This window comes from Neolamprologus multifasciatus, chromosome 13 (assembly GCF_963576455.1).
Source record: "Neolamprologus multifasciatus chromosome 13, fNeoMul1.2, whole genome shotgun sequence".
Taxonomy (NCBI): domain Eukaryota; kingdom Metazoa; phylum Chordata; class Actinopteri; order Cichliformes; family Cichlidae; genus Neolamprologus; species Neolamprologus multifasciatus.
In genome coordinates this window covers 27483091-27539780 of record NC_140451.1, presented here as the reverse complement: position 1 = coordinate 27539780, position 56690 = coordinate 27483091, and the positions used below count along the sequence as shown (strand labels likewise).

At 39.8% G+C, this 56690-nt stretch overlaps 2 protein-coding genes and 2 long non-coding RNA genes across 7 annotated transcripts; 2 read left to right on the top strand and 2 right to left on the bottom strand.

The window, feature by feature from the left end:
* Positions 1-8255: 8255 nt before the first annotated feature.
* Positions 8256-47031, bottom strand: abch1 (ATP-binding cassette, sub-family H, member 1). Of its 4 annotated transcripts, none has more exons than XM_085182474.1 (21): positions 46907-47031; positions 42562-42667; positions 39625-39773; positions 38204-38363; positions 37203-37357; positions 34606-34713; positions 33040-33133; positions 29576-29650; positions 29148-29328; positions 28768-28864; positions 28515-28683; positions 27959-28059; positions 22215-22285; positions 21459-21508; positions 21052-21108; positions 20859-20929; positions 20285-20373; positions 19306-19409; positions 15640-15799; positions 14405-14509; positions 8256-12565 (listed from the first exon to the last, which is right to left on the bottom strand). In XM_085182474.1, exons 1-21 carry the CDS (start codon positions 47011-47013, stop codon positions 12459-12461), a joined length of 2316 nt encoding a protein of 771 aa, XP_085038600.1. In that variant the 5' UTR covers positions 47014-47031; the 3' UTR covers positions 8256-12458. The 4 variants fall into 4 exon arrangements, with proteins under 4 accessions (XP_085038600.1, XP_085038601.1, XP_085038603.1 ...); XM_085182475.1 differs by having other exon boundaries at positions 42568-42667; XM_085182477.1 differs by lacking the exons at positions 42562-42667; positions 46907-47031 and adding an exon at positions 42102-42555.
* Positions 24436-27950, bottom strand: LOC146505711 (uncharacterized). The gene is made up of 2 exons (XR_014877548.1): positions 25644-27950; positions 24436-25480 (listed from the first exon to the last, which is right to left on the bottom strand). It is a non-coding gene; the product is annotated as an uncharacterized LOC146505711 (long non-coding RNA).
* LOC146505710 (uncharacterized) lies at positions 40943-42918 on the top strand. Its single transcript, XR_014877549.1, has 2 exons — positions 40943-41588; positions 41922-42918. It is a non-coding gene; the product is annotated as an uncharacterized LOC146505710 (long non-coding RNA).
* lgalslb (lectin, galactoside-binding-like b) lies at positions 44404-55340 on the top strand. Its single transcript, XM_085182478.1, has 5 exons — positions 44404-46423; positions 46964-47047; positions 47137-47225; positions 48021-48207; positions 50440-55340. Exons 1-5 carry the CDS (start codon positions 46391-46393, stop codon positions 50581-50583), a joined length of 537 nt encoding a protein of 178 aa, XP_085038604.1. The 5' UTR covers positions 44404-46390; the 3' UTR covers positions 50584-55340.
* The last annotated feature ends 1350 nt before the right edge of the window (positions 55341-56690 follow it).

The following is a 56690-nucleotide window of genomic DNA, read 5'->3' as shown; positions in this document are numbered from 1 at the left end:
CATTTTTGAGAATGTATTGACGCAGTAAACCACACAGCAAGCTGTATAACTTGAATTAATTGCATTAAAAATGTTCCAAAAGGCACTTACGTCCACAAAATGAAACAGCTTGCAGCGATGTGGCGGCCAAAGAGCGAAGAAAGCCAATCGCATTCACTGACTTCAAGTGAAATAATTGCAAAGTGAGCGGGTCCTTGACCCGAGTATGAAGGAGAACACAGAACAGCACTGACTGACATATGACACGGCAGTAAATGTATTAGAGCATAGGTGTCAAACTCTGGCCCACGGGCCAAATTTGGCCCGCAGCCTAATTACATTTGGCCCGCGAAGCCATACCAAATTACTATTAGAGCTGGCCTACTGGTATTATACAACTAATATATATATATATATATTGTTTAGTATTAAGCTTTGCTTGTTCCATATTCAGTTTTTCAACAAAACTTCTTTGAGTCCATAAGAAAAGATTCATTCTTATATCTGGAGGAAGATTTTTTTTTTTCAATAAATATTAACGTTAACCCGCGACTTTGTTCCAGTTTTGAATTTTGGCCCACTGTGTATTTGAGTTTGACACCCCTGTATTAGAGGTTACCTAGGCAACTGGAGCGTGGAATATCTAATAGCGACCAACCATCAGCCACAAAGTTATGCTTGACGAGGAAACAGCTTCCTGTGTGGACAGGGTTTAATACCACATTTGTTGCTGAGACGTCCAGTTTTGTCCAGAACAGATTAACAGAGGTGAAGCCAAGCAGACACCCATCAACCACAGCTCCTAATAATGCTAAGTCTAAAGGAACTACCCGACTTTGGAGCTGGCCTCAAGTGGCCAGTAGAGGAACTGCAGTTTTTGCAGCTTCTGAGCTAGCTTTATTTTTCAGCCCCTGAGGTTGCTGCTTGGTTAAGAATTAAGAAATTTTAAATCCGGATTTGACCCGGATAAAAAAAAATTTTAAAAAGGGATTTAAAAATTAGGAAAATGCATGATAAAAAGACCAAACAAAAAAAAAACTTATAGTAAAGAAAACTTATTTCTTCCAGCATCTTTGTACTCTGCACCATTGTACATATAAATATACTATACATGTTACTATTGTCTGTGTCATGTTGCTGTCTGAACCAGAGCCCATGTACACATACTTTACCAGTAAAGCTGCTTTTGATTCTGATTCAGTTTAAAGAGACAGTGTAAAGACAGTTTACATGAAGAAATGAGCAAAACCAAAAATTTGACTGATATAAATGCAGGCAGTTAGAAACTTCGATAAGCAATACAAAAAATGATGAGCAAGTGATTAAATAAAGATGATACCAAATAAAGACAGAGATGAACAAAACAATGAAACACTTTAAATAAGATCTGATTTTTAACTGCAAAGAGAGAAGAAAAATGTAGTCTCCTGACCTCTGCTTCTTCTGCTGGTTGAATCTGAGACAATGGCTGCTTTTTTACTACAGAGGGTTTTTTAAAAAAAAAGTACATTTATTGGCATTTATACTTAAGCGTCTCACCACAACTAATCAAGTGCAAGTTTCACTAAACGAGCAGAATGTTGCTGTTTCTGTGTTTTGCTACTGAATGTTTTGACAGAGTTTGACCCCGGCTTCAGGTTCATGACACAATCTGGGTTTTCATCCTCTATCTTGATGCTGTTTTGGAAACAAAAAGTGGATTAAAATAACTTTTTCACATGTTGGCCAAAAACTTATTTTGGCATCAATCTCCTCAGTTACAGCCACATAAACATATCTGTTTCCGTCCTTCCTTAATTCACTTGATACACAACCTCAGAATGATCTAAGCGCCCTAAATCTGAGCAAAAGCATCTGCTCTCATCCCATGTGATGCTGACCGTGGACAAAGTGTGTGGGATTGCACTAAGGCCAGTCTGTTCTCAGGGAGCATTTTATCCTTTGTTGTTGTTGTGCGATCAGACCAAAACATAGCAACAGCTGGGCTGTGTTCAGCTGCACAGGGCTGCATGGAGAAGTCTTCACTAGTGTGACAGGATTATGTGATAGAAACATGCTGTGCTCATGGGTAGCCAAATATTAAATAACACTACTGTCCCGTGTTTGAGGGGCCGGGCTAAGCACTGTTGTCATGCTGCCATGGTGACAGTAACCATGCACAGGGTAATGTTTACAGAATGTTTAGCATATCACAAAGCAACACATAGAGTGAATCAGTGTGTGTGTGAGTGTGCTGGTATTACGAGACTGAGGACTTTTGTAACTGGTAGGTTTCAGAATTGCTTTGAGTGTGTGTGTGTGTGCGTGTGTGTGTGTGCTTTACTTTGTGTATTTGATTAACAAAACTGAAGACGATTGCTCATATTGTCAAAGGATGAAGTGTGGAATTGGCTCTGCCTAACAACGCTGCTTTGTCCCACTGAAGAACCAAATATTATAATTATACAGCAACATTTCTGAGAGTGATTGAGAAACTTTAATGTGCGCTATTACATACAGTATAAAGCAGCATGCACAGTAATTTACTCCAGATGTAAATGAACCAAACTGAAACTCCTCACTGAGAAGGGCTGAGAAGAGATGCCATCTTTCTTGATGGGATTTCAAAATAAAAGCCCCCTGTCTGCATGCATTATAATATGGTAAAAATACAAGCCACAAAGAATATTTTATACAGCACTTCTAGAAAAGTGCATTATAAATGCAGTCCATTTAAAGTTTAGGTTATGTCTTGTAACCTTTAGTGTGTTGTACTTTTTAAACTCCTTGTGGTCTAGTTTAGAAATTAAAGTTACCAAAGCAAGAGGCGAACTAATGGGAAAACATCATTTTCTGTCTTAGCTGTCAGTGCGTCATTTGACTGAAATGCATTTGCATCTGAAACGGTGGATGTATGGTTGGGCTTATTAAAATTTTGCTGTTAGATAATCAGATAATGTTTAACTCCATAAAAACTTCAGTGGTTGTATATTTACTGCAGAACATATTCATGAGATGATATTAACTTCTATGCACGCTTTATAGATGGCATTGTAGATCTTTGTATATACAACTGGAAATATACACTCACCTGTCGCTTTTTTAGGTACAGCTGTTCAGCTGCTTGGCAATGCAGTCATCTAGTTAGCCAATCACATCGCAGCAACTGCATGTAGGCATGTAGACATAGTCAAGACAGCCTGCTGAAGTTCAAGCCGAGCGTCAGAATGTGACTTTGACCATGGCATGGTTGTTTGTACCAGATGGGCTGGTCTGGGTATTTCACTGTTGATCTATTAGGATTTTCCCAGACACCCTTCTCTAGTGTTTTCTGATAATGGTCCAAAAAAGAGAAAATATCCAGTTAGAAGCAGTTCTCTGAGTGAAAGGGTGGTGTTGATGCTAGAGATCAGAGGAGAATGGGCAGAAGGTTTGGAGTTAGGAAGGCAGCAGCAGCAACTCTAATAGCCACTTGTTACAACCAAGGTATGGAGAAGAGGATCTATGAAGGCACAACATATCGAGTGTTCCTGTCAGCTGAGAAAAGCAAACTTGCATGTGCTCACCAAAATTGGACAACAGAAGATTAAAAAAAAATGCTACCTGGCCTTATGATTCTTTATTTATGCTGCGATATTTACATGGTAGGGTCAGAATTTGGCACAAACAACATGAAAGCATGGATCCACAGCTCAAGCTACTGCTAGTGGTATTATGATGTGGAGAATATTTTCTTGACATATTTTGGGCCCCTTAACACCAAATGAGCATCATTTAAACACCACAGCCTATCTGTGTGTTATCGCTGACCATGCCCATCCCTTTAGGACCACAGTGTACCCATCTTCTGATGACTGTTTCCAGCATGATTATGTACCATGTCATAAAGTTAGACTCAAACAGACAATGGATTCACTGTTTTCAAATAGCCTCCACAGTCACCAGATCTCATGTGGTGAAGAGGAGACTGACTTCATAAATGTCCAGCTGATAAATCTGTGTGATACTGTTGTGTCAATATAGACCAAAATGTCCAGGGATGCTCCCGGCACCTTGTTGAATCTATGCAGCAAAAACTGAAACCGCCCTAAAGTCAAAAAGGGTCCAACCTGTACCTAATGAAGTGGCAGGCATGGGTGGATAGGGCTATTAAAGCCAAACTAGAAAGGTTCCAGGCCTTTTGTATCTCATGCTCTGGATAGAACACAATACTGCGTTGTCTATGAATCTGACCGTGTGGAAAACATTTTTGTGAACTAGTGAAACTGCCTCATATTCACACACTATAAATCACAATGTACCTTCCTCTAGTTCTTAGATCATTTGAAACAATGATACAAACGTGCATACAGTCTCACTCTCTGAATGACTTGTGCAGCACTGAAACCGAAGCTACTGAAGAGTCCCTGATATGATAACAACATTTCAGATCTGCCTTCCCACTGGTCTCGCAGAGATCAAACATGATGACTTAGACCTTTTCAAAGTGATTTAGTAGCGATGTGAGTGATTTATTGGCTTATTACAGACCACAGATTAACAAAGCACTGAACAAAGTGCTGAAACTCGGAAATGAATGTCTCGATCTCCTTCTGTACCTAAATAAGTGAACTTAAATTTTTTTATTCTTTTTTTCTTTTCTGTTTTTGTACAGATGTAATTTACCCGACATCTGTTTTAAATCAACAGGAAAATCGAATGGGTAGATCCACAGACGACGCCTTCAGTTCAGCTTTTTATAGCCACTGTAAACCAATACATTAACTACTGTACAGTATGCACATTGATAAGTAATATCTATTTGACAAGACATAAGACATTTCCTCCAACAGACGACGCCATTTTCTGCTGTAACTATCTCTTCTGTGCACTCTTCCAGAGTTTGATGAAACTGATAGCGGTTAATGTAGCTTTTATTTGGTTTAATCTGTTCTGGGTTTGCTGATTGTGTCCCATTTGAGGGGATGAAATCATCCCCCACATGATTGCATCCCCTTAAATCATAACTTTTATTGCCACGTGCACCACTAGCATGTGGTGCGCTGTATTTCTCCTGGTTTATCGCCCCTTTGTTAAATGGGACAGCAGTTAATTTGACGCAAGGCTTCGTTTCAAACTAACTTCAACTACACCGTGATGTTTTCAGGAAGAGTGAAAAATGGAACGTTTTTTGAGAATAAACACATGACGAGTCTGATGATTAGAAGTAATGTCATCCAGATGTGTACAGTTGTAACCTGAATTTTCCTTCATTTAAAGTTTAACAAACTTTGCAAGATCTGGATCAGTTACATCAGTTTCCCAGAGAGCCTTTTTACCATGCTCGCCTCCTACTGTTGCAAATTTGTTTGCGCATTTGTTCACATTGCACCATATATATGTATATTTGGGAGTCAGTTGCATCGGCATGACAACGCAAACGCTTAGAGTTCATTTAAGTGTCATTGAGTGTAATTGCAGAGTCACTGACAGTAATTAGGTGGCACACCAAGCTCACCAACGCCTGTAATAGAGTGTAGAGAGACAACCAGTCTCCTATTTCACACTGAACTGAAGGACTGTTTTAATAGCAGCCTGTCACTAAGGCTGTTATCTGTTTTCCAGAGGTTGCATTATGAGGTGTATAGCCTGGTTGAAATGTTAGATTCAGAGCAGCATGAGTGCACAGAAGCAGTTAAGACATGGCAAAGAGAATTGCGTGGGGATTTTCACAACTGAAACTGCATGCACATAAGCACACAAGCACATGTGGTAAATTTTAAACAGTCAACATGAAGCATTTCTTGAAGGAAACATCATTTATTTTATATGTGAACACAGATCATAAGTCATTAGAACTACTACTAATAATAATAATAACGGGAAGAAGAAGACAACTGATTTTTTTTAAGATGAACAATTTTTTTCAGTATTAATATATGAATTGTGGCTCCATTTATCTTTTGATTAGGGTTTTAGTTAATATTGGGTGTAATTAAATATGTTCGAAATTTTTCGATACCTGTTGCCATTTAATTTCACCTTCCATGTGAAGAAGTCATCTGAGACCCTCACTCACAGACTGTGCACACATACACTCACAGGTCTCTTTGTTAGATATCTAATCAGCCAACGACAATGGCGGAAACTCATCATTTGCCTGCAGACATGATGAAAACGATCTGCGGAAGTTCAAACAAAGCATCAGAAAGGAAGAAAGCTAATTTAAGTGACTTTGAATGCGGCATGGTTGTTGGTGCCAGAAGGGCCAGTCTGAGTATTTCAGGAATTGCTGATCTACTGGGATTTTCCCACACTACCATCTCTCATGTTTACAGTGAGCACAGCCAAAATAAGAGAAAATATCCAGCGAGCAGCAGCTTGTTGAGTGAAAATGCCTTGTCGATGCCAGAGATTAGAGGAGAATGGTCAGGCGACGTCAAGCTGACAGGTAGGCAACTGTGACTCAAAAAAACACACTCGATACAACCAAGATATGCAGAAGAGCGTCAGGTCAAACACAATACGCTGAACTTTGAAGCACAGGGTGCCTTTCTTGTCAGCTAAGAACAGGAAATTGAGCCTACAATTCACTTTGACTCACCAAAATTGGACAATAGAAGATTGGAAAAACCTTGGCTGGTCTGATGAGTTTCACTTCTACTGAGACATTCAGAGAGTCGGGCCAGAATTAGGCAAAAACTACACAAAAGCATCAAGAGTATGAACAGTTCAGACGGCTGCTGCTGGTGTAATGTTGTGGAGCTCAGGTAGAGCATTACAGTCTACCTGAGTGTTATGAACGCAGTGTCTTCTGATAGTGCCTTCCAGCAGGATAAATCGAGTGCCACAAAGCTCAGATCATTGCCTCCACGGCCATCAGATTTCAATCCAATAGAGCACCTTTGGGATGTGTTGGAGCATCATGGATTTGTAGCCAAAATTTCTGAGGAATGTTTCCAGGACTGTCTTGTATTTGTGACATGAAGAATTAAGGCAGAATCCAACCCTGTGCAGAAAGGTGTACCTAATAAAGAGTCCACTGACTGTATATTAAGCATCAAGAACAACTCCGCTCATAGGGTTCACTCTGTCTTGAATGGAATCCGCATTTTCCCAACAAACTGCACAACAATAGAAAAATGCAAAAGTTCGCAAAGGGCATCGGACCCTGTTGTTGTCCAAAAACATATCCGCACTGTTGCACAATGCAACGATTTTATTTTTATTCTTTGAACTCCTGAAAAACAACAGTGCTACTGATTTACGCTGAAAATATACTGTCTCACTGTTTTAGGAAGAGAGAACCTTTTTAAGATACACTTTATAGACTTCAAGTAAGTGAGTCTGGGTTGGGACTAAGTGTGACAGACAGGAGAGGCGAGATGAAAAGTGCTGAGAGATGAACTAATGCAATGTTGAGTTTGGCATCCCATGAGATTTGTTTTTCAGCCTGGCAGCGTGCGCTCACCTAAAGCAAATATATCAAACAACGACAGCTTTTTGTGTCAAAGCCCAGTTATGTAATATATGGTGCAGAGCCATTGCGAGCAGAAATAAGGAAATGTGCACACCGAAGAAAAACAGCGTTAATGCTGATGTTCGTGTTTGAAAAGAGGATGAATGCAGAAAAATGTCAAGGCTTAAAGTCACGTCTTCAGTCATGTCCTGGATTAATAGTTTGAGTTGTATTACAAAATATGTATTTTGTGTTTGTTTTCTGCAGTTGTGTAAATAAACTTGTTCCTTTGCGCACAAACATGGCTTCAAGATGACGCTGACAGATCATACACAATAATTATGTTTGAATATGTTTAATGAAAGAAACATTTCAGGTCGTAAACCCACACAAGCATGCACAGACTCATTATCTCCCATAAACATGAACAATGGGCCATGAGGCATGCTTACCGCACATAGTCATGTTCCATCACTTCAGAGGAAATGCATTCAATTCCCAGCCTAACCCCAACCCTTAGGCTTTGATCATATATTTTTCTTATGTTTCTAGTCCCCAAAACTTGAGTCCCCTCAATGCGACTGAATAAACAAACAAAAGCACTAACAACATTAATCTGACGCAAACAAAGGCACACAGAGTTCAAACAGTCTAGCAGTCAGGTAAGAATACAAGACGCAGTGGGGTCATCTCCAACACTAAGGTAACAAACACAATGATGCAACTATGAAGTCATCAAATAAATCCATCGTGCACGGCCTCCGGGGATTTATCGTAACCACAGGAATTGCGGGGATTTTATAGGCACTGAGTGAAATCTGGCATGGCTCCAATATTCAGAAGGAGGAGACAAAGAGAGGATTTTTCAGACGAGTTTATTGTATGAGAATACATGAATGCAGACACGCTTGTCCACTTTCACAGTGCATAAATGTCACAACACAGGAGTGTAAATGCTTTACATGCCCTTTAGGGAGAGACAGCGGAGGTAGAGTTCGGAGCAGAGAGGATGTGATTCAACCTGGCAGCACAAACCTTCATAACATTGTTTATATGAACTGCAATACTCCAACTACAAAAAGACTAAACTCTGAATAAGACTTGGCTGCTTCTAATCATGCTATCGGGGTGAACTGAAGAAAACTTTCAGACTTGTATTCACTGTAAAGTTTCTGAAAAAAATGGTTTAAAATTTCTCAACAACATAAAATATTTTTGATAAGATCATCAGCGCCTACATTTGCTTCGGTGTTTGACACTCATAGTTCAGCTAATCTGCTTTGTAAGGGCATTACGGGTGTTTGGTCAGATCTGGCTGATGGTGGCTTGGCAACACAGACAAACAACACAACAAATGTAGTGATTTGACTGCAAAAAACTAAATTGCGACACGTCCGATTTGCGCAACCACTTCTTGTCGTTCCCTCAAATGAAAGAAAAAAAGACAGATAAACTGGCTTATCGAGATTAACTGAGAAAACACATTTTCAGAATAGGGAAATCGGACGTTTCAAGGACACAAGCGGCCGTTACTCTCCGCAGGGTACACCACAAAGCTGCGCAGGCTGCAGTAAGGCGTAGCAGTAGTTCAGCTAAATGCTGAAATTAATAACAAAGCAATGAAAAATGCAGATCTCTTGGTGGCGCAGAACTAAAGGTCAGTGAATGTTGTGCTGCATCCATCTTGTCTAAAATATTTAACCCTTTCATGCATGAATTATGACAACCTCAACCTTTCCTTTAGTATTTTTAGTCATCTTTAGGCATGAAAGGATGAATAAAAATACTTGGGAAAGAAATTCTGATTGAGGTTGTCATAATTCATGCATGACGGGGTTTAATAACAATAATTACAATGAAACACATCATACATCTATAGTAACATTAAACAACCAGTGGGTGGCAGGGTATGGAGTGACACATCAGTGTCCAATGTAGAGGTTTATGTGCAAGTATACCATCAACATGACACAAATACAAGAAAACAGCCTTTGAATAGCCGTCCACTGTAGTGACCACTATGCATAAAGGGTTAATTTGATATGCTTGTTCTTGAGGTGTCGTTAGTATTATAGAACCAATACAGGAGAATCCCCATAGCTCATTTAAATCAGAATCTTTAGTTGGATCATTGCAGTTCATGTAAATCATAAGATGCAAAGACATGCAGACTTTTGCTCAGATGTTTGCTATTACATATTATTTAGCTGGTCTTGTGGGTACTGGAGTGTGGGAAAGTAAATGTAAGTAGTGATCGATACAAAGCACTTTTGAACAAAAATCAGAAATTTTACACAGATCAAACTGAGTTTTTGGCAACAATATATCAGCTTTCCAAGAATTTTCACAGAATCAGCAACAGTTTTACACGAGCTGTACCAATTTTACCACCACTTTAACATGATTTTATATAAACACACATTATCGTGTGATGAAAGTCAACTGAGGCACAGAGGTAAGAATATGAACAGAGCTACAGTATATCCTCACAGTGTGGCAAAATACAGTAAAGTCCATTTAGAAGTCCTCTGAACATAATAGAAAGCTGTTTAAATAAGATGAATAAGTCAACGCAATGTCCCATAAAATGTGCGACAGGAACACTGATGAATGTACAGCAGAGCAGCAAGAGCAGATTTACAGTGCATGAAAATCTCAGTACACAGCATGGTGTATGCACATCATCATTAAACCATAACGTAAGCCGACACAAAGCAAGCAGAGGAATTTACAGTGGTTTAGATTCATTATTTATCTTGTTAATGGACATATTAATGATATAACTGCCATTACCAGCACTGTTGCATCATGGGTAAAAAAAACAACGACATTGTGCATCAGTATGTGTTTTTAGATCAACAGGATGGAAACAAAAACTGGGTAAAAAGTAAAATATGATTTATTAAACATTAATGAATGTAAACATTTCTAAATCTTAGAGTGGCACGACATGTAATGCTGGTTTGGTGCTTTTGCAGCACTGTGGGTCTCTCAAAGGTTTTTACATTAAAAGAAACACTTTGATATTTTGGGAAAATAGATAAAAGGATTTATGCCAATGCCACTTCTTAAAAAAACTCTTGAACAGTAAAAAAATACTTGTGGTTGAATAGGTCCTTATTTTTGTTTTAGTTCAGTTATTTAGTTATATTTTTTTGATGAACCAAAACATGTATTAACCTTTTTTTTTTTTAATTGGGCAGGTTGTTTTACCCTTTCCTGTATTAGCGCTAAGCTAAGCCAACTGTTTAGTATATTATTAGGCCACCAGAAAGTCAAACTATTCCTCTGACATGATGCTATGGGTAAAGGCAGACAGCTCACTGGTTTACACTTAAGTTATTCTTCTGCAGTGAATCTATGCAGACACTACGATGTAGCGTACACAAGTGGCTGACATGGTTGCCAGCATTTACACCTGCGCTTGCATCAGTGTGACATATAATTACATTGCTGGGGAGGTGCACATCAGGTTATTGTGCATGGTTTCTGGTTATGATGCACCTATGATGTAGATTTAAGACAGAAAAATAAACAACCTGTGAGATATAGGCATGTCTTGTTTTAAAATTGTTTTTCTCATTGTTTATTCTAACCTCTAATTGGAAACATACCCCACAAAACAAAGAGTGGTATCTGTTGTAGGATGTCAAAGCACCCCCAAAGTCAAAATTAAAATGTCTTCATTGCAGTTTACTTCTACATAAAAAAGGAAGGAAAACCAAGCTTTCTGACTATAAACACCTTATTTCTGCATTTTCATTTGATTTTTCTTCCCTTTTTTTCCTCCCTAATTTCCATAGCATGTTTAATTCAAAGCAGCATTACTCCTGTGTGCTTTTAATCTGTATTATTCTTAAAGAAAGATTAATAAAAAGTCTGTGCAAATTAAATGTCTGTGTAAAAAATAGAGTCGTATGGATTAGGACAGCTATATACCAGCGAAAGGAAATCTGTCCAAGAACCTCCACTCTGTCCAGCAAAGTAGAGAGAAATAATAATTAAAAAACAGATACAGTACCAATACTTTCCCCATCACCAATCTCCTCCTAAAAGAGACGCAGGCACACAAAAAAAAGAGAAAACCTTCAGGCTGAACAGTCAACAGCGACAATGCACCTCTACGTGACGATTTTGCAGCACCTCTAACACGGTGAGATGAAACCACTTCCTGTCAAGTCATAACCAGACAGGACAAAAAGCTGAACACAAACATCAAAAGCGAGCAGATAGAGAAGATGGTGTTTCTGTGGGTGAGAACCTTCTGAGCAACATGATGCAATCAGCACTTTAAAACTAGTCCCACGACATTATGCAACAATCCTCCACTCAGGTTCTCTGCTTGGAAAACATTTTCACGTTTTCTTGTGGACAAAAAGCTTCTGTTGTGCTAAGATTCTTCTTTTTTATATAAACTTGAACTGATTTGTCTGCTTAATGCAAATATACACAGGATAGACAGTATATACTGCAAGGACAAAAAACAGTTACATTCACTTCCCCCCCACCCCCCAAAAAATGGGCTGCTCCACTTGATGTAAGATAAAGTGTATTACAGAAAAATCTTTAGTAGCATTAAAGACTGAGGCCAAACAAAAATAAGAAAACGTGACCCTGAGCTGGTGCATGGCCGTTCAGATGGTGTTGAGTTAAAGAAGCTACGGATAGAATTGAAACAAACTAATGGACCACACACGATACTTAAATAACATATTGTGCATGTACATTTTCTACCTTGTGTATTTCTGTGTGCAGCATCCTAAATTCACACTTGCGTTTAAACAGGCCAAAGGCAACTGCTGCAGGTTCAGGCAGCTGGATGAGGGACCCCAAGAGTCTATGTTTGTAAGTGTGTGTGAGAGAGACATAATTTGGAGGAGAGCGACTGATGCATTCAACCCATCAGACTATTAAACCACAGTGAACCCCTCCCCTCCCTTTTCCCTCTTGCCGTTGCCCCAGTCCATCCACATGTAGGAGGCCCTGGTGAGTCGTTGACTTCAGGACTTTCCCTGACAGCTCCACCCCCCCATTCTGAAGGAGGCTCTGTGGGGTGAGGCTGTCACGTCCGTAGCTTCAGGATGACTGTCGCCAGGATGAGGAAGAAAGTGTTCCAGCCCAGGGTAACAGCGAAGCCTCGCCACACCATCATCCGAGACAGACCCCAGCCTGATGGGAAGATTTATATCTACATTTACTACATAGATTAAAAAACAAACAAAAGAAAAAACAAGCAAAGAGTGGACACAGAAAAAGACAAGGTCGACGATTTCAGCACCAGATTTATGCAAACTGTGATCAAAAAGTTCTGAGACTGCACCTATAAGAAAGCAGAAACTCTACCCCCTCACTTCAAGGTTGTCTCTATATGCACTTATGTATATTTCCCTGAGCTCGCGCCAATTTAAGATTTCTTTCTAACCACCCTTTTATTTGTGATTTGTGCAGAGAGCAAGCATCAGCTTCTGTACCCATTTGACTCTTCATGTTGAGGACCATCAATGGGAGCTGGGCTTCCAGCTGCAACTCAGAGACGTGTCAGTCATGTCAGATCAATTGTGCAAAAAAGGAGCATGCTTTTACATTTTTTGTTAGACATATTTACAGTGTTGTGCACTGTGACACTGTCCAATGGGTCAGACTGCCAGTGGGAAGCTCTAATGTAACCTGTGTGTGACCTTTGATGAAATTCACCCAAACTGTGGTATGCCTCAACATGTACCTTTTTTGCTGTATCAGCATCATCACCCACCCGGCTTAACAGATTGATCCCTGCGACTTCTTCCGACAAAATAAATACAAGTTGAAGGTTGTTGTTTTGCAAACGCACACCTGCCAGAGGTCAGAGTTGACATGGAGAGATCAAAGACAGGGAAAGACTGCTGAAAGAGGCCCCAGTGTTTCAATAAAAATCAGGGACAATTTTTGCTTTTTTTTTTTATAGCCGACAGTCTGTGAAGAATTTTATAGTTTTCCAAGACTTTAGTAAACTAACCCTTTATATCAATAAGAATAAGAAAGGGTTTACAAAAAGTGGACACAACGTGATGTGATTTAGAAATTTGTAACTTGTGTCTCTTTTTTTTCTGTCTATTAAAAAATTATCAATCAAAAAAAAAGAGCTAAAGTGACTCACAGATGTCGCTTCAACTCATTTAAAGCTGACCTACTGTTAAATTTTCATGTCTGCTGGACTCTGTTAGAGTTGCTTTGCATATAAAATACACCTCAGAGCGCCCCTTAGTTTATCCTCGGCTTGAAATAAGCTGTTGTAGCTCATTTTGCTTCATGCCAGTTTTCTTATAATGGGCTCCCCTTTGAAGGTGGGGGAACCCAAGTGTTTCGAGCAGACTCAAATTTTATCTCACAGGGATCTCTCATATATAAGCTGACCTCAGTATCTCAAAAAGGTTTTAGTACAAGCTTCGACCCTGGAAAAAAAGAAAATAAAACAAAGCATAATAGTTTGATCTTAAATCTGGGTCTGAGTTTATAGACAGGGACATCTTGTATGAGATTAAACAGTCATCAAGTCCAGTTAGCAAATGTGGCAGGATGAAGCTGCATTTTCCATGGTAAAAGAAAAGAAAGGTGGCAGTTCATTTCCTAAATTGAACTCTGACATTGTGGACTTGTCCCTGTGAGATTTTTTCCACCACACTTATACGATAAGGCCTTCAAACAGGAAATGGCTCCTCCGACTTCCTCTGTATCAAGTAACACAAGGGGAGCTCGTGCTGTCATCAAGTCTTATTGTTCAGAGGTCAACAGGAGGAGAAAAGATTGGAAGACAGAGTGAAACCACTACACCTCCTGAGAGATGAGTTACACTGGACCCAGAGCTGATTAATGATTTAGTCAACTGGCTCCGTTGTGCACAACGTAATCATCTGAGCCGTGCACACGCTGCTAACTCTTACACACTACCAATATGCCATATGGTGCGCAGCAAGAGCACATGACGTTAAACTGTTGTTGTGTGTGATGCGTTCTGTGCATGAGCGTTACCTCTGTACATGATACAGCGAAGGGCTTCTGAGGCGTAGGTCTGAGGAAGGACCAGGCTAAGGTAGCGGAGAGGATACGGGATACATTCCACGGGCCAGATGATACCTGCATCACAGGACAGAGAGGACAATGTGTCAGATGTGGGTAAGATATCATTTACACCTCCAGCAGGAATGCTTTGTGTCTAGATTCTGATAACAAGCAGGCTGTGAAGCAATAATCTGCCGTTTCTCTTGTTTTTTTTTCCGTTTTTTTCACATTCCAAATCAGGTTCAAAGTTCAGTCTGAGCAGCTGAAAAACTAATCTCACTTCACGGTGCATTTAGCAGCTCTTCTGCAGCAATCACTTCATCAGCACACAAATTTTGCTTTGAATTGCAGATGTTCAGAATTCCATCTTTTTCTAAGGAAGTCTGGACTCAAAGTTCAAAGATGGAAATATTGTGATATGGCTGGAAGATCCAGAGCAGAACAGCAACAGGATGAACACAGTGGAGAGATTTTATTCGCTGCTGTTTCCGTCCTTTTAAGCCACAGCATCAAAATATGAAAAAGCCTTTAAAGAATTTCTTATTATTCTGTATTCATCACAGATGTATGCAGAGTAACTATTAAATCCTCCAAAAATATCTTAAAAAATATCAGTTTCTTTACTCATGAATCATTAACTGGGACTTCATCAAAGGAATAACAAGCATGTCAAAATTATATCACAAATCTGATATGCCTCACACTGATATAAGAGCATTTTACACTTTATTGTATATTTCAGGCATGTTTTTCTTGTCTGCATGTTTTGTTCACTGGATTTTGTTGTTGTTGTTTTACGTGGCCCTTGGGAAGACTAGCAACCAGTTTGTGCAACTGCAGGGCTGCTAACAAGAAGTCTGATATGATATGAAAACACTGGATGACTTAGTGTGCATAAGAAAACCAAAATGAAAGAAAATCTGCTATAAATGATTAAACATCAGTGAGTTAGGCAGTGGGCTTTAGTCTTCGTAAGCTTATTTGCACATCAGTGTCAGCAAAGGATAAACACATTTCCCATAACGTATATATACAAAATATTACACATCCTCCTACAGCTTCTAAAGTTTTGAGCTTTTAATCAGTTCACAACATCAAAGATGATTTAATCAGATTCTAATTCCCTGATTCAGTGATGCTCAGACTCACACCTACTGTGCTTTTTAAGGCTTTTTACACTCACAACAGTAAATCTCACTGCTTACCACTAAGGATGAGGTTGGGGTAGAAGATACCCAGAGCGGCCTGGTTGGCGCTCTGCTCGTCGTCGATTGCAGATGAGATGACGAGGCCGAATGAGATGCCTGTGACACCCTGCAGGACTATCAGAATTATGACGAGCACCAAGGACCCTTCGTTAGGGTTCTGCAAAGACAGAGAGAGAGAGAGAAAGAGATGAAGAGCAGGGGTAAGAAAAAGATAACAAGCTTGATTAAGTTGTGGGCATTTTAAATGCAAAGCTGCAGCAGACCTAAAAGTTAAGAAAAATAGAGGGGAAGCTAGAACAAAGCAGTACTTCCAGCATCATAAACATGGGTAAGGGCCTTCCCTCGGATTATTACTGCAGTGATTAAAATGTTTCAGCTGGCAGGTCACTTAACCCTAACTGATGCAGTGAGTAGCTTCTTATTTTTTATCCAACCATGTCAGAAAACATATCTGTGGTCAGAAAGGTCAAATTATTGGCCTGCAAAGAAAACAACTAAAGAGAGTGATGGAATTACTAAAAATCATATGGTTGGAAAAGAAAAATCTTCAACGACTAAGTGAGATAATTTTCTGCACAGTGTGAAGAAAACCTCTTTGCTAGGGTGCAAAAAGATTGAACTCTGGAGCAATGGGAAAAGGGAATAATCTCATATTTACGCTGTTCCAGACTGACTGGTGTATCAGCGTAAAAACAGAGGTGGGTAAAGTGATGCAGCTATTACGTCTACTCTCTGTGAGCTTCTGGGGGGCTATGCTATGATCTGGGGTTGCTTCATTTTGTCAGGTCTTATTCAGCTACATTATGTACCCCAAAAATGAGGTGAGCTGACTGCCTGCATCTCATCATCAGTTCTGCTCTGCTTGGAAATAAATGTTGTAACATTGCATAAGGTCATCAAAATGATGCCACAGCTAATGTGCTGTGATTAAAGCTAAAGATGGTCAAGTATTCAATATTGTTTTAGCAAGCACTGTATTTCTTCTCACAAGTAGAAAAAGCTGAATAAACACAGAGAGAAACTGCAGCATTACAACCAGATTTTTAAAACTTAGAAACAATGTAAGCTTTTCTTGTAAAATATGTTACAATTGTCTATCTGCTGGGAGTTTCTAAAACTATTTGAAGATGATAGTAATTTTTTTTTTTAAGTTTGTGATGGTTTATGTTTGTGTCACAGAATTATTGATGACGCTAAAGCCATGGAAAAACATGATATGATACATTTTAAAAAAGGAGCTGTGAAAGACGTTCGATGGACATGAAATTACACCAGCGCTTGCTGCATGCTCACTCCCGACATGATGTACAATCATCTTGTGTGGCTGTTAAAGGGGAATTCCACTATTTTATCATATCTGCATGGTCTGTGGGGAAAGAGAAGTGTGAAGATGAATAAATAAATAAAGGTGAGGAGTTAGAAAGAAATGAGATTGCAGGGCTGATCCTAATCTCTGTCTTAATCAGTTGAAAACTCTTTCCTAATGCGTAATAAATTATTACGTTTTTAAGTGTTATGGTTGTTTTTTCCATCCCTGGACATTCAAGGCCATTTTAAGGAGTTTTAACATTTAGTTTCGCCACAGATAACAAGGACAAATAGTTTTTACCCTGACTATACACCAGTGAAATGGTCCTGTGATGTTAATATGGGAAGTTATCATGCATTAAAGAGTGGTGTACAAAATCAGATACTGCAGAGAGAAGTTTAACTGTCCACCACGTGTAACATATCACAGTGCAATACTAAATCACCTGGGGCGACTTTGAATCAGTGGAATTTTTTTAAAATAACACAGGAAAAGACAAGAAGATGAGATGAGGAGAAAGGGGGGGAAAGATAAAAAGAAATGGAAAGAAATATCACTGATAGTGAACTTTGGTCTGGGGTGTAAATGAGATATGAAACTTTTCAAAATCACATAAAAGTAGTAAAACAGAGACTGGAAGTCTCGCCTTACAAGATTCCAGGTGATAAGCTCCTTCGCTAAACTCTGTGTGTGTGTGTGTCTGTGCCCTCCTTGGAGTGTTAAGACACTTCCCGTCTCCCCTGACAACGTGCAAAAATAAACCTGCACCAAGAGACCACATGACCACTCGGTTGCCACAGCAATCAAGGCCTGTTGTTGTGGTGATCCCACAGTGATCCTTGGATACGGCCGGAGCGGGAAGTGATTTATGGAGCGGTGGGTTCTGTGGACTTGAGCACCTTAATTAACACACACACACACACACACTAACATAGCGGAGCGTACGCATAAAAGCAGGTCCCTGCATGAACTAAACGCACACTCACATTTATACTCTGTTCTTTTCTTCTCTCTATTGATTTCATATGGATGTCTATCAATAATCAGTAGTAACCCGATGTTCCCACTGGTTTGGTCATTAAAGCCAAGGTTATTAAAGTTAATCGAACTTGTGACATTTAAGTTAATGGTAATAAAAATTAAAAGTATAACAAAAATAAATAAAATACCAACATAACAACAGCATAAACTAATGAAAAAGAGAAAACCATAAAACTCTGGGTTTAACAGTTCAGATACTTTTCTCACTGGATGTCAGAAGGATTCATATTCTTTAAATAAAGAAGAAGCTACTTTCCCTTATATGTTCTTCCTGGCCCAATTCCAAAGGGATTTGTATCTCCTTTTAGGATTTTTTTTTGCTTGTTAGTCAGTTAGTGTAAACCAGTACACAACTGAGCCACTGTTTAAAGTCTTTAAATGTGAAGACAAGTTTTCATGTCCTCATAGTCAAGTCATAAAATAGTAAATAGCCAATGAAAACTGGCAAGATTTGTCACATGTTTCATGAGATCAGCGATTCTGCATTAAATCTAGAGTCATAATATGGTGAAAAGCAGCACTGTTTGATAAGTCCGTGTGTATATATAGTAGCTGAACTTTGTCTTGCCACATAAGTGATGTTATGAAACAGTTTTGGACCAATAGAAAGTGGAAAGTGGCCTTTATGTGATATATTTCCTCTTGAGTGCACTGTAACTAAATTTTTATGAGGGAAAAAAAGGTATATGCTTGAAAAAAATAGAGGTTAATAAAATTATCATAAAATTATGACTTGAATCCACTGCAGGTAAAGTCTGATTTTGATGATGTAGGAAAAATGCAAATGAAGATGGTAAAAGGTCGGCGAGGGATTAACCTTCAGTATGTCAGAGCTGTTCCCTGCATGTTGAACGAAACCATATCAGAGGCGGTTTTAAAAAGCAAAGAAACACAATGAGTTTGCAAAGAGCACAGGAAATACCACGTTTCAACCTAAAGTGCTCAACATTAAGTGACCGTGTTGTGGTCTCAGCAAAGGTTAAACAGGACTGACCCTGTGGTCTGGCTTTGCAAACACTTATTGGCATTACACTGACTGAAAGCAAACACAGAAAATCAATTAAAGAAGCAAACAGTGAGGTGACATCTGTTATGCTGTGAGGTAAAAATAACAGTCAGCCTTGTTTATATAACCAAACCGTTCTTAAGGCTTCTATTTTTATCATTCATTTCCCCTGCTGATACTTCATCTCTGTGGACTTCATTTTTTACTGCTGCAAAGGTTCATCCTCAAATCGATTCATATCAAAGATTCACCTGACTACGTCTGTATTTTGAGTTTCTGTGTTATTTTTCGGTTTTATTGCTTCTACCTTGAAGACGAGCAGCATCATAAGAAGCAGCAGGATGATCTGAACGCTGATGACGAACAGCTGAGAGAAGAGGTGAGCCAGCATCGTCTCCAGAGAGCTCACACCTGATAGGAACACAGAGAGACAAAATTCAATAAACTCGCTAAAAGATCTTTACACATTTTACATTCACATCAATTATTTAATCAATTACGTAATGTTGCAGTCAATTTATGGGTGCCCAGTATCTATCAAATCATAATCATAACAGAGGATAAACATAAACTGCTTCATAAACATAAACTTTTTAACTGCTCAGCTTTATTATACTTTTTTTTTTATTACAAACTAAGTCACATGTGATACCTGCAACTATAACACATTTTTGATATAATTACAAATACTCAATAAGAGATTACTATTAAGTCATAATACATTTTAATGCTAAAAACAGCAGTTTATAAGAAGATCAAAACAAAAGGTTCTCAGTGCTTGCTCAAGGACATCTGCTGAACCCACTGTGATGTTCTTACTCCCTCTAGTGGTCAAGTCATGAATTACACTTGAAACAATCCATTGATTGGATTCTTATCACCACTATATGGTTAATACTGAACACAGACTCAGTTTATTTGATGGTTTTTCCCATTTACGTGGACTTTTAGATCAGACTGTCAAATCTTGACAAGAGAAATTAAAAACATGCTTCTTATAGGTACAGCTAACATTCAGATTTAGTTGAAGCTGTTTGGCAATAAGCCACAGTTATATATTTTTTTTTTATCAGGGTGAATAATTTTTTTCCTTTTCCCACTTGAGTGTAGGAGTGTTTTAAAACTAGAAACCATACAGAAAGATTTGTCATTCTTCATCGTGGAAATGCACTCGCACACTCAAAACCTGCATAGAATTTATATGTACAGGTGCAACATGTGCACCACTACAGTGGTTTCTGTATTCGCGTGTGAGTGCGGGAGCAATGCTAGCTTTGACGGCTCACCTGCGACCCAGCATCTATCCAAAAGCCCCTCTTTCCTCTCCAGGACAAAGGAGAGTGCTGTCAGACCCACGGCCAGGTAGAAGGTGATACTGGAGGGATCAATGAAAGAAGAGAAGGTAGAAGTGAAATGATAAGGTGGTATGTGGTTATTATGAGCTGATGCTAAAAAATTCACAAAATTAACCAAAAGGAAATAAACACAGATGGTAAAAGGCCTGTATTTGTATTTACTAGTCCCTAAGGACCCCAAAGCGCTTTATCATCATCCACCCATTCACGCACACATTCACACACTGGTGATGGCAAGCTACATTGTAGCCACAGCCACCCTGGGGCGCACTGACAGAGGCGAGGCTGCTGGACACTGGCACCACCGGGCCCTCTGACCACCACCAGGCAACGGGTGAAGCGTCTTGCCCAAGGACACAACGACTGAGACTGTCCAAGCTGGGGCTCGAATCGGCAACCTTCCGATTACAAGGCGACCTCCCAGCTCTTGAGCCACAATCGCCCCGACGCAGGTATAGTAAGGTGTCTACTACCCTATACTTTAACCAGCACACAGTGTACTGACCTGAGCACAGCTCCAGGGGTCACAAATGTAGTAAAGTCTGTGTTTTGGCTGCCGTAGATTGGCTCCTCAAACTAGCAGAAGAAATCAAGAGTGTTTATTTTACTTTATTATGCAGCATGTATAAACTCAAATATATTTAAGTATTTACAGCATTTAATTACATTCAGTTGCTTTTTTCCATAAACTCTCTTACCTTTATTGGTAGGGCAACCATATATGCCATGCCACCCAACTTATAATCCACAAATGCCTGCAGACAGAGGGCAAAACATAAGTGATGCATCTGTTTTTTTAAGAAAAAATCAAGGCTACTCTTTATCATCTTTAAGTGTTTTCATTAAATATTCAAATCAGTTTAATGTTGTTTACATAATTCTAGTTCACAACGGCTCTCGTCCACAGACTGCTTAAAAAAGATGGGAGGTGTTTGAAAAGTTAGGTTATTTTCCAATGGCCAGCAGTAAACGCTGTCCTGATAACTTTATGGGCTCAATCAACAACCAGGCTTCTTAAGCTGTGGCTAATAGCTCAGTGACGGCTCTTGTTCACTGAAACATGGATATTTTATGTAACAGCATAGACTTCACATCATATTTGTACCTGGAAGGCCTGGTGTAGTTTCTTCTGCACCATGAGGGCAATTTGCCGATCTAAGAATGAAAAAAAGGGAAAACAAAATTTAAAGGGAGCATGTAAATCACACATCAGATCTTGATGAATGAAATATTCAGGTTGAAAATCTTTGCTGACATATAGTAGAAACCAAACTTATTGACCTTTTAAGGGCTGGATTTAAAATTATCCCAGAAATCAGAAATTGAAATCACAGATTGAGGCCAGCTTGTGTCTTAGAAGTATACATGGCCCCCACATGACATCTGGGCATTCTCCTGATTAGAAGGTCTACGGTGTCCTATGAGGATCTCCTCCCTGACCTGGAGTATCAGTGAGCTCCTGGACAGTCTATAGCTGCACTGGAATGCACCAATATGTGAGGTCCCATTTAGAATTACTTGTACACTTTGGCCACATGAGGCTCAGATTGCCCTCCACCAGGATGAACCTACTGCACCAGTTTATGGTCTGACAGTAAACTACCTAACAACAGACATGGTACTGATATCTAATACAAAGAGGTCTGCTTGTGCAGGCCGACTGATCTGCAGGTACAGTACCATTTCATACCACCACCAGTGACAAGCAGTAGTTTGATGTAATGCCGGAATTTGATGTATGTGAGAATCCTATATGTACAATATGCATTAGTATAACATAAATAAAGCACACAGTATGTTTCATTCAACAACAATTATCCAAAAAGAAGAAGAAAAAGAGAAAAAATGGTTTGTATCTTACTTGTCTGGTCCAGCCAGACGTGTATTGATCCTCCATCGATTATCTCCTGAGAGACCTGCCGCTGGACCATCCTGTGCAATTGGGAACCAGAATTATGATCAGAAAAAAGTAGAACCTCAGTCTATCTAACAAAACACTAGAATGTAAATAGTAAAAAGTGAGTGATAATCTGCTGAATCTGCACGTTTTCTAAATTTGTCTGGTAAGACAAGTTTAAATGATAGACAGCATATGAGACAGACAAATAGAGACAGATAAAGCATTACTGATCTATGTGATAGTGAAATCTAATCTCAGTGACCCAGATTGAAGAATTTGGTCATTAGGACACTACAAACCTGGTGAACCTGAGGAAGGTGCATAGGAACATAAATATTCATTTTTTTCCTAAGGAATCTGGTTATTGATTATGGATCCTCATGTGACTGCAGGCTGGTAGCGCTATTTAAAACTCAGAAGGTCAGCCAGGCTAATTATTATTTCTCTGACACAATTAAAGCAATGCCTCAAGTCTAGCTGAGCCACTGAGAGCATTGAACCACGTGTAATTTACTATTACTGAATTGTAACTTTGTTCTTGAATACCAGTGAACTGAATAGTGCGTGTCAGATATGTGTAGCCTGGAATTCCTTAAAGTATTTATTTCAGATGGTCTCACTTGGACAAAATTACTATCTGCGTAAGTGCATAGATTAAAATTTTTATTAAGGGTGTTGCACTTTAACATAGTTCCATTACAAAGTATGAAACTGGTTTGTAGCTACTGGAAATCTTCTGCCTTGTCCCTAGTTAGGCTTTTACAAAACCAGTGTATCATTAAATTATACTGTTCTTACTCTCATAAACCTAGACTACAGTCAATCCTGGATCTACTTGTAGTTGCTGTGTTTAATCCTTTCAGGAGATGATGATGCCAATACATGGCTGAACATCTAAAAGCTTCAAATTGAGGGTATTTTATCATTTTAGATTTTTTATATATGTATATGTAGTAATATATATGTTTTATTTTTACAACAGTGATCCCCAAAGCGGGCTGCGAGGATACTGCACGGGTGCTAAGAAGAGATTTTGTTAAAATTTTGTATTAAGGTTTAAATCCCAGTAAAATATAAATGACAGAATACAATTTATTTTATAAAAAAAAAAAAAAAAAAAAGCAAAGCAAACTATTAAAAAAAGCATGGAAAGTATGCGTTCATCTTTTGTTAAGACTTACTGACATGCATTTTTCTGACATAATGTTAACGTTCATGACAGCACAATCACAAAATGACTGAATAAGAATAGCTTGTTTATAAAGGTTGCCAAGAGAGCCTCTTCCCTCTAAAAGAACGTAAGAGCAGAGCTTAGCTTTGTAAAGTTGGATCTGAACAAACCAGGAGGTTGTGGAAGAATGTGAGCGCATGTGAGTCCATCTGTGCCACAACTAAAGCTTGGTTGAAATGAAACACAACAATGATCCCGAGAACACCAGCGGGTGTTGCAGTGATCCAGTCAAAGTCCAGATCAGACCTCAGCCTGTGCTGTTGAGGGTTCATAAAAGAGCTGTGCATAAATGAATGTGTGCGAAGCTCGATGAGCTGAAGTGATAACTGGGCCAAAATCCCTTCAAAACAATGTGAAAGACTGATTAAGTCTGATAAAGGTTATTGTGATCGTTGTAAAAATCAATTTATCAGTCTTTGTAATGTATCACAAGTTGTTCATCTGAGGTTATATCTAAATTATCTTAAAACCTGATAAAGGCCTGGTGAATTTTTTTATTATTTCCTGGCACGGTGATTAGTGTTGCCTCACAGCAAGAAGGTCCTGAGTTCAACTCCACCATCTGGCTGTGGCCTTTCTGTGTGGACTTTGCGTGTTTGCGTGGGTTCTTTGACTTCCTCCCACAGTCCAAAGACATGCAATTATTTGGGTTAGGGTAATTAATGATTCAAAATTGCCCATAGGTGTGAATGTGAGTGTGATTCTCTGTTAGCCCTGTGATAAACAGGCCACCTGTCCAGGGTGTACCCTGCCTCTCACCCCATGTCATGTCCAGCTCCTCACAACTGAAAGAGGATGTACAGATGTACTTTCAATTTCAAATGACTGTATCTTGGATTTTCCATCTATATATGTGCCACCATATTAAGGCAGTGGAAAGGTAGGAGTTAAAATATAGCCACCAACTGCCATAAACAAAAGCTGTTTTTGAAGAATAAACCTCAGTAGGGAATTTATCACAGCTTTGAAATGAATCCAGAAAAAAGATGAAAAAAACGTCATAATGGTGGGTCAGATTGTGATAGGTGTGAATATCTTCATTCTCATAAGATATTAAAACGTGCATACCAAAAATACATTTGCATGAACTCCTTATCCATCCTGCCTTATCTATATGATTACTAACAGGAAACAAAAATCTGCTTCATGCTTATGTGATAACATTAAGGTCTGCTTGAGAATCCACTCTGCTAGAAGACATGGGAGAAGAAGCTTTTTGTTTTTCTTAGGCAGGTCTGTCACATGAGAAGCACATGATTCGGTAAGAATAAGAATCTTATTGGTCGGTGCTAAGATGCAACCTGCTCAGGTGTGTTACGGACAGGAAGGACCGGACTATCCACCCTGCAGTCTCACGCTGTGAGTGACGACTGAACAACAACACTGCTGCAATGACTCACCTTCACATGATTTTGAGGTGTGAGTTGGTGTGGTGTGGCCTCTGTGAGCATTTATGTGTATCAAAACAACAGAGAGTGCGTGTGAAAATTTTTTTTCACATGCACAGTTTTTAAAGCCACTTAGAAAAGCAAGCTATTAAGCTGATTTATGTGGTCCTTTTAAGTAGAAGCAGATAAATAAATGATATATTATTTGCTGTAATGCTCATTAAAACAAAACAAATATAAGAACATTTATTGGGATATTTTTGGGAAGCTGTGTACTGGGACTGAAAACATTTTAATTCAGTATTTCAGATCCATAAGAATCTGGTACTTTCGTCCGGATGATTGCACAAATACCTTTATGCATAATACATCAGGGCTGACGTGTTTGATCACGTCAGTCATGCTGTTTGTTTTCATTGGCAACAAGAAAGCTGCACTGATTTACCTGAGGTCATAATTTCTCTTAATGCAAACCACACACTGGATTTTCTGGATTTTATGCACTATCACCAGGGGAAATATTTGTTGGATATATTGTGAAGATTTTTATAATTATAATGAAGGCTGGTGCAAATCTTCCAGTCTACATGTCAAATTTTCCAAAGAGTCTACAACCATCCTCCAATCCGAATTTCTAAGTAAGTAAATCACCAACTTGTGAAATGATTGTTAAGGTATATAATAGGTGCGTGGTGTTCCCTGAGGTGTGGACTGTTTGTGTCGGTGTTTGTCATGTTTGTGATATGCAGCTGGAATGCTGCCATGCGTTACAAAGACTCGTCTTGCAAAATCTGTCTGCTTTGCTGTGCGATTGTATGACTACTGAGAATCCTCACTGACAAACACAAACGTCTGTACACAGCCTGTTCTGCCCACGTGTAGGTGCATGACATCAGCATGTGCTGCTTGAAAGGGAACTACCAAAAGTCGGGCAATGAGGAAGAAAAAGGCAGCAGGTTGTTTGTTTGCAAAGGTACATGAAAACAAGCAACATTCTCAAGCTGAGACTTGTCATAAACAGATCAAATATAACATGTACAAAAATTATTTAAAGAAGGACATATCCATGGAACAATGGGCATTGGTTTGCGCAAAAGCTCATAAACAAACTATTAATTCTAGACTAAGGTTGTTGCAATACAAATGGTTAATGCGAATATATGTTACTCTGGAAAAATTAAATAAGTACAACTCTAATATTCCAGACACTTGTAATAAATGTAATGAAGATAAGGGTAACTTTTGGCATTGTATTTGGGATTGCAGGAAGATTGGCTCCTTTTGGGTTGCAGTAACACAAACTATGAAACAAATATTATCCAAGGAGGTTGTTTTGGATCCTGGCTTCCTTATTCTGGGATTGTACCCAGAAAACATGAGGTACACAAAAAGTGACAGAATGTTTATTGATATGGGTTTGTTACAAGCAAAAAGATTAATTGCACTAAAATGGAAAAAAACAAGGGAACCGAGTATCACACAGTGGATAAAACAAATGATGGTGGCTTTGCCATTGGAGCGGATAACATGTATACTGAAAAGGAAATTGGATGTTTTTGAGAAGGTGTGGAGACCATTTGTGAATTTTGTAGAAGGATTTGTATTATCTGAGGAGGACGAGGACTGAGGGCAATGACATTTGATTTGGGATAATGACAAATTTAGGCCTTTAATGGAGTGATAAATCTGACGACTTTTTTGTTTTCTTTTTGCTGTCTGAGAGGAGTGTATGTTCATGTAGTATTTAGAATGTTGGACTGTTTGTAAGTCATTAAAATGTAAAAAATAATAAAGATATTGTTGGGAAAAAAAAATAGAACATGTACATCCAAACTGATTGAAAATGCTGCGTGTGCATATCTTAAAAAAATTCTGCAGCACTGGTATTTCCTTATAGAGGTGACACAGTGATACTGTAGTGATTGTTCTCCAACTCCTCCTGGGGAAGTGCTTCAGTATTGATGAAACTTATAAGCCTAAAAACTACCTACGAAGATTTATAACATCTACATGGTGATTGATTTTTCTAAAAGTACTGTTTCTTTTTTTGTGTAATTGTACATAGAAACTGCACAATCAAGGCCATACCTCATTTTTATATAAATCAAAGGTAACATCTGCATGCTCACATGGACCTTGCACATGTTTTAATGGTCATCGGAAGGTTCAACACTTGGTAAGTTTTACTTTCCTAGCTGGTATGTCTTTACCATTCTCCATTATTTATTGAGGTGAAATATGGTCAGAACTGATGACAAAGAGAGGGGAATCATTCCAGATGCTGACGCATGCTACATCCAAAGAGCCACTATCAACATAAAAGGCTGCAAGTAATCAGGGTGAACGGCAGGTGTGTCCTTTCACTTCCCTTGAGGTTGCCTTGGCCTTTTAATAATTTACATCCAAATTTCTATTCTTGCATTTAAAAGCCCTTTTTGTGAGGGGTAACGTGTCTGATGTGGAAAAAAAGCCTGTTGAAAGTCATGCCGTTTCCTCTTTAAGTGAAACGGTGCTTGAAATCATGGCCTGCATTTGTATATGGCCTGCATTTGTATAGCGCTTTTCTAGTCCCAAAGGACCTCAAAGCGCTTCACACTACATTCAGTCATTCACCTATTCACACACACATTCACACACTGGTGATGGCAAGCTACATTGTAGCCACAGCTGCCCTGGGCGCACTGACAGAGGCGAGGCTGCCGGACACTGGCGCCACCGAGCCCTCTGACCACCACCAGTAGGCAAACATGGGGTTAGTATCTACTAAATCATATTTAGTAATTTAGCAGTAACTAAGCAATTAAGGCTTATGACTTTCGGTAGATCAATAAAAATGTCAAACATTTAGGTCACACAATGCAGTTTTATTCAACTCATCTGTTCTGACTCCTCCAATGCCAGTGTGGCTATTTATCCCACGTCTTTGTATTTCAAAGGTATGTCAATCATTTTTTTCTAAAGTAACACGAGGGCAATGAACATTGAGTACAGACATGTTTTGCATAATCATTTGCACAATCATCATAACATCAGTTACAGATGCTGATCCAGCATATCAGCTCGGCCTATGACGCTCTGTCCCTTACCGTTTAGTCAGGTAGCTGGTGAAGTTCTTGCCAAAGCCGATTACACTCCAGTACTCTCCATTATAGATTCCCTCAAAAGCTTCTTTGTGGGACAAGTTCACCTGCAGATAAAAAAAAAGAAGCAGGTTCAATTCATTCTATGTTCTAAGTTTCATTTTCACCATATGCTACACCATGTTTCCTCAACCAGTCTGAACTTCACCATTTGCCGCACAAGGTCAGACTAAATCAATTAAAGTTTCTGCACATTATGCATGTTACAGTTTGTTGAACAGCTATGGTTCTGTTACAGAGAGAAACAATCTTTCCTCTTCAATGATTTCCCAGAAATGGGAAGTCCTGGTGTTTGTTCCTTTGTGAAACTCATTTGCTTAGAGTGAAAATAGATTTTAACAGCTGAGAAAAAAGTCTGCTACTTTGAAAATTGTACTTACTCACTTTCTCATGTGCAACCTACCAGCAGATTTACAGTAACAAAGGAAAAGTCAACAAATTCAGAATCCAAAGGTCATCACAGCTGATGTGGATTCATATCTCTCAGGGCCAAAACAAATACCTGCTGCACACTCGCGTTGTCCAGGAAGGAGAGGAATGATTGGCTGAAAGCAGAGGGGGAGGTCTCATTGTTCACTATAGCAACCTGGATGCCCTTTGGATCTCCTCCGACACACAGACAGATGAGGGAGACCTGGATGACGGGCAGCAGGAACTGGAAACACAAAGAGCTGCCAACACAGAGTAGAAAATAAAGTGTAATGAACTGGTTACTTATAGACAGTGACAAATAACCTCTGTTAACTGCATCGTACCCTGGCATTCTCTTCATCCGCACCAATGTTTTGATCATCAGGGCTGCGATGTTCCTCCACTTGGGCAGCACATGTCTGGCTCGCATCTTCCAGTCCACTGAACACAAAAATGCAATATAAGTGACTGCAACTTATATTTTTAAAACAGCAGCGGTTAAAATGTTTACCTTAATCTGTGCCTCCTCTTTAAAAAGCTTTAGTGAGTTTCAACTCATTGTTTATCTACCTGACCTGCAATTATATTATTATTATCATCCACTCCTCGTACCTTTACTTTTTGATGTCAGAAGCAGCTGATTTTAATGAAGCGCTATAAAACTCCTGGCCCATTGTTAAATATATGCACAGGTAGAAAAAGAAAACACGCTACATGTCAGTACCTGAACATTTGAGGCTTTCCTCTGCAGGTGGAGATCCGACTCCAAGAATTGGCTGACTCTCATCCTTCCCATTCTCAAATGACTGGCTTTTGTCTAACGTTCCATCTGGAGAACTGGAATCGCGTTTAGAGCCGGCCTGGTCTGACGTCTCACACAGCTGCAGGAAGGCATGCTCCAGGGTCTGGAGGACGGATAATATGGGCTAAAATTCACAAGCCTTTTTTAGCCTCCTGTGCATTTGGAGAGTTTACTACGAAAGCGTGCCACAGCCACAGTTTTAATTGCAAGAGGAAAAAAAGTTCACTGTTAACTTTTATTCATATTAAAATAAGATGTAAAGCAAAAAGCAAACTAAACAACCTCCATGCCTTGACTACCAGCACCCCTGGGCACCCACACAGTCTGTACTGGGATTTGAGAGTACTCACTGTTGCACAGTGCTGCTTCATGACAGCATCTGGGGGACCTTCAGCCAGCAACCGGCCGTGTCGCATGAGACCGACCTATACGACGGGAAAAAGAAGAGAGAGGTTCTCTTTTTGAAATGAGTGACTTAATTTTTTTTTCTTGGCAATTATTTATTTAGTTATAAATAAAAAGGGTACTAATAAATAATCATATATTTATAATTAGATGATTTATTTTGTTATAGATACACACAGACACACACACACACTGAATGTTGCTGAATGAATGTTAAATGTATGTTTTTTTATCTTCTTCAAAATAAATGCTAATTCTTATCTTAATAGAAATCCAAAGTGTATCGCACATAGCTGTTGTCAGGGAGCCAAAACACACAGCTGTCTGAATAAGCTTCTAAAGTTGTATAAGAGCGGTAAATCAGGATAAGCCAAACAGTGGATTTGTTAGCCATCTACAAAATAGCAAACTACTTCTTATTCTGTTGTGTGTGAATGGTACTCTTATCCTATTAGTCTTTTTTAGTGGGTCAAACATGGATAAACAAAGGCTGCAGCTGCTATGTGAGTGAGTTTATTTATTATACCAGAAAGCATAAGATTTGTGCATGAAGCATGTTGACATGGTAAAAGCTCTTTCCTCAGCTGTGGAGTGATGCATTGCTCCACTGGGTGCTCCGTCAGTTGACATACGTTTGTCAAAGTATCACGAAGACAGAAACAAATAAGCCCATTTGTCTCAGTCCTTCACACAGATATCGTTTTAAGTGAAAATGGAGACATGGCTGAGAAGACTGAGTGGGCAGACTGGTTTTAGTGGAGACGTTCTGGATCCAGGTTCTAATGATTGTGACACAGATAAAGTGCTTGAACTTTGTGAGTCCTGTATGAAGCCACCATCACCACTTCTGACTGTGGAATTTCTGTGGAATTCCTACCATCACAAAACTTCTACTTGACCTTCCATTGCCCTTGCCTCGGTGGTGAATTTGCAGTCATGTGAAAATGAAAGACAGTAAACTTTGGAAAAACAAAGGAATTAAGAGAGTAAGTAGCAGCCAAGTGCAGAAATAAACTTGATTAACTGATTAGTAAATGTGACCACTTCTATGACAGGTGACACCTCAGCACTGCATTAACAAATGGCCACAAAATAAGTGCCTTGAGGCGACTGTTGTTGTGATTTGGCGCTATACACATAAAATTGAATTGAAATTGAATATTCTTGAGTGGGCATCCCAGCAATTCTGCCCAAAGGTAAGACAGTGATCAAAGAAACGCAAGAAGTACATCTCATACTCTACAGCAGCAGTCCCCAATCCCTGGGCCACGGACTGGTACCGGTCCGTGAGTCATTTGGTACCGGGCCACGAGAGTGAGACTTTTCGTTTTCCTGGGTCTTTTCACGTGTGTTATGAATAAATCTTCTTTTTTTGGTACCGGTACTAGTTTTATTTTGTTGTATTTATCCGCGACACCTTAAAGGCTGTTCCGTGAAAATATTGTCAGGCACAAACCGGTCCGTGGCGCAAAAAAGGTTGGGGACCGCTGCTCTACAGGGCTCAGTTAGCGCGTTAAATGTTAAAGTCCATGACAGTCCAATTAGAAAAAGACTTAACAAGTATGGCTTGTTTAGAAGGGTTGCCTGGAGAAATTCTCTCCAAGAATAACATGGCAGCACAGCTTTTCAATGGTTTTCAATGTTGCATCTGAACAAACCACAAAACCTCTGGAACAATGACCTTTGCACAGATGAAACCAAAGTGGAGATGTTCAGCCATAATGCACAACACACAACACCACATTCAACACATGAGCACAAATACAGCATACATACTGTCAATGCAGTGGTGGAGGGGCAATGATTTAGACTTGTTTCGTAGCCAAAAGACCTGTGAACCCTGCAGTCACTGAGTATAGGGTTAGAGTCGAACATGAGGCAGTTTGTCTGCTAGCTAAAATTCGCTCATACAATGGGACAGTGATCCCAAGAACACCAGCCAATCTATGACAGAATGGCAGAAAAAGAAAAGAACAAAGATGTTGCAATGGCCCAGTCAAACTGGGCCCAGACCTCAACCCGACTGTGGCAGGACATAAAGAGAGCTATGCATAAATGAATTCCTGCAAAACCTCAAAAAACTGCAAATGATGCCATAAAGAAGACTGTGCCAATGTTGCGAGAGACTGATAGAGTTATTCTAAAATCTTATAAAAAGTAAGATTTCTACATGTTTACCTGATACTTAGAGAAGAACCTGATACTTACATGTTACGTTCAACTAATAGAAAACCAATCAATCAATGAATCAATTGGTTGTTTTGTACTGTTGTCTAGAACTATTAGCAGTGCAACAGTGGTACAAGTGAAGGTTTAAGTATGAGCTATTGTCTAATGTTTGACTCTTCATTTGACACTTGTGGTTACACGAGCTACTGTGTAAATCTCTTCAGCTCTTCAGCAATTTATTGATTAGCTCATTATAACACTAAGCTATTATTATTATTAACAGCACGTATTCTCAAAACTGCTCTTTGTGTTGCACATTTCCTTGCCAACAGCTTCAGCTTTAGAAAACTGTCCCTATACAGTCTGTCCCCAATCTGCTTCCAGTCTTCAAGTTGAATTTAAACTAAATGGCATCAATAATTTTACAAATTCATTGCACAAATTTATGCATTTGCAAACAAAATTTCATAGGCTATGCACAAGCGAATATGATGCTTCTGCCAAAATTGAGAGTATAAACATTATACTGAAAAAATGTGGTTTTACAGACTATATATTCAAAGGAGATTACTGGTGAAACAATGAATGAACTCAGTGAATGAATGGATTTGTGCAGAGCCAAGCATTAGTTTCACCATGAGTGAAATATGTTGTAAATATGAGGAGCTAAAGTCTGGAAAGTCCTGCTGACCTTTAGAGCGACTCTATTCTATAAGGTTTACAAAGAGATGATGGCTGTGTGTGCCTGCCTGGCTTTCACTTCTCTGTGTTTTCTTTATAGCACCTGGATTTGTTTGTTGACAGGGTGGAGTTCAGAGTATGCAAAGTCTTAAGCACACATTTCATTCTTCTGTTGCAAAGGTTCAACTTCAAGGCCAACCAGCCATTTAATCTTAACTTTAAAATAAAAATATTTTTATGTTTTTCCTACAGACAGGAGAACCTACAAGTGAACCTTTACTGAGCTATGGATTCAAGAAAATCCAAAAAGTACAAAAGATTTATAGAGTAAAAACAAAACAGGAATCAACACACACATTCATAAACACTTTTATTTATGGTTGTTTTGTTTTGTTTATGGTTGATGTGGTTTTTCTATGAGGAGTAAAACAGGACTTCACAAGTGTGCATGTGATGCTTTCCTCAACTAATTTTCTATTGTTGTTGTTTCTATAGTTCCATTTTCCCTTAATTTATGTGTTTAACATGTTCACATTTATTCAGCAACTTTTTAACTCACCACATTGGCTTGCCTGGCCTCTTCTATGTAGTGTGTGGTGATAATAACAGAGACTTTTCCCGTCTTCACAATCTCTACCAGGTGATGCCAGATCCTAGAAAGAAGACAGAAGAAATCCTTGAAACACTTGAACCACTCAGTAATGGAGTTTGCTTCAAAATCGCAGCTGTGCCAGCAACAGCTTTGCTGCCAGCCGTCTGATCTTAAGAGGCTTTGTGATTACACAATCACACTGGAGTAACACATTCGGGGGGGGTACAGTATGTTTTCACCAGTGTTTGCTTATCGATGCATGAATATGGGTGTAGCCTTTATCACATTTTTATCAAAACATTATTAAATATTAGCCATCTTGTTGAGTAAATAAGAGAGAGAATGATAAATCCATGCAGAGATCTTAGTGGAAATGTAATTTTACTGTAGTGTTAACTTTTGTCTATATAGAAAAATATAAAGATGCCTGTGGGCTCTCAAAAGAGAGGAAACTGGATAAAAAAGATATTTAATTATACCGTAATATAGGAAAACACAACTGTCCATCTGATTGGCTGCCCCTTGAAAACAAAAGTTAGGAACTTCTTCATCTTCTTGCGTTCTATTGGCTTCTCTTTCCCAGGGTGGGTGTGTGTCTGGTCAAGCGTGTCTTGAGTCTTTAGGGGTGTGGCCTCCTTTTGGCCCTGCATTTGCACCTGTTGCAAATGAGCTCAGGCTTGTCCTCTCACTTTCTCACTTGTTGCCTGACTGCTCTGTCTACTGGTATGTTAGTATTGCTCAGGCTTCCCGTTCTCTTGTTAGGTTCATGTTTTTCACTAGTCTTACCTTGGTTTGTCGCCCTGTGCAAAAGATTGCACATCACCTCAGCTTCTCGGATTCTCTGCCTGTCCACTCACCGCCACTCACAGACATGCCCCATGCTCCCTGGACTTGCCCACCAGCTCACTTGCCAAGCCTCTAGCACCACTGCATCTGAGCCTTCCACCTCAGGATTCCCCATTTCCCTCCTTGCAATATTCTGTCTTTTGTAGTGAAATCTGCAAACCTTTACTGAGTAGTGTCCTGCATTAGAGTCCTCAGCTTGGTTAAAGATAACATTTATAGTTTTATTTATTGTACAAATGTTTAAAAAAATCACAAATACATTTTTGTAAGGACTTTTGAAGGGATTGGAACTGGTGCACATGCCATAGACTTTGTCAAATTATTTAATATTGATTTAAAAATGATTTTTAAAATGATACATTCTTATAAATCTCTTAATTTGATGTCTTTTTTTTGCTAGCTGTGCTTGACAGCAGGGTTTCTATTTTGCCCTTTAGGATCAACTACTTTTTCTTTTATTTCTCATTATGTGTGAATGAAAAGATCTATTATACATGAATTATGAAAATCTCTCATTAACAAAAGTGGCAAAAAAAAATAACTATATTACACTGGTAGTAATCTTCCTTCGGTTCTGGCGCCTCAAAAACATTTCTTTATGCAGGAAAATATTTGGTGACATCACCTGGAAAACAACGGTGCACGTGTGCTGCGTGATACAGGAGAAGACAGACGGGTTATACATACTTGGATCTGAGCACAGGGTCTACTCCCACTGTTGGTTCATCCAGGATGAGCAGCTCTGGATTCTGGAGCAGAGCCGCCCCGAGAGACACCCTTCGCCGCTGACCTCCACTGTAACACAAAAACAATGAAAGGGCAACAGAGTGAATCTTCTCCCACGATGGGGGAAGAACGAGCCGAGGCATCAGCCTGTTGCAAAATCTTTACCAACTTTACCATGAATATTAAATGAGCCTCTAATGAAAACTGGTGTTAGGGCCTCCTGGACAACAGAAGGCTCTTTGTATTGAACCAGGGTTGTGAATCCGGAGATGGTGATTACTCGTATAAAAGGGCTATAAAGTAATCTGCCACTTGCATTGATCTGCCGGAGCTTTAGCAATTATATCTCTTATAGTTTGAATAATTAGTAACATTTCTAAAAATAAATGAAACCAAAGAGTCCGCTCAATAATTTCCAGAGGTTTTACAGCTTATGCAGACTAAGCTTCTGAGCGTAAAAAGGAGGATACTATTCTTTTATTTTTTGGTTTACATCCCAGCATAAAAAAACAAGAACAGGCCTCAAGGAGTTATTACCATAGATTGGAAAAACAGGAACTCAGAAAGGCAAATGTCATCTCAAGAATGAGGCTTTTTGCTCTCGCTCTTTTGATGAGCAAAGGATGACACTGTGATTAGATAACAACAAGCAAACAGAGCTGCAGCTTGCTCCATACTAGTCATAAAGACTCTGCAGATAGGATTACTTGTTCACAAAAAAATATCATGCTGCATGTTTCAAAGTGAGCTGCCAATGTAGTGGTGCTCAGACTTTTGGTCTGCATGGTGACGCAAGCGGGAGTGATGTTGAATGCAGAGCGACAACTTCTGAATAATCAGAAATTCTTTCTTGCTTACGAGAAGCTCTTTACTTTGCGACACATATTGTATATTAAGCACATAAGATTGAAAAAGACAAACTTTGATGTCTTTACAGTGAAAATAGGGACTTTGCTGTAGCCTATGAACAGCAGGGGAGACTGGAATATGCAGGCAATTTTACATAATATCCCTAGGACTCTAGGGACCTTTGCTTTGATGGCTACACAAAAGCATGCAAACCAGTGTTGCCAGATTTTTTGGTTTGAATTTGTGGGAAAAAATAGTTTGGGAGACTTATGGAACTTTCCCTTGATGAAAAACACAGTAGAAAAATGCTAATGTTTATACAATAGCTGCAAAATGCTCCAAAGTATATTACCAAAGTAAATTCTCATTGCTTTAACTGTGGTTCTGAATTTGAGTAATCTATCAGGTCTACTTCATTATATACTTAAACTAGAAAATTGTTGACAGATTTGATTTGTCCTTTATTAGAAAGAACCATCTGGAAAGTCATCTGTGCATACTATTTTGAAGCATACGGCGCATTCAAAAAACCTTGGCATGTGATTAAATGACCATTTCTCTATCAGTGTCTATCTACTATCAGTTACGCAACCAATCCTATCAGCAAAACACTACAGAAAGCACAAATTAGGGAAAACAAGCAGCAGTCTGACAGACTTTGAAAACTAACAAGCAGTCAGTTTAGCTAGCTATATAGTTAGCATGTCAGTAGACAGTTCTTTATGTTGTTGTGAGAAAATCTCTGTATAAAAGACACTTGTAGTAAATCACTTAAAATACACCTTGAAATCCAAACCGGGGCCACCTTTGAAAACAGGAATTCGGAGCTGCTTGAAAAATATAAAAAAAATAGCAGTCAGGATAGCTTGCTAGTATAGTTAGCACGTTGACAGATGATCCATTTATCTTCAATTACATTGAAGATTAAGCCATAGCTGTGGAGCAACTGGCCAACAGTTCCTCAGACAACACAAACTGAATGTTTTTAAGGCCTACTTCAAAAAATTATTGGATTTGGACAAAATATATCTAACTCTAACTCTACCAAACCATCTAGTTGGTGTCAGTGGCTGATTATTGCTCCATTGGTCCAACTGTCTTCTGTCACAGCTAAACTGTGTCTATGGCTGCTACCTTACTGGCCAGGAGCTCCTTAAACAACTACAGTTACATTTGTGGATCTGGTTTAAGAGTACAGCTTTAAACATGGCAAGATAAGATTATCGCATGACTGTGATCAAGAATCCAGCTGCCTTGCAAGGTCAGATTTGATTGGGTATCTTGGCATCACTCAAACCTCGCACCACTAATGGAAAGTGATAATCAAGGGAATATAATGTACTGTACAACTGCCCCTGAGTTTCACCTGCTGCTTTATCAGAAAAGTCATAATGTTTTACTGAGCCTGGGTTTACAGCCTGTGGTATAAATACAGATTTCAGATTAAGGGTTTAAAGTCTTCACACAGACATCTGCAAAAGCACAGTGCTACCCTTCATAAATTGGCTGTATCTAGGGAAATAATGCATGAGCTCACATCCATGAACCACATCACTGTTTGCACAAAAAACACTTTCAATATTAGTATACGCTTTTATGATGATCACTCTTACAACTTTAACCTTACAGGGTAAGATCAGCTTTTACTCATTGGATTTTGAAATCATTCTATCTGTAAGGTCAACTGCTGCATCATATGTGGTTTTTACCTGAGATTTCGGACCAGACTGGTCTTCTGAGGTAGATCCAGGAAGTCAATGAGAAAGTTCATGCGTGCCTGGGTTTCCTTAGATGTCAGGCCGTGAATTCGGCCAAAGAAGGTCAGGGTGTCGCTAATGGTGAACTCATTGTACAACGCCAATTCCTGTGCAGCACAAAAGTAGAAAATGAAACTCATATCTGATGCTCTGAGTCACAAACACCAACATTTCCAGCACACCTCAGGACAAATACAAGTGCACCAGTGGATGTAAATCTATTACATGTACAAAGTTAGCATCTGTTTTACTCTTACTGCTTTTACTTTGTGTTTTCTTGCTTCCTGGGAAGGATTAAAGCTGGTACTTTTTGTTGAAGGATTAAAGTCTTACATAACAGCAGATATACATTTTTTATGCAACAGCAATTTCAAGAAAGCAGTATATATCGCTAGTTTAAAGATGCATCTGTCCGCATTGCTGTAACAGAAAACATTCAAGGTGTCACATTCCTCCCACTCTGGGTTGCAGATTACTTCCTGCATGGATGGATGCAATGGTCAGGGTTACACACAAGACGACAAATACTATGCTGTGTTATCTACTTCATCAGATACCTAATGACAGTAATGGGGCTCACTCAGGTACAGGTGGCTCATTGCAGCAAAGGCCAAATTACAGAAGCCCCAGAGCAAGGCTTCATACAATCCTTATGGCTTTAAAGCAGCTGATGTGGATGTTGGGGTGATAATTTTCTGGAGAGAACACACTTGCTTAAACCTTCTGCGGACAAATGGCTGCAAGGACTTTGATTGTAAGTTTACAGGCTATTTAAGAACAACCAAATGATAGAGAATAAATAAAACCAGGGAGGGCTGCCTTTGTGTCACTTCAACAAATTTGCTGCTTTATTCAAATATGTTAAGGATCTTTGGGCACATGAGTATTTCAAAAAATTAAAACAAGAGCAAAGGCACGCATTTTAATGAGAATATATACCATGTGGTGTTTACCTGTGGCATGTATCCGACTTTCTTCCCCGGAATATCGTGGCCAGGAAACGCAGGCGGCTTCCCTAGCACAGTGATGTGACCTCGTGAGATTTTCAAAGTTCCCACAATGCATTTGAGAAGTGTGGTCTTCCCACATCCACTGGGCCCCAAAAGGCCATAACTGAAAAACACAATCACAAAAATTTCAGATAAAACTTAAAGCGTGATCCTGCAGAGGGAAACACTGGGACAGTACAAAAGTATGTGACTGCTCTTTCTGGTTATTGAGTTAACGGAAAGGAAACTAGTTCACCATTCTAGAAAAAATGTGTTCCTGGAATCTAATCTGAGACAGTTATTTCCTTTTAGACGTTTCAGTCTAATACCAGCCTCTGAAGACGCTGAGATGCTAATGCTGCTAAGTGTTAAAAAAAAATAATTGCAATGGCTTTGTGACTATTTTCATACATAATGTCAACTTACAACTAACGTCTGCTGAATGTAAAGTGGTTTTCATGTAGAGCCATTTTTGGATACATCAAAAAATTTATTTTTTTCATATCTAGGCTACAAACGGTCTCAGATACATCACACAGAGTTTGCACTGCACTGTTATCACATGCACTTTTATCAGGTATGTCTAGAAATACTGATGGCTAAAGAGTGTGCTTTAAATGGCTTAAAGAGCTGGATGGGAGACAGGCCAATGACAGTTCAACACATTTTTAGTTTAAGTTTGAAAAACTTGATAAAAGACTATATTATTTATATTATTTTGAAAGTTAAAGTGCCTATACTTATTCTACAATCAATGAGATAATTATCCTCAGGTTCAAAACAATGAACAATAACATAATGGAACAATATAAGTTATATTCCAAGAGCACAATGGGGTTTTGTAACACTCGTTCTGTCTGCATGTTTTACTGGTTTATCACATTCATGTTTTACATATTTCCAGCTAGCAAGAAACATGAGAAACCTTCTAGAATTTGCCAGGTTGTTTATTTGACTTTATTTTCTCTTACATGCTTCGTGTGCACATGAAAGCATTGTTACATATTTCTAGGTCAACGTTTTTGGTGGCCCCATTCTTTGTCGTCATACAGACAGCGACACCAGAAGCAAAATGTGTGCACTTAGAGCTGAACTGTCACTGACACATCAAGTTGAAGATTTTCTTAACCCTAACCCAGAAATGTCAGCATTGTTTGCAGGTTAAGCATTTATCTGCTCACCAAGAAGAAAAGAAAGAGTCAAATATTTGTTGCTGTTAGTGATACAGGAAGTAAAACACCTTCAGCTTTTCACTATTTCACTCAGTATTTACATTTTGATTTTTACACTTGACTTTACACTTGACACTTGACATATGAAAATGTATAGTCTTGTCCAGTTAAAACGCTCTAAATTAACAGGCTATGTTGGTATTATCTACTCACATTTGTCCCTGTGGCACAGCCAGGTTCAGGTTGTTGAGGACCTTCAGTTTGCCATACGATCGGCACACATCTCGACACCGGATCGCAAAGTCTTCCTGTCCAGCCGGCAGAGGCGCCTCCAGATCAGCCTTCATTTTTCCCTCCTTCAGCTGGAAGAGAGAACATTTTGTTAAACACCAACATTCCTGATGCAAGTCTAAAAGCATGCTCAGTATTGGCAGACTTAACAGGACAACAATGGTGTCTCGTGCTGTAGTCTATATAGATATTGTCACCTGCATAAACCTTCCAAATATCTTTAAATAATATTTTCTTTAGTGGAGAATATGTACCTCGCTGCTTTTGTATTCCTCCAATAAGGAAGGATTTTATGACAGTGAAATAATGTCAAATATGCTGCAGATAATCTGTAGTTATAGTCAACCTTTGGCAACGTTTATGCAATGACACACAAAGTCTTTTATTGTGTTAAACACAGAGCATCCATGAACTAAAAGTAAATGCTTTAACTTTGTGCATTTCGTTTCTGTACATGAAGGTTTTGTTGTGGTGAAGGCTTTTACTGAAATACAAAGAGGAAGTAGGATAACTGTTTAGTCTTCCTCTTTCTACAAATAAATGATTAAAAATGCCGCAAAAAAAGTTTCCTACAACAAATTTCTGTGGCCACATTTTAATTTCTAACATGTTTTCCTATTTGTTGATTAAGTGCTTGAAATGAAGTGCATCCATCATTAAATATTCCCAACAGGAAGAGCCAACCACATGTGCTTCACTTAAACACGTTTGCCTGTCACAGCGATTAGGGTCAATCACAAATTTGAAAAATATTTAAGTGGCCACTTACAGAGACAAATCTTCCCACTGAACTGGCCAGTTATGTTTACAAATGCAAGGAATTTGAAAGTAGGAAATTTCCATTCCTTATAGTTACAAAATACCTGTTAGTTTATATGGGGAAACCACCCTTTGGACATAAGTGTGTCTTTTTTATAGCCATAACATGTTGATGTAATTCTCTCCAGAACCTCAGTTAACCAATGCTTACACATATTTAACACTTATAGACTAATAAATTGAGTTCAGACGATGTTCCCATACTGTACCGTGCTATTTTCTGCTTTTCAAAAATGGAAATTTCAACTTGTTAAAAATAAAAGCATAATTTTGTGTAGCTTAGCCATCTCTACAAATAAAATACCCATCATTACTGTTAAAGTAACAACATTTGACTCCTGAATGAGTTTTAGTCCCCTGGAGAAAGTTGCAGCTCCTTCAGCAGGAGAAACAAGGCTGGATTTGAAAGACTTCAGTGCAAGAAGCTGAAAATACAAACTGTTATTTTTCATAGGCCAACCACCAAACAATTGAACAGGCAGGAAGAGAAAGTTGTTTGCCCTTTCATCCAAAAGCCAAATACAAATCTCCCTTCAGACCAAACAACACACAGAAACAGCCAAGCATACTCTCATGTTCCTGTTAATTTCTCTGCATCACAACAAAGCTGCAGCAGACAAAGTATGTGGGTCGTAAAACAATCCTGAGTCCAGTAATCTCTAATAACGGCGTTCTTTCACGGGTTTCCACCAAACTCCCTCCTTTAATCCAGAATCTCTCATTTTCCAGCAAGGAGATTAGGGAGACTGCAGTGAATAATCTGCTGCTGCATTTGGTTAGCCTCACCTTTGGCACTTTAGCCTACATTTGCAGACATGTCACACTGATTCTGTGTGGCAACTGTAACCACTTCAGATGACACGCTGATTTAAAATGCAAACAAACGCTGACTATGCATCACTGAATATGAGAAAGACCTGGAAAAAAGACAACGCTAACCTCATCTAGAGGAGACCAAACCGATTGAAGGAGCACAAACTCACCATTGGACAAGATGTAGAGAAAAAGGGAGATGTGGAAGGGATGAAGAGCACCTGAGGAGTGAGGCCAAAGACTGAAGTCAACAGGTAAAGAGCATTTGAACATCAGCTGACACAAACATCTCCTCCGCATGAATGCAAAGTGGAAGAACAGGTTGAGTTTGAGAGCCACTGAAGAAGGCATGAAGAACAGACGCCTATAGCACGCACGCACGCACGCACACACACACACACACACACACACACACACACTTCTGCACAGTCTTTAACGGGTGCTATAACCTCAGTAGCGCTCCATATTCATGAATATGTTTTCTGATGTCCCCAAAATAATACTTGGGAATAAAAAAAACAACAAAAACTAATGACATATTTTAAGAGCGTGATTTTTTTTTCTCCTAACACATATTTCTTTTGTAGCAATCCCACCCTTCCACCCATCTGACCAGATGGACAGTCCTATACTTGACGAAAACACCACATTGCGTCCCTGTCGCCTCTTTTGCTTGTACACTGCGATAATGACCTCGATCAGCCCAGCAGAGGCTCGCTTTTCATTCATAACAAGCTCTGCTCTGTTGATCAGGAAGAATTTCCTACCTTGCCTGCCAAGTTGTTGCCAATTTGCGTCACCACCAAGTGAAAGAAAACAGGCTTGACGGCAGTATTTAAATCTCTCCGAATTCAGGAAGACACATTTGCCGAATAAAAATTGTCAACGAGAAGTCAACGAAGGGCTATTTATAAGCCGAGCCCTCTGCAGCCGATCAGCTGCTGCGCTTTCACTTCTCCCTTTCACGCAGGACGTGAGCGCTGCAGCAGTGCTGCGATGCTCGGCGGTCACTCTCTGCCCCCCCTCTGAAAGATAACCCTCATCCACCCTCCCTGCTTTACGGGGAAAAAATGGAGCTCTGGCCTGAAATGTGACACGAAATGAAAAAAATAAATCCCAACTCCATCTCTGCAGCGGCGCACCAAGGCCTGCTGTCGAGGGACCACCTCGATCCTGGAGGCTTCCCGCGAAAGGACCGCGACCCAAACTACCTGAAAAGCATCTTACCCGCACCTCCATCTCTGTGCTGTTTGCAGGTCCACGCGTGGCATCATTCCTACCGGCAGCCTCCGCGGCCATGGCAGCAGGGAGGACAGCCGGACCGGCTGGGTCTCTGTAGGAGAGAGAGAATGAGGAGGGAGAGAGGGGGAGAGGGAGAGAGTTAGATAGATGATGAGCTCTGGGAATTTTTAGGTTTAAGTCAGGCGATCTGTTTGATCTGCTTTCAGCGAATCCACAGATGCACAGAAATGCAGTTTGCAATTTTCTGATCTATTTGCCCAGAAATTGGTGCCAGTTTTAGCTGATGCGGAGCTGCACTAGCCTGTAAGCAGCTGCAGGGGCTCGATTAATAATATATATATTTTTTAAGAAATACAAAAATTCACCAGGTTGCTAATATCATTTCATTTGGCATTTCTAACATTAACTGCTGCTGCAAAAGAAAAGGAAGTGAAACTAACCGATGGATTCTTGTAATGATGTCGTTCCAAAAATAACCGCTAGGTGGAAGCACAAAAACAAGAGACCTTTAGATGAAACGAGGTCAAGCAGGCGTTTGATCACTGATTGATGAAACTGAATGTGATACAGACACATAAATGACTGTTACGGAATGAAGGACGGGAAATTTCCCCTGGCATCTATGTTTGTGTTTCTGGTAGTAGCACAAACTTTGTGTTTTATACAGTTTAGTTTCCAATTCCAGTTTTTATTTTCATTATTTTTCACATGTATCTATGATATAGTGACAGACAACCTTAAGCACTTTATAAGTTATGGGTGGACATGCAGAAGCCCACAAACTGTGCTTTGAACATTAATATCATCAATCAGGATTTTGGACCAGAAGCGTTTATCCCGTATTCTACAGAGAACTGCACAAATTATCAAGGAGGAGGATAACCACTGTACATTCAGACTCATATGAAATGCTTATGATTATGGTTATGATTTTTCTTCACTGCATCTTCATTAAAATACATGCAAAAATCGATTGTAAATAAAAACAGTTTGAAACACAAAGTTTTCTCCCTGATTGCACATTAGAGAACGAATCAATGACCATGCAATTTCATCGCCCACACAGCTGTTTCCATAAATAATGATTTTTTTAAAAACACTTCAGTTTTTTCCTACATTTTAAGGAACCATGAACAAAATGCTTCTCAGCGCTGACAGCACTGCAAGGCTGGATGTTGGCGCAGCGGCCCCCTTTGTGCAGAAAATTACATGTTCTTCTTTCACTATGTCTTTGACTGAGGCACTGGTTTATATTTGGAGTTGATCACTGGGTGCTACACAGTGGCTGCCTGCTACTCCTAATACATATGATGGCTTTAATGCAATGGAGACAACTTTATCCTTCTCTAAAGAAAGACCTCAGCATTGAAATCATTAAAAATGAGATTTAGATTCAGCTCTTTCTCCATGTTAGTGTCTTATATAAAGAAATGCTTAATGACAGCTAAGAAAAAATGTTGTGGCTTATTTAAAAAGAGTGAAGGGGGGAGGACTACGAGTTCAGGACATGAAACCAGACGGCTGATACTATGTACAGATTGTGAAGCGTGCTGTTCTACACTTCGATGCCACTGGTTTCAATACACTGCTAAAAAAGGGAACACTTGATCATCGCAGTGTAACACAAAGTCAGTTAAACTTCTATGCTATCACCAGTGTTCTCTGCACACTGAGCCTCTGTGAGTCTGGACAGTTTAGAGAGGCTGTGCCAAATGTTAAGATGCCTGTAACTTCATCTGTCATGAGAACAGGGCAACAGTGGCAGACCTACCAGTTCTGTTTTTTCTCTGGCAAATGCCAGTCAAGCTGTTTGGCCAGACACATGTACATTAATAGCCTGCTGGAGGTCATTTTGCAGGATTCTGGCAGTGCTCTTCTTGTTTTTCTTTGCTGGGTGGACACCTTTCAATGTCCCTGTCCATCTCTTCATGTAACAGCCCACCTCCTGGTTTATTCTGTGCTGGGAGACACAGCAAATCGTTTTTGTGATGGCAGGCCTGAATGTGTTTAATTTAGGAAAAACTGAATAAGCTGCTGACATTTGTCTTGTTTTTGCCTCTCCAGTGTATGCATTGTCATTTGCTTTTGCACCAAAGCAGATGTAAAGGATTCAAAATGGTATGTGCTTCCTAACTGGACAGACTATGTAAACACATCCTGATTTAAATGTGAATAAATGGGATTCTTCAGTTATGTTTTTATGTAATGTAAAATTTTCAGCCTAACTTGAAACCATGTTTTGTTTCAATTGTCACCATGCAAGTGTCATCAATGTGTGACGTTTCATAAGGCAGGAAGGCCCTCTGGAAAAACATGTTGCCCAACCCTGGACTAGAGGCACGAGTAATGCATTGAATAGAGATATATGTAGGATATTTGAGTGTTATTACTGCAGCAATAATAAGAACTAATAACTCATTAAGGGGTGCTTCAATAGTGCAGGGGTTTATGTACTTGGCTAACAAACAAAAAGTCTCCAGTTTGATCCTGGGAGGAGACACAAATCCTTTGGAAGATATGATGGGACCTGATTATTCAAGATTTTGTATGTAAGGAGAAGGACTTTAAATTCAATGATAGATTCAACAGTGAACCACTAAAGATAAACTAATCTTCGTCTTTCGGATGCTCCCGCTAGGGGTTGTCTACCTAAGCCTAGCATCCTCTTCTGTCATGCAAGACCTTCTGGAGGCCCTGCTTCCCTACATCCATGAATCTTCTCTGTGATCTTTTTCATTTCTTCGTGCCTTCTGGGTCCATCTTCAAAATCCCTTCTTCAAAATATCCACTATCGCTCCTGTACACATGTCCAAGCTATCTCAGCCTTGCCTATCAAACTTTGTCTCCAAAATGCTCAACCTGAACTGTTCCTCTGATATACTCATTTCTAATTTTGGCTCTCTGTCAAGAAATAAGAAAATCTAGCATAGAAGAAACATGATCTATCTTTCTTAACCCTGTCAGTACTCTCGCTGCAGCGTTTTGGATTAAGGGGAACATCAGTGCATCACTGAAGTCACAGTGCATTGATTTGCTTAGCGTGTAATGCCTTTAAATATCCACAAAGGGGCAGAGTGGACCAGTTTAACTAAACAACAGTCGGGCTAACGATTAGAGATGGGGGTTGAATAGATAGAGAGCAGAAAGGACGGAGAGGGTTGCAAAAGTCAATGAACAGACAGTGGGATTGTCTACTTCATTCAGTGAAAAGCAATTATGTCCCAGGCTCACAAGTGAGCAGAAACAGGTCCATTTGTAGCTATTTTTAACTTCCTGACGCCTCTGAGCCCTACAGTATTGTTTAATCATTCCAAAGTATTGAGTGTGCCCACTTTGGCCAATTAGGCCAAAACCCCCCAGTCTGTGTCACAGTCAAACTGGATAAACGACACGCGAGCGCAGTCTCATAACGTAACCGCTTATTTAAACCAGCTAAAAGTCGTGTCCTGGATTGTTATCCCAACCTAGAAACCCCCCAAAGAATCCAAACAATGCGTTGTCTAATTGGGTGAAGGGTTGAGGGAAATCTGTCTGATTAGCCTTCTCCAACAGACGGGGATTAAGGTTTTGGTCTGTAATTATTATAAAGCATACGTCAGCAGACATCCACCCATTTCAGTGGAGCAGAGGGATCCTGCGAGGTGACTGTGCTCTCTCTCAGGCCAAGTCAGACGCGAGGACCCAAGAATAGGAGCAGTACTGGAGCAGGAACAGGAATATCCTCCTGAGTCAGTGCCACGACGCTGACAAACCACGCTCCCCGGCAGAGCTGCCTCTGCTCCGATAATCAGCATCCTATGCTATTCTGCTCAAGATGGCGGTGCAGGCAGCGGAGAAGGACGGAGTAGTGAGTATTTTGAAGGTTTTCGGGGAACCGATCCGGGGTTACGTGTGTTGGTATTTATTTTCTGTGCGCGGGGGCCTGTTAGTTGCGATTTAAGCGCACCGTTAGGTCGATTATCCGGCGCTTATTGCAAATGCGGAGCGCCGGGCGCAGCGCATTCAGAGCGTAGGGCGACTCCTCTTTCATCTGTGGCCGGGGAGGAAATGGGGAAATCCAATACGCTGTGGTGAAATGCACCGGCGGTGTGTGCTCTTCTAGGCCACCCAGCCGGTGCGCATTTCCATCGTAGTGCCAAATGTGGGGCTCATTTATAATAACTCATGGCTCCCGGCTGGAACGCTGATAACAACATGACAGGTCTGCTGCCACCTCGTCATTGTTGTTGCACGCCGCGTACGAGGCCACACTCTTGTGCATATATTGAATGATAGGCCTGTAGCCTCTTGTTGTGCCTTTAACCTCAGCCATGCAAGTTGTATATCCTACCTGACAGAGCGATAAATGATACTTTGCATCCTGTGTCTTTTGTCACTGGTGTTGAAGAATGTGGAAGAAGACCACCTGAATGACTCGCTGGGGAACCCCGGCCTCATCTCACCTGACAAGGAGGATTTATCACGCCTCCTGGTATGAAATATTTAAACGATTTCCCGAGTGTCCTTGTTTGATGCTCGCTCCTGGCTGTGCGTAATAAATTCAATGTGTGCAATGCGTAGACGGTGCCATTCAGCGGGCGTATCCGGGGGGGCATGCGGCCGGGGAAGAAGATAATAGTGATGGGCATCGTGGACCTGGAGCCAGACAGGTAACATAACACCTCACAAAGGCATGCATGCACACACTCTTTATCTGGAGCCGTGTTTTTTTTTTTTTTTTTTTATCTCTGCATATTTAAAACATTCTGATTTACGTCTGCACAGTACACATTCTTTGCTAAAGGATGTTAGAGATAGGATTTTTGTTTTTGTTCTTAGGCTAGTCAGACTTGCACGGCCACTCGAGGACACACTGAGTAATGCGTAGGCAGCCAGAAAGAACAGTGGCTCCTTAAGTATGCAGAGACAGGGCGTTCCCTCACCAGCAGGGAGAAAAAGGGGGGGATTTAAAAAAAAAAAAAAAAATTTAAAAAGAGAGAGATCCACTGAAGCAGATTTGTTTGGGTGTGTCCTTACCCTACATGGAAACTTGTGTCAAACTTGGAAGAAACCTCTCGATGACCTCATCTTGTTTAGTGCCTGCTGCTGGGAGGGTTTTCCATGCCAAAGTTCATGTGAATGTCCCAACAGACAGAGCAGCTCCAAGGCCTAAACACACACTGTCTTTCTTTGTTGCGTCTCATTACTTAGAAACTTGATGCCTGTAACTGTGACCATAAACTTACACCAAGGCGCATAACTGTGCAGCAGCAGCAGCAGCAGGGGAAGGTGGATAAACAAAACTAGCAGCAGGGATTATGCATAATTAACTCACAATTGGTGAGAATTGTTCTTACGCAGCAGAATTACGCATCTCATTTATCCCAGATTATCTGATGTGTGCTTTACCACTGCATCCTGCCTGAATACCCGATGCCTTGTTGTTGTTTTTTTCATACCCTCAGCTTTGATGTCAGCCTGACCTGCGGACGTGATTCAGAGAAAGGGGAGCCTCCATTTGATGTGGCCCTGAAACTCACGGCTCGTTTCACTGACCGTCAGTTCCTTCGCAGCGCTCGGGTTTCTGGGAAATGGACAGAGGAGGAGGCGTCCACTGCGTATTTTCCCTTCATCCCTGATCAGCCTTTTAGGGTAAAAAAAATCCCTTTTCTCACATCAAATAATTCTGGGTAATCCCCAGCAGTCAACTGTAGCAGAGATATTTTCAGAATTAGTTATAATGTGAGATTATCTGGCAGCATGATACTAGAACACAAACAGGAAATGTTGTCCATGCTTCATCATGTTGTAATGTAAATACAGCCTGTAGCCCACATAGTGGCCTGTTTACTGCATTAGGGCCCACATCAGCTGTTGTGGTGTGCTGAATGAGTTGGAGTTGGAGGGTGGAGGGGGTTGAGCAGCAGGGCATATGCATGATGAGTAATCTCATAACACCCGAGGACTTGTTAGCTCTTTAATGTCATATTCTGCTCCAATAAGTCTGAATGTGCACATGAATAACACACATGGTGTACGGCTAAAAATATCCAATAGTGGCAATGAAGCGAAGAACAAAGCATGAAGTTTCTCGAGATGTTTTCAGGACACTGAATGAAGTTGTTCTTTCTCCGGTGTAGCCGAAGGTCTGTTTAAAGTGCCAAGGTCACGACACCCACACGTCACCGTGAAATGCACCATAACATTTGCTGCAGTGTTGGCAACTCTGTGAAATCCATATAGAGCTTATACTTGAGGAGCTGGAGGCTAAAAGACGGCAAATGCCCAAAGCAGCTGGGTCGGTAATTGGTGTACTTGTAACCATCTCTATTGCGTAATGTCTCGAAATTTTCAGGGCTCTAGTGCATGGGAACAAATTTAGTAAAAATTTATTTTGGCATGGATTGCTGGAGCTATTTTTATTTATCTTGCATAGTGATTGTGACGTGATCTGCTTGAGAAGGAGGTCCAAAGTCTCTTACAGGTGTGCACTGCAGCTGAGTTTGGTTCACTGTCAAAACCAGTGCACATGATTAATCTCCTTTGCAAACTTAAACAATTCAGTAACCCCTTGCTATGTTATTGATGGGGTACATTATAGTCCTGGATGAGACCACTCCACCATGATAAGTTTATGGATTTACAGTGATCCTTACTTCTAAGGAGACACACACAATGTGAGCAAAACTATTCCAACATCATAACAGAGCCACTGGATCCCCTCATTGCAGGGGTCAAGGGTTTTTGCTGTGTGTTTTCCAGTCTGTAATATCTTTAAAACTCAGCTGTCCAGCATTTAACATCTGCTAAATGGATGCATGAGAGAAATTTTTACAAAGAGAAACTCTTTCTGTTTTTTAAGAATGCGTAATATGCATATGCAGACACAACAACTTAAGTTATTTTTAGAGGTGAACCCTGCATCTGGTTGTTGAATGTCAGCTCTCTGATAAAGTGTCATTGTTTGTGGTTGCAGCGTGACTGAGCAGGTCGGCACAGTCGTGACTCTGTCGAAAGCTGGAGGCTGGAGATTAAGTTTGCCATGCAGAATGTTTAAAACAAACTCCCTCCTGAATCCAGGGGCATGTGGAGAGACACATGATGTGCTGTGGTCTCAGAGCAGGATGGCTTGTTTCTGCCGCTTCATCTAAAACGTTCTGCCTTGAGTTGTTTGACGGTTTTTTTTTTTTTTTTTAAATTCCCCCCCCCCCTGGTATAAACCACGCGGAGGTGTTTATGCAGTTACATTTTTGTTGTCGGTTTGTTAGGATTCAGTGTGTACACGTACAAACAAGAGAAGAAAATGAGAGCGAGGCTCAGCTCTAGCCTACTTATTCAACATCGACTAAAATAGCTGATAGTCATCCTCAGTGTAAGGGGTCATTTGGTCTTTCTGCTTACAAGCGGATGTCTTTTTCATGCACCCTAACCAAGGAAGAAAAAATGACAGATTAGCTTGGGTAAAAGACCGAAAGTTGAGGCACACAACGATGTGTGCCGCTGGTAAAGTTTCTGAGCTGCCTTTCCTCATAACAAGCATCCCTCAACGTTTTCTCCATTTAAAGCAATGCATTATCAGGGATTGTAACATCTAGTCCTTTACTGAATCTATTTTGTAATTGTTTACTCTAATTAAAACTGCACAAATAATATTTTTATCTTAACGAGCAGAGAAAGAAATGGTTGTATAAAGTGAGATGCGTCCCTTCAGCTCTTGAGGTGATTGTGTGTAACTCTGACACAGCTTTTTCCACCCGCCCAATTTCTTCTTCTTATTGTGACTGTATGGAATGAGTGTGTTCAGTCTCTACTTGTGTAGAGCGGTATTTTCTTTCCACCTTTTGCTTAACTGTCCTTTTCTCCCTGTCTTTCTTCCTTCTGCAGATTGAGATCCACTGCGAGCACCAGAGGTTCCGGATATTCGTGGATGGACACCAGCTCTTTGACTTTTATCACAAAGTAAAATCTTTGCCCTCTATCGACACAGTACGAATACAAGGAGACCTACAGATCACCAAGCTCGGTTAACTTGCCCTCTGACCAATTCCCGCTCCGCAAGTCGTGTGTGAAGCAAGGACTTGATCACACATGACCACACACACGTGCGCCTGTTACATCATCATCCATAGCCCATCGTACAGCACTGCATCAGCATAGTAACTGGATCAAAGTTTTTCTGCTTCGCTGTTTCTTCTTCTTCCTCTTCTTTATGTTGAACCAGGATCTGATGTGATGGTGCTTTGTGGGTGAATGTGTTTGATCCATTTTTCAGGTATTTTTCCCTTGTAGCCCCAGTTTTTAGATCAGCGAACTTGTAGCTTATTTATAGGACATTCCACTTTTATGTCGAATCCTTTAGGGAATTTGAGATGGAGGCAGGTGTGGAGGTTTGAAGAAGCCAGTTAAGATAAAAATATCTGACACTTAGCAGCTGAAGTGAAAGTTAAGTGTTGCTCATGGATAGAACAAAATCAAAAACTTAAACTCAATTCAACTCACTTTGTTTAAATATACAAGCGTCCTCTTAAATCTTTTGCTGACCAAGCAACGTGAACATATGTGCAGTAAAACTCAGACAGGCCAGAGCAGTGTTCCCAAATTAGGCGGATACATGCAACTGGTTTCAATTCAAATATACCTGGACATATATGTATATTTGATATGCTTTAGTTAGATTGAGCTCAGCACAGCTGGATGTGTAACTATTTCAAAAACTCATCTGAGCACAACACAATACAGCATAGCGGCCTGTTTTCTCTCTGCTGATGTATATCCAACTCTGCTGGCACTCCTCTGCATCCCTTGGGTTTATTCCAGTTGTCATGGTAACACGTTGCAGCCTCATTGACCTAAATACCCAAAAATGAGGATTATATCATGACAAGATGTAGCAACCCATGCTTAACACAGCGTGTCTGGGTAGTTTGCACTTTTTTTTTTTCTTCTTAACTACAGCCACTCTCCTGTAGGTAGATTATGCTATAGAGGCAGTAGAGCTGCAGAGAAATGAATTTAAAATTTGACTTCTGCTCCTTTTTCCTTTTGCAAGCCTCATCAGAGTTGAACACTAAAATAAGATAGAAGTTTTACTCCTTATATGAAGAAGAAACCGTGCTGTCAGAGAGGTCACAGGTTCAGCCGGGCGCAGGTTCAGTCACACATTTTGGAGTCAGGGGTCAGATCCTGGGGGTACTTTGAATGTATAGGGTTGATGTTTTTTGTTTATTATTATTTTTTAATAGTAGCATAGAAGATATAGTGATGCACAGATTGATTTCTCAATGTCACAGTTTTTGGTGGTATGGCTGGTGCTGTTTTAGTCCATTATAGGTCTTGTGTGTCTCATGGCTTTATAAAAAAGAAAACGGTTTTCCTGAATCATTCCTCATCGGCATCTTGCCCACACTGATGCAGTCTCATCCTCTTCTAGTGCTGCAGGTTGTGTTTTAGAAGTTTAACTAACACAAATATCTGGTCTCTTATGCGTTGTTTTCTTTATGACAGTTTCCTTCACTGGGGCAGGGAGCAAGTTCTAAAAAATATAGACAAATAGAGAAGATATCTTCAAGTTAAACCCACAAGTATTGTGTGTATGAAATCTTAAGGTGCTCTGTTTACACTCTTCCAGGATCAATGTTGACTATGCGTTATGAGGTTTTTTTCATACTCTAGAAAGATGTAAAAACTCACTGCAGACATTAAAAGGTACTTTTTTTTTCTGTTTATGCATTTGTGTTTTTTAGCACAACTTCACCTACTTCTAATATGCATGTAGGAGAAGGAAAAGTCTGAGGAAGACAAAGCTCTTGCAAAAAGCTGGCCAGATTTGTTTTCGACAAATGGCTTAGGGCAGCAATAAAGTTTCTCTTTGTTGCTGAAGCCTTGACCTCTTTAAAGGGTTTTATAAGAAAAATGATTTAAGTTTAAGTTCTGTTCATGGGTCAGTTATTAGCCTGAATATATTTGCCAAGTTGTGAAAAATCCCTTTTGTGTGTAATTAAAATTGTATTTATTAAAAGTTGGTAAACGGCTATTACCAGTCCCACTTTTAGAAATGTTAATAAATCATTAAAGTTTCCTGGGTTTATAAAGATGCATTAAAGCTGAAATTATAAACGTCGATAAGCTGTTCATGAATAATAGATACGCTCTTGTGCAGATGCCCTGCAGCTGTTTCCCAGACACTTAAAAAAACAAGGCACGTGTCATTTCACATGAAGGGTTAGCCAAGGGGGTTTTTCACAACTGAAATGTTTCCTGAAACTGCTCATAAATGTGATTTGTTATACATTTATAACACGTTAGGGGCTGTAACAGAAACCAAAGTCATGATACAAATAGTACATTTTGAAGGTCATTCAGGTACAGACGTATCATGCATCACAATAATGGAAAAATGGAATGGCGTACACTGTTTTTCTAGAATTATTACATTGTTAGAAATCATTAAAGTATTCGATAGAAATTCACAGAATAAATGATCACAACTTGTAAATGTTGGAAAGCGGCGCTGCTGGTTCTGTTTATGACAGTAAAACCTAAACCAGGTTTCATGAGTACTCTATTTTTTAGCAGTTTGACACTGAAGAAGTGAACAGCAGTTGCCTGCACAAAACTGCTCAGACATTTTGACATTTTCACCCTCGCATATTCTGTGTTTATCATAAGCCAATGATGGTTTTTGGATCGATTTTTTTTGCTGCTGTAAAATTGGAGTAAGCCATGAATGAGGCTTCCTTTGTGGGCAAACTCTAAGGAAACTTCTTCATTACCTGTGGGCAGCATTTGTCAAAATGCAGAAAGGCTACTTTCTATACATGCATGAGTTCCTTTGACATAGCAATAACATCGCTGCTCCTAAAGCTGACTCTAAGCTTCTTTTTGCCTGGTTGGTCAGATAGCGTCTTCCTGAGTTCCTCGTTTTACCCAAATTTATTCTGGACACAGACGAGCGTGGTACTGAGAATTGCAGTGAGACGGATAGGTGTGTGTGAATCATTCTTACTTCGGTATTACAAGGGCAAATGTGTCCAAATAACATGTAATTATGCTGATTGGGCATGTTGTTGGATGCTATTGGTATTCTGGTGACCATATTAATGTTGATATAGTCCATGGAAGTATGTTTGAGTGATGTAAAAACAAGATGTGTGTTGAAGGGTGATGCAGGTTCATGTTTTGGGTCTTCAGTTTACTGTGTTGACAGCAGCAGGAGGTACGGGGGAGGGAGAGGAACAATTCAAGGCTTCCTGTGCTCATTCCAGGGAGCTCTTTATATGTGTGCAGAGCTGAGCTGGGAGTCTGTTTGGCTCAGCATAGTGTACACTTGAACTCTGCCATTAGCAAATTGTTTCTGGAACTGCTGTGTTTTTTTCCCAGCTGAGCGCAGTTTGTTTTCCTCTAGCTTTTTAGATGTGGTGCAGGTACAGGATAAGCTTGTGGGGTACTTACCTATTTTGTACTGTTGCACTTTAAAAAAAATGAAGAAAACAGTTAAAGCATTTTTACTGTTAAATATGCAGGCCCCTTTTTCTGATCTCCTAATGATCCCACATCTTTTGAAGAACAACCTTGGGAAATCATAATTTATTGCTCTTTGTGACTCTTATTTTATTTTCTCTGCAACACTTTAAAAATGGTGGGTGTCATTTTCTGGCTGATTGTAATCTAATGATAACCCAGGTGAAGTTACTGTCCACAGTCACCCCAGTTATTTAGGACCTGCCCTTTTATACCCATTCAGTGAAGTAAATCTTTACACTCTTCCTGCCCTTAAAATCCAGCAAGTCTGATGTAAGAGGAGTGTTTGTTTGTTTGTTTTTTACCCATGTCTGTCTGTTTGTTACCCTGCTTTCGGACTTTGGATGTACGTGGACTCAGGGTTTTTATTTTTGAAGAAAACACATGAAAGCATTTGTTGTGCATGTAAGCTAGTACCTGGCAATTTGGAAAGACGACAGATTGACATACCAGCTATGTATTGCCAGTTTCTGTTTCAGTCAAGCATGCGGTTTTATTTCTTTTTGCCATCTATCCACTGTCTGTTCTTTTGGGCTGTATTTTTTTTATGGCCTAATGTGGACTCGAGTATTGAATTAAAATCATTTCCCCGTGAGTTTCACCAGGTTAAAGAGCGGTTTTCTAAAAGGTGCTAAAATGACTTCATGGTGTTCATTGAGTAGAAGTAGGCTGATGTGTTGCTGATGTGTTTGTGCGGTTGATCATGTTATCATTTGTATTTATTACACCATAACCAGCAGCTTTGTGTGTGGTAAAGATATCCTGACTGTATAGCTAACGTTTTGCTGTTTATATGAAGGCGCGTTGAAAAGCTGAGTCTTTTATAATAATGAAAGTGTTTTCTTTGGCTCTGGGTTCTGATGTGTACAAATATTACAAATTGTATGAAAAAGAGTATTGTCTTAAACTGCAACCTTCCCCATTTCTAGATGCTTTTCTTTTAACTGCACAACAGTTTCCTGTCATTGTTTTCAAGGATGTACTGAGTCTGAGGATCACTCGTGTGCCGGCTGCAGTAACTTTGATCTCCCTGATAGTCTTTCATCTCACGCATCATGTTGGCTGTTTGATCTGCTGAAAACAGGAGTACTTGTAATTACCACATGATGTCACATTCCCGAAATAAATAGAGTTGACTGTAAACTTTGTGAGAATGTGCACACGGCCAGTGTTTAGATGAACACAATACATGCTCCAAATGTTTTTCCCCCTCTGTGCTTTTGTAAAAACAGCTCCTTTGCAAACCAATAAACTTCTTACGTTGAGTTTTTTTCTTCTGATTCTGACTTTTTGTGTTAAATAATTTTGAAGGTTATAGATGCATATCGATGAGTAGATTGATGATATATATTCGTCTCCTGTCTTTGTGTTTAGACCTGTCTTTCTCTTTCCCCTCACTCCAAAACCTGTTATGGCAGATAGATGTCTTCCTCTGGTTTTGCTTGAGGTATCTTTCTGTTAAAAGGGAATTCTTCCTCCCTGCTCCCCTAAAACATTCTGAGTTTGGTGGTTTCAAGGAGAACAGTACTTGTCTGACTGCATTGTGCCTAGTGTAAAGTTTGGTGGAGGGCGGATTATGGTGTGGGGTTGTTTCTCAGGCGATGGGCCCCTTAGATCCAGTGAAAGGAACTCTTAATGCTTCAGCATACCAAATCATTTTGGACAATTTCATGATCCCAACTTTGTGGGAACAGTTGGGTGAAGACCCCTTCCTGTTTCAATATGACTGCGTACCAGTCATGGATGAACAAGTTTGGTGTGGAAAAATCTGAACGGCCGGCACGGAGTCCTGACCTCAATCTGACCGAATGCTTTTGGGATGAATCAGAGTGGAGACTGTGAGCCAGGCCTTCTCATCCAACATCAGTGTCTGACCTCACAAATTTGGATACACTTGTAAACTTTGTGGAAAGCCTTCCCATAAGAGTTGAAGCTGTTACAGCTACAGTTCATATGTGTGTGAAGTGAATACGTGGTCATCTTGGCCACGTCTGCATGTCAAGATGCATCTACTGCAGTTTCACTTCATATTTTTCACATCATATATTTTAAATTCACACTAGGACATGTATGTTCATAATGGAAATCTCCCAATGAGTCAGAAATGCAAGAACAAAAACAGACAATCAACAGATAATTTGGTATATTTCTATTTCTGATCCTTAATAAATAAAAAAGAGGTTCTTTCATGTTTAAGAGAAGCACCTGAATTCTCAGAAGAAATGATTCTTCCTCTTTCATCTTTCAGCTCACAGCTGGAGAAATGTCCCAACTCAGAGGCTCGGCAGAGGCACGATCAGTTATTTCTGCACATGAAAGAGGGAGAAGAGGAGCTCACATTAATGCTGGGTCCTTTCCCTCCAGCACAAAATCTTTATACTGAAACAGAAGGACTTACCATCTGTCAGACCCCTTCATCAAACCGCTCTGCTTCTGCACATGTAAATAAAGAATAAGAAGATGAAGGCATGCCATGGAGCCTCCAGTCAGGTCGCTGCCGTCTCTGAAGATTACTTGGCAGCATGTGCAACATCCATGAAGAATATCTAATCATTTACAATCTCACACTGAGATAAACCTCTGCTGTGTTTGCTGTGCTTGTTTTAAAGAGGATG

Bases quoted from the DNA above. Each gene is read 5' to 3' on its own strand.
- lgalslb (XM_085182478.1), top strand. From the start codon at position 46,391: ATGGCGGTGCAGGCAGCGGAGAAGGACGGAGTA. The intron at 46,424-46,963 runs GTGAGTATTTTG...CTGGTGTTGAAG, and splicing joins CAGCGGAGAAGGACGGAGTA to AATGTGGAAGAAGACCACCT. The intron at 47,048-47,136 runs GTATGAAATATT...TGCAATGCGTAG, and splicing joins AGGATTTATCACGCCTCCTG to ACGGTGCCATTCAGCGGGCG.
- abch1 (XM_085182474.1), bottom strand. From the start codon at position 47,013: ATGAGGCCGGGGTTCCCCAGCGAGTCATTCAGGTGGTCTTCTTCCACA. The intron at 33,134-34,605 runs GTATGTATAACC...TCTTCTTTCTAG, and splicing joins GACCCTGTGCTCAGATCCAA to GATCTGGCATCACCTGGTAG. The intron at 15,800-19,305 runs GTAGAAGCAATA...CTGTCTTTGCAG, and splicing joins TGATGCTGCTCGTCTTCAAG to AACCCTAACGAAGGGTCCTT.